Below are 60,948 nucleotides of genomic sequence, written 5' to 3'. Positions count from 1 at the left end.
ATAGGCTGTGTTTACACAGGCAGCCCAATTCTGATATTTTTCACTAATTGGTATTTTTGACCAATCAGATCAGCTCTGAAAAAGAAACAATCTGATGTGATTTGTCAAAATACCAATTAGAGGAAAAAAAATATCAGAATTGGGCTGCCTGTGTAAACGCAGCCTTAGATTGTTAAATTACACTGCAGGTCAAAGTGCATAAAACATTACGCAATACAGAATCTGGAAAGAAGCCAATTTGACAACTGGCCTCTTATTCATATTCAAATGCTGTCGATGGGGACAGGGTCTGGAACAGTGACAGGGACGTGGATAGTGCTGAAGATCATTTTTGTTGATTTAAAAAAAAAATAATATATATATATATATACACATTTTTATTACTATTTATCAGGGGTAGCAGCAGCACCCTCAGCACCTCTACTTCCTGCAGCTATTCCACACCTTTACTTAGATTTGTGTGTATTAGGTTGTTGTTAGATATTACTGCACTGTTGGAACTAGAAGTACAAGCATTTCGCCACACTCGCAATAACATCTGCAAACCATGTTTATGTGACCAATAAAATGTTGTTTGATTTATGGGTGAACCTGCAATAAAGCATTTCATTGCACCTTGTACTCCATGTACAGTATATTATATACTGTCTACAGTATGTATATACAGTGTATATGACAAATAAACAAACTTGTCTGGACATACACACACACAAATACACACTGGTAGTCTATTGGAAGAGGGGTGAGACAGGCCACAGCACAGCCTACTAAACTAATAAAGTTGTCCCTCTAATGCATTGCTCTCATGTCTGTCTGTCTCTTTGGTAAGAGTTAACTCACAGTCAACAGTCAAACCCCCCAATGTCACTTTCAGCAATAGGATGTAATCTTAGGAAACGGTGTGGTTTCACTACACCCTTGGCTTTCTCACTGATCGTATGTTACCTTCGTGAACAATGACTACAGACAAAGAGGTGCTATATACTAGCTCTCTACGCCCACGTGTCTGTTTCACCTAGGAGCAGAGAAGAGGGGAACAGACTGACGTAACATAGTCCCGGCATCCTCCGCCGCCACATCATCCTCTTCTCAGCAGCAGAACGACCCTTCTCGGTGAAAGTGAACAGAATATACAGAGGACAGGCAGAGAGGAGACGGAAAAGAAACCAAAACGTATAGAGTAACGATTCTCACATGCTTGCTTTTGGTCGTAGTTGATAAGGACCGAAATAAGCTACATTATATTTTAGCCGACGTTGTTACTATTTTAGCGTCTATAAAATATTCATTGTTTATGTCAAGAGTATAAACTGACACACATTGAGGTTTCAACAACTCTTGGAAAATGCTACAATCTCTAACTAGCAATTCGTGTGTGCGGTTGATACAAAGTCACAAATCGACATGGTATTTTTTGCTTCTAGTCTTGGGATATATTCTTTATCTTATATTCGGAGCTGTTGTCTTTTCATCGGTGGAACTGCCTTATGAAGACCGGCTAAGACAGGAGTTACGAACCATCAAAAAACTGTTCCTCCAGGACCACGAATGTCTGTCGGAAGAACGCCTTGAGGAGTTTTTGGAGAAAGCGCTCGAGGCCAGTAACTATGGAGTGTCCATTCTCAATAACTCATCGGCAAATTGGAACTGGGACTTCACCTCCTCGCTCTTTTTCGCCAGTACTGTATTGTCTACCACAGGTGAGTCCGTCATTGGCCTGTTAAAGTGTACTGCATTTCAGCCATCTAGGGGTGGGCTGGCTGGAGGTGATGCAGTCTGCGCGTCATAGCTCGTTCTACGTTGGCGCAATGACATCGCTCCCAGAAATGAATAGGTGACATTCAGAAATGTGTTGCTCTTAATATATCTATTTTCGGAAAAATAAGGGAGTTGCTTGCTTATGTAGTTACGGATGATGGTTATACAGTTCATTATTGTCATAACCTTCTTGTAACTAGGCACACGACCTGAAAGCAGTTTGCGTTTTGTTGCCTGTGACACTGAAATGTACACTTTCGAGACACTGTACACCCAAGTAACACCTGGCTATGTTATCTGAACTCAGCTCAGTGATGACAATACATATATGCCCCCAATGCAGCCATTGCACACAACAAAGGCCTACTATATAGGCCTACCCCCCAAAATAGATGTCTGCATAGCTGTGCTTCAGCAACCCCTGACACATCAGAATAATAAAGAAAAAATCAATTTTAAAAAGTACGATATTTTTTTTCATCAAAAGTAGCGCACGGTGCCTTTACTAGTCCTATATTAGCGGACCAATATAGGCGCTTGTAGCGCAGGCCAAAAACAATTCTGCTCCGCCACACCCTCCCCCCTGATCTCATGACCTGGTCAGGTAAAACTCTGGGTCCTATTTGTAGGCCATGACAGAACATGATTATGATTTCCTTTTCATCTGTGCTATAGGGCTGGGGGTTTCTTGCCGGGTCATGTGAATTGGAAACCCTTTCAAACGACCACAAACCTTGTTATTATTCATTCTGAATCTGATATCATAAGAGCCAGAGACAACAACTTAAATGGACAACATACTCTGTAGTATAGTTAAGCTGCAGCTGGCCTAGAACAGAGCAGCTCGTCTTGCTGTTCATTGTAATCAGATGGCTAATATTAATCAAATGCATGCCAGTCTTAAATAGACCACAGAACTGATCATCTTTAAATAGACCACATAACTGGTGATCTTAAATAGACCACAGAACTGATCATCTTTAAATAGACCACATAACTGGTGATCTTAAACAGACCACATAACTGGTGATCTTAAACAGACCACATAACTGGTCATCTTAAACGGACCACAGAACTGGTCATCTTAAACAGACCACATAACTGGTGATCTTAAACAGACCACATAACTGGTCATCTTAAACGGACCACAGAACTGGTCATCACTGGTCATCTTAAACGGACCACAGAACTGGTCATCTTAAACGGACCACACGTAAGTAGACTGTGAATACAATTGGTGTAATATCTGCTGATGTCACCACACTGGGGCTCCCCTTCTAAACAGGCATTGCTTCATTTTACTGCAGGGTTTGATTCCTAACATAACTCTCTATCCATTTTGACTTAATGAAGATATTGAAAATCATGGTAGCCCTACTCTGACATGAACTAGCCTAGTTTTCCATGATTGTATTGGAGGGCCATGGCATTTTGAATACTCATGATAGGAACACTTCAACCAAAACATGCTACATGCTCTTTTCTTTAAAGGGGCAATCTAGAGGTAGAACAATACCAAAACGGGCACCACACTACTGTTTTGGTAAAAAGCTAAGAGATGTGGCTGGAGAAATGTAACCACTCTCAACTTCATAGACAGAGGTATGGATAGAAGGACTGGTCATCCATCAAATCAAATGTAAAGTTTTAACCATGTTTTGAGGCTATATAGTGTTTGTTTACATTTACATTGTTACAAGTAATTGGATTAAAACACGTTTTTATTTGGGGTTCTGAAGAATCAATGGGTAACACTTGAGTAAATGAGGGATACTAATTATAGTGAAAGCAGGTGCTTCCACGCAGGTGTGATTCTTGAGTTAATTAAGCAATTAATATTCCATCATGCTTAGGGTCATGTATAAAAATTCCCAGTTGCCCATTATTTAGACTACAATGGCTAGAAGAAGAGATTCAGTGACTTTGAAAAAGGGGTCTCAAAGGAGCATAGAGGGTTTAAAGGGTGTGTGTATGTCTCAGCCGCCAGATTGAACACAAACTGAACACAAGTGATGGAATTTATTGTGGACAATGGTGTCACATCCCTCCCATTGAGTTCCAGACACTTGTAGAATCTATGCCAAGGCACATTGAAGCTGTTCTGGCTCATTTTGACCCAACACCCTATTAAGACTCTTTATGTTGGTGTTTCCTTTATTTTGGCAGTTACCTGTATCATTCATTTAGGTCCAAAAATGGATGTAGCAACTACAGATTTCCCCTTTAATGTCACCTTCTGGTGTGAGTGCCATGAGCTACAGAACAGAGTTCCCAACCCTCTAGATCGTGTTGTTTTGTCTAAATCACATATGATGGTTTGCTGTTGCTACCTGCTATTAATGTGTTCAGCTGTGCAATAGACTACTGTCATCACTACTACTGCCTTGTAATGTGGTTCAGCTGGGCAGTAGACTACTGTCATCACTACTACTGCCTTGTAATGTGGTTCAGCTGGGCAGTAGACTACTGTCATCACTACTACTGCCTTGTAATGTGGTTCAGCTGGGCAGTAGATTACTGTCATCACTACTACTGCCTTGTAATGTGGTTCAGCTGGGCAGTAGACTACTGTCATCACTACTACTGCCTTGTAAATGTGGTTCAGCTGGGCAGTAGACTACTGTCATCACTACTACTGCCTTGTAATGTGGTTCAGCTGGGCAGTAGACTACTGTCATCACTACTACTGCCTAACTGCCAGCTGGGCAGTAGACTACTGTCATCACTACTACTGCCTTGTAATGTGGTTCAGCTGGGCAGTAGATTACTGTCATCACTACTACTGCCTTGTAATGTGGTTCAGCTGGGCAATAGACTACTGTCATCACTACTACTGCCATGTAATGTGGTTCAGCTGGGCAGTAGATTACTGTCATCACTACTACTGCCTTGTAATGTGGTTCAGCTGGACAGTAGACTACTGTCATTACTACTACTGCCTTGTAGCTTCGCTCCACAGGTAGTATCACATTTTCATTTCATTTCATTACAGTACAACGGCTTGATTTGTTTGATCGTAGCTAGCTACATAGCCGTCTTTGTATCAAAGATAATTGTGTAGTCTAGAGCGATTTCCTAGGTTAGCTAGCCAGCTATTGTCGTTCTTTTAACGCAACGTAACGTAATCAACACTGCTAGCTAGCCCCGAATAGCAGCACAGTAGAAACTATTACACTCAACGGAACGACTTGATTAGTGTAGTGTCAACAACGCAGCCACTGCCAGCTAGCCTACATAGTCAACAACGCAGCCTCTGCCAGCTAGCCTACTTCAGCAGTACTGTATCATTTTAATCATTTTAGTCAATAAGATTCTTGCTACGTAAGCTTAACTTTCTGAACACTCGAGACGTGTAGTCCACTTGTCATTCCAATCTCCTTTGCATTAGCGTAGCCTCTTGTGTAGCCTGTCAACTATGTGTCTGTCTATCCCTGTTCTCTCCTCTCTGCACAGACCATACAAACGCTCCACACCGCGTGGCCGCGGCCACCCTAATCTGGTGGTCCCAGCGCACACGACCCACGTGGAGTTCCAGGTCTCCGGTAGCCTCTGGAACTGCCGATCTGCGGCCAACAAGGCAGAGTTCATCTCAGCCTATGCCTCCCTCCAGTCCCTCGACTTCTTGGCACTGACGGAAACATGGATGACCACAGACAACACTGCTACTCCTACTGCTCTCTCTTCGTCTGCCCACGTGTTCTCGCACACCCCGAGAGCTTCTGGTCAGCGGGGTGGTGGCACCGGGATCCTCATCTCTCCCAAGTGGTCATTCTCTCTTTCTCCCCTTACCCATCTGTCTATCGCCTCCTTTGAATTCCATGCTGTCACAGTTACCAGCCCTTTCAAGCTTAACATCCTTATCATTTATCGCCCTCCAGGTTCCCTCGGAGAGTTCATCAATGAGCTTGATGCCTTGATAAGCTCCTTTCCTGAGGACGGCTCACCTCTCACAGTTCTGGGCGACTTTAACCTCCCACGTCTACCTTTGACTCATTCCTCTCTGCCTCCTTCTTTCCACTCCTCTCCTCTTTTGACCTCACCCTCTCACCTTCCCCCTACTCACAAGGCAGGAAATACGCTCGACCTCATCTTTACTAGATGCTGTTCTTCCACTAACCTCATTGCAACTCCCCTCCAAGTCTCCGACCACTACCTTGTATCCTTTTCCCTCTCGCTCTCATCCAACACTTCCCACACTGCCCTACTCGGATGGTATCGCGCCGTCCCAACCTTCGCTCTCTCTCCCCCGCTACTCTCTCCTCTTCCATCCTATCATCTCTTCCCTCTGCTCAAACCTTCTCCAACCTATCTCCTGATTCTGCCTCCTCAACCCTCCTCTCCTCCCTTTCTGCATCCTTTGACTCTCTATGTCCCCTATCCTCCAGGCCGGCTCGGTCCTCCCCTCCCGCTCCGTGGCTCAACGACTCATTGCGAGCTCACAGAACAGGGCTCCGGGCAGCCGAGCGGAAATGGAGGAAAACTCGCCTCCCTGCGGACCTGGCATCCTTTCACTCCCTCCTCTCTACCTTTTCCTCTTCTCTCTCTGCTGCTAAAGCCACTTTCTACCACTCTAAATTCCAAGCATCTGCCTCTAACCCTAGGAAGCTCTTTGCCACCTTCTCCTCCCTCCTGAATCCTCCTCCCCCTCCCCCTCCTCCCTCTCTGCAGATGACTTCGTCAACCATTTTGAAAAGAAGGTCGACGACATCCGATCCTCGTTTGCTAAGTCAAACGACACCGCTGGTTCTGCTCACACTGCCCTACCCTGTGCTCTGACCTCTTTCTCCCCTCTCTCTCCAGATGAAATCTCGCGTCTTGTGACGGCCGGCCGCCCAACAACCTGCCCGCTTGACCCTATCCCCTCCTCTCTTCTCCAGACCATTTCCGGAGACCTTCTCCCTTACCTCACCTTGCTCATCAACTCATCCCTGACCGCTGGCTACGTCCCTTCCGTCTTCAAGAGAGCGAGAGTTGCACCCCTTCTGAAAAAACCTACACTCGATCCCTCCGATGTCAACAACTACAGACCAGTATCCCTTCTTTCTTTTCTCTCCAAAACTCTTGAACGTGCCGTCCTTGGCCAGCTCTCCCGCTATCTCTTTCAGAATGACCTTCTTGATCCAAATCAGTCAGGTTTCAAGACTAGTCATTCAACTGAGACTGCTCTTCTCTGTATCACGGAGGCGCTCCGCACTGCTAAAGCTAACTCTCTCTCCTCTGCTCTCATCCTTCTAGACCTATCGGCTGCCTTCGATACTGTGAACCATCAGATCCTCCTCTCCACCCTCTCCGAGTTGGGCATCTCCGGCGCGGCCCACGCTTGGATTGCGTCCTACCTGACAGGTCGCTCCTACCACGTGGCGTGGCGAGAATCCGTCTCCACACCACGTGCTCTCACCACTGGTGTCCCCCATGGCTCTGTTCTAGGCCCTCTCCTATTCTCGCTATACACCAAGTCACTTGGCTCTGTCATAACCTCACATGGTCTCTCCTATCATTGCTATGCAGACGACACACAATTAATCTTCTCCTTTCCCCCTTCTGATGACCAGGTGGCGAATCGCATCTCTGCATGTCTGGCAGACATATCAGTGTGGATGACGGATCACCACCTCAAGCTGAACCTCGGCAAGACGGAGCTGCTCTTCCTCCCGGGGAAGGACTGCCCGTTCCATGATCTCGCCATCACGGTTGACAACTCCATTGTGTCCTCCTCCCAGAGCGCTAAGAACCTTGGCGTGATCCTGGACAACACCCTGTCGTTCTCAACTAACATCAAGGCGGTGGCCCGTTCCTGTAGGTTCATGCTCTACAACATCCGCAGAGTACGACCCTGCCTCACACAGGAAGCGGCGCAGGTCCTAATACAGGCACTTGTCATCTCCTGTCTGGATTACTGCAACTCGCTGTTGGCTGGGCCCTGCCTGTGCCATTAAACCCCTACAACTCATCCAGAACGCCGCAGCCCGTCTGGTGTTCAACCTTCCCAAGTTCTCTCACGTCACCCCGCTCCTCCGCTCCCTCCACTGGCTTCCAGTTGAAGCTCGCATCCGCTACAAGACCATGGTGCTTGCCTACGGAGCTGTGAGGGGAACGGCACCTCAGTACCTCCAGGCTCTGATCAGGCCCTACACCCAAACAAGGGCACTGCGTTCATCCACCTCTGGCCTGCTCGCCTCCCTACCACTGAGGAAGTACAGTTCCCGCTCAGCCCAGTCAAAACTGTTCGCTGCTCTGGCCCCCCAATGGTGGAACAAACTCCCTCACGACGCCAGGACAGCGGAGTCAATCACCACCTTCCGGAGACACCTGAAACCCCACCTCTTTAAGGAATACCTAGGATAGGATAAAGTAATCCCCCCTTAAAAGATTTAGATGCACTACTGTTCCACTGGATGTCATAAGGTGAATGCACCAATTTGTATGTCGCTCTGGATAAGAGCGTCTGCTAAATGACTTAAATGTATGTAATGTAAATGTAATGTGGTTCAGCTGGGCAGTAGACTACTGTCATCACTACTACTGCCTTGTAATGTGGTTCAGCTGGGCAATAGACTACTGTCATCACTACTACTACCTAGTAATGTGGTTCAGTTGGACAGTAGACTACTGTCATCACTACTACTACCTAGTAATGTGGTTCAGCTGGACAGTAGACTACTGTCATCACTACTACTGCCTAGTAATGTGGTTCAGCTGGACAGTAGATTACTGTCATCACTACTACTGCCTTGTAATGTGGTTCAGCTGGACAGTAGACTACTGTCATCACTACTACTGCCTAGTAATGTGGTTCAGCTGGACAGTAGACTACTGTCATCACTACTACTACCTTGAACGTGTAGATGAAAAAAGTGATGCAAATATTTGGGAAGTAGGTAACACTTTGTATTAAGGTTGGTCTTAACTAATATCAATATTGTATTAACATGTTGTTAGATAATGCTGTACTTTAACATGGATCATAATGAATTAAACACTGCTTTGTGTTTCCTCCAGGATACGGTCACACCGCTCCGCTCTCCGACGGGGGAAAAGCTTTTTGTATCGTCTACTCTGTGCTCGGCATCCCCTTCACCCTCCTCTTCCTCACCGCCGTGGTCCAACGCATCATGATCTTCAGCACACGCCGGCCCGTCATGTATGTGTCCACCCGCTGGGGCCTGTCCAAACCTTTGGTAGCCATGGTCCACGCCACGCTCCTCGCCATCCTGGCTGCTTCCTGTTTCTTCCTCATCCCGGCGGCCATCTTCTCCTCCCTAGAGGAGAACTGGAACTTCCTGGAGAGTTTCTACTTCTGTTTTATATCTCTCAGTACCATCGGACTGGGAGATTACGTACCAGGAGAGTCCTTCAACCAGAGGTTCAGACAGATCTATAAAGTGGGCATCACTGGTAAGTGTTCACATTCGTTTGCTTGAATGTCTTTCAGCCCACAATAGGTGCTGGTCTTCCAAGAGTCCATGAGAGATTGATAAATGATCCAGAACTGGGGTGATGAATGATCTAGAACTGGGGTGGTGAATGATCCAGAACTGGGGTGGTGAATGATCCAGAACTGGGGTGATGAATGATCCAGAACTGGGGTGATGAATGATCCAGAACTGGGGTGATGAATGATCCAGAACTGGGGTGATGAATGATCCAGAACTGGGGTGATGCATGATCCAGAACTGGGGTGATGCATGATCTAGAACTGGGGTGATGAATGATCCAGAACTGGGGTGATGAATGATCCAGAACTGGGGTGATGAATGATCTAGAACTGGGGTGATGAATGATCTAGAACTGGGGTGATGAATGATCTAGAACTGGGGTGATGAATGATCTAGAACTGGGGTGATGAATGATCCAGAACTGGGTTGATGAATGATCCAGAACTGGGTTGTCCAAATTAAAGTGAACTTAAATAACCATATAAATAGAGATATAGCATCATCCAACAGCTTGAGGCTCAGCATTGGACAGGTTTGTCTTGAGGATCTGGATGCTATTGGACAGGTTTGTCTTGAGGCTCTGGATGCTATTGGACAGGTTTGTCTTGAGGCTCTGGATGCTATTGGACAGGTTTGTCTTGAGGCTCTGGATGCTATTGGACAGGTATCAAATCAAATGTATTTATATAGCCCTTCTTACATCAGATGATATCTCAAAGTGCTGTACAGAAACCCAGCCTAAAACCCCAAACAGCAAGCAATGCAGGTGTAGAAGCACAGTGGCTAGGAAAAACTCCCTAGAAACCTAGGAAGAAACGTAGAGAGGAACCAGTCTATGAGGGGTGGCCAGTCCTCTTCTGGCTGTGCCGGGTGGAGATTATAACAGAACATGGCCAAGATGTTCAAATGTTCATAAATGACCAGCATGGTCAAATAATAATAATCACAGTGGTTGTCAAGGGTACAACAGGTCAGCACCTCAGGAGTAAATGTCAGTTGGCTTTTCATAGCCGATCATTGAGAGTATCTCTACCGCTCCTGCTGTCTCTAGAGAGTTGAAAACAGCAGGTCTGGGACAGGTAGCACGTCTGGTGAACAGGTCAGGGTTCCATAGCCGCAGGCAGAACAGTTGAACCTGGAGCAGCCGCATGGCCAGGTGGACTGGAGACAGCAAGGAGTCATCATGCCAGGTGGTCCTGAGGCATGGTCCTAGGTCTCAGGTCCTCAGAGAAAGAGAGAATTAGAGAGAGCATACTTAAATTCACACAGGACACCGGATAAGACGAGAAATACTCCAGATATAACAGACTGACCCTAGCCCCCCGACACATAAACTACTGCAGCATAAATACTGGAGGCTGAGACAGGACGGGTCAGGAGACACTGTGGCCCCATCCGATGATACCCCCGGACAGGGCGAAACAGGCAGGATGTAACCCCACCCACTTTGCCAAAGCACAGCCCCCACACCACTAGGGATATCTTCAACCACCAATTTACCATCCTTAGACAAGGCCGAGTATAGCCCACAAAGATCTCCGCCACAGCACAACCCAAGGGGGGACGCCAACCCAGACAGGACGACCACGTCAGTGACTCAACCCACTCAAGTGACGCACCCCTGCTAGGGACGGCATGGAAGCGCACCAGTAAGCCAGTGATTAGGCCCCTGTAATAGGGTAAGAGACAGATAATCCCAATGGAGAGGTTTGTCTTGAGACTCTAGATGCTATTGGACAGGTTTGTCTTGAGGCTCAAGATGCTTTTGGACAAGTTTGTCTTGAGGCTCTAGATGCTATTGGACAGACTCATCTGGCTCTTTAGAAGCCAAAAACCAGAAGCCTTTTGCTGTGAAAGAGAAGACAGCTACTGGCTAAGAAGAGAGAAAAAGGCTGATTTTGAACTTAGTAGGGGGTCCTGTATATTTGATTTGGATTGCCCTCAGCACTTCTGGCATGTTTGTGAAGTTTGGCTGACTCTGAGACAAGAGAATCTTCCCATATCTTTCTTGAACATCCCCTCTTCCTTCATCAATACACAGAAAGGCTTGGCATCATTGTAGACATCTAAATTAATGTAGACTGCTACTGCTATTCAGAGACTTTAGTTGATCTAAATTCTAGTTCAAAAATGATTGACCATAGTAATGATCATGATAATAATGAGCTCATCTATTATTGGGAAAACCAACACCAAAACCTTTTACTGATTACACACTGCTTGCTGGGCTCATCAGTGCCCTTTCCCTCCCCCTAGTGGTTAGATAGAAAACAAACAATGTTGTGAGGTTGTGATTGCCATGCTATGAACTGAGTCAGCTGAGGGTTTCAATGAGCCAGTGATGAGTTGGAAAAGAGGAGCGCTGCAGATAGCCTATTCACTATTTATATCATACTATGCATGTGAGGATATGAACCATGGAGGGAGAGTGATCAAATGACAATATTAATGGATTCTTCTCTCTCTCTCTCTCCAGTCTACCTCCTCCTGGGCTTGGTCATGATGCTGGTGGTCCTGGAGACGTTCTGTGAGCTGCAGCAGCTGAAGACCCTGAGGAAGATGTTCTATCTGAAGAAGGAGAAACCACAGGACCGTCTGGCTATACTGGAGCACGACCATCTGGCCTTCACCGCCGTGTCCCACCGGAACAACTCCACCTCGCTCAGGGAGGACAACACCAAGAACCTGCCCTTCGTTAGTGTCCCCGAGCTGGCCTCGCCCGGTGGGGACGACCCCATGATCGGCTAGAAAGGGGGTGGGGATAGTTAAAATGTTGGGGTGAAACTAGGGAAGGCCAAGGAGAGTAGAAGTGTAGTGAGGGGGGAGGGATGGTGAAACTAAGGTTGCAATCCAATTCTCTATCCTTCTTCTGAAGTGTGCACTTGACCACTGCATTTGTCACTATACCCTGATGAAGACAGCTAGTCTGTCGAAGCGTTGGTTATTAGGATATTAAATGATTGCATCTGAGCCCCTGGGTGTGCAGCTCTCCTTTTCTTTTTCAAGTGTTCTACTCTGCTAGCTAGCACCTCGCCTAAACAGATGTTCTACTCCGCTAGCCAGCACCTCGCCTAAACACGTGTTCTACTCCGCTAGCCAGCACCTCCCCTAAACACGTGTTCTACTCTGCTAGCTAGCATCTCGCCTAAAAAGGTGTTCTACTCCGCTAGCCAGCACCTCGCCTAAACACGTGTTCTACTCCGCTAGCCAGCACCTCCCCTAAACAGGTGTTCTACTCCGCTAGCCAGCACCTCGCCTAAACAGGTGTTCTACTCCGCTAGCCAGCACCTCGCCTAAACACGTGTTCTACTCCGCTAGCCAGCACCTCCCCTAAACACGTGTTCTACTCCGCTAGCTAGCACCAAGCCTAAACAGGTGTTCTACTCCGCTAGCCAGCACCTCGCCTAAACACGTGTTCTACTCCGCTAGCTAGCACCTCCCCTAAACAGGTGTTCTACTCCGCTAGCCAGCACCTCGCCTAAACACGTGTTCTACTCCGCTAGCCAGCACCTCGCCTAAACACGTGTTCTACTCCGCTAGCCAGCACCTCGTCTAAACACGTGTTCTACTCCGCTAGCCAGCACCTCGCCTAAACACGTGTTCTACTCCGCTAGCCAGCACCTCGCCTAAACACGTGTTCTACTCCGCTAGCCAGCACCTCGCCTAAACACGTGTTCTACTCCGCTAGCCAGCACCTCGCCTAAACACGTGTTCTACTCCGCTAGCCAGCACCTCGCCTAAACACGTGTTCTACTCCGCTAGCCAGCACCTCGCCTAAACACGTGTTCTACTCCGCTAGCCAGCACCTCGCCTAAACACGTGTTCTACTCCGCTAGCCAGCACCTCGCCTAAACACGTGTGCGTTTCTTTCGCCTCTTGATCACTGCCTACCATCAATTCTCTCCAGGTGAAACTCTCTGTAACATTAGCTGAAAATCTCTCGGCGAAACTCTCCCCAATCGATGCTTACACCAATTCAATGCTTTTCGATAAGAAGGGTAGAGAATCGGGATGCAGCCTATGAAGGAAGGGAACGGTGATACCGGGGTCTCATAGGAGAGTAGAAGCGTATTTCAGAGAACTTCAGAACTTAAGCTTCAGCAAAAGGATACATTTTAAAAACAAAAGCTTGACTTCAAACAACTGTTAGTAATATTGAATACGATAGTATTTTAGCCCTTTATCGTCCACGGGAACTTAACTATCCCTCTTAATGACACACAACATGTAGCCTTCATATGTCTAGTTGATGTGTACGCTGATAAGGGAAATGTCTGCCTTACTATTGGAGCTTCGTTCATTGTCAGGATCCTTGTTCAGAACAGCCTTGCTATCTATCTACTGTTCTTATATAGACTATATCCATATCTATCATGTGTTTATGAACACGCTTATAGTGAGTTATGATGCAGTTATAAACACATAGATAGGGGCTTCGTAGAAAGTTGATAGAAAGTCCTAACTTGACAATGGCACAGTTGGGAACATTTAATTGGACATCCACCTGGGAAAATGGAAGCTAATATCACGTTATACTGTTAGTCTGTACACATAGTACTGGATGTAGTTCTAAGGTATATTTTACAGGAGTGAACTGAAACGCATGTATTCAGGTTAACTGGATCAGGTATACAACAGTAGCACATTTCATCATAGTGAAATGCCCTGAATATGAATTACAGTAAGATGTTTATTTGATGCTAGTTTAAAGTACCAGTTGTGATGTTATGTTGAGGTAGTTAAATGTCTCTTGACTAGTGCTGTACTGTCTGTATTTCTCATGTTATTTAGTCTGAAAGAAATGGACTTACTGTGTCTAATGTGTGGCATATTGTATGTTAAAGGGACAGTTAAAAAAGGAACATGAACAAAGCAGGTCTGAATCATGGTTCACTGCCAGAAGAAATGATGCTGTATAGAACCATGAAAGGTTCAGTGACTCGTCTCATAAAGCACCTTATTTTTAGCAGTGTATTATCATCAATCATATGACCACAGCAGGTTTCTGAACACCTTATGTGAACCACTCAGAAATGGGAAATGACCGGGTTGAACATTTTGGACCAAAAATGATTGGTTCTGGAAAGTACAAAAGTTATGTCCTGAACTTCAGATTTAAGTGAGAGGACAAAGAAGAACTGAATTTAGAAGAAGCGATGTTGTTGTTAGAAGACTTGCAGTGTGTGTACAGATATAGGATCTTAATTTGACCAGTAATTGTCACAGCAAAATAATCCTGCAGGAACAGGATTTGAACATGTAGTCCATAATGTTGCTTGATTAGTGGTTAGGCTGGCCAAAAGTAGGCTACATGAAAAGTGCAATACTGTTAATATAACTGTGTTAGTGCAGGCTTTTAGTGAATGTATGTAAATCACAAAGCTCATCTGCAACAAAGAGTGATCAAATTAAGAGCCTACAAGAAAAGTCAGATTATTTGATACTGCAAATCACTATTTAAAACCATGATTATAAACTAGCTTTGAACTATTTTAGAAAGAGCTTAGTATTTCTGGGGGATGTTAAAAGGAGTGTTTACAAATGTGTGTTTGTAATTTATGCAGATGATGATTCTAATAAAGGTACTCCGTGAGAGACTCAGAGGAACTTGACTATAGAAAACACTGATTGACAGCAGGCAGACAGGACTGCTTTACAGTACAATGCAGTAGAAACATTTCCCTGGACAACTCTTTAACTGATTTGTAATAGCTACATTATAATGAATTAACTGACATATATTGCCCAAATTAAGATCTACAAAAATGAACTAAATTAAGATTTAAGTTAAGATGTACAGAAGGGAATATTCATTTATTTGCTTGTACGTATTTGTCATGATGTCATCCTGTATTTGAAACATATTTGTTTGAAGCATACATGTGAGTACAAGCTGACTTGTGGACATCCTGGTATTATTATTGTGGACATACTGGTATTATTATTGTGGACATCCTGGTATTATTATTGTGGACATCCTGGTATTATTATTGTGGACATCCTGGTATTATTATTGTGGACATCCCGGTATTATTATTGTGGACATACTGCTATTATCATTGTTGACATCCTGGTATTATTATTGTGGACATTGTCACGCCCTGACCTTAGTATTCTTTGTTTTCTTTATTATTTTGGTTCAGGGTGTGACAAGGGTGATGTATGTGTTTTTGTACTGTCTAGGGGTTTTGTATGTTTATGGGGTTGTGTACTATCTAGGTGTTATATATGTCTATGGTTGCCTAGATTGGTTCTCAATCAAAGGCAGCTGTTTATCGTTGTCTCTGATTGGGAACCATATTTAGGCAGCCATATTCTTTGGGTAATTCGTGGGTTATTGTCTATGTGTTAGTTGCCTGTGTCTGCACTTATCATATATAGCTTCACAGTCGTCTTGTTGTTTTGTAAGTTTGTTTAAGTGTTCTTCGTCTTATTAAAGAAGATGTGTTCATCTCACGCTGCGCCTTGGTCTCCTCCATGCAACGACCGTGACAGAAGAACCCACCAAACAAGGACCAAGCAGCGTGTTGAGGAACAGCGCTTTGTGGAAGAATGGACCCGGGAGAAGGATGAGTGGGTAACAACCTGGGAGGAGATGGAGAGGTGGTCGATCGATCCAGGGAGAGTGCCAGAGCCCGCTTGGGATTATATGGAACAGTGCGAGGAGGGATACAGGAGAATGGAGGAATGGCGATGATATTTGAACATTTTACCTTTATTTAACAAGGCAAGTCAGTTAAGAACAAATTCTTATTTTCAATGACCGCTTAGGAACAATGGGTTAACTGCCTGTTCAGGGGCAGAACGACAGATTTGTACCTTGTCAGCTCAGGGATTTGAACTTGCAACCTTCCGGTTACTAGTCCAACGCTCTTAACAACTAGGCTACCCTGCCTAGTAAGGGTATACGGCTAGCACGGAGGCAGCCCCAATAAAAAAAAAATTGGGGGCACACGAGGAGATTGGCTAAGTCAGGTAGGAGACCTGAGCCAACTCCTCGTGCTTCCCGCCGGGAGCGTGTTACTCGTCAGGCACCGTGTTATGCAGTGAAATGCACAGTGTCTCCAGTGCGCATTTCTGAATGGGCATCCAGCCAGGAAGGAGAGTGCCGGCTCAGCGCTCCTGCCTATAGTGCGCCTCGGCAGTCCAGTACGCCCTGTTCCTCCTCCCCGCACTCGCCCTGAGGTGCGTGTACCCAGCCCGGCACCACCATTGCCGGCACCACGCACCAGGCCTACAGTGCGCCTTGCCAGTCCAGAGCGTCCGGCGACAGTACCCAGTCCAGAGCGTCCGGCTACAGAACCCATCCAGAGCGTCCGGCTACAGAACCCAGTCCAGAGCGTCCGGCTACAGAACCCAGCCCAGAGCGTCCGGCGACAGTACCCAGTCCAGAGCGTCCGGCGACAGTACCCAGTCCAGAGCGTCCGGCGACAGTACCCAGTCCAGAGCGTCCGGCGACAGAACCCAGTCCAGAGCGTCCGGCGACAGAACCCAGTCCAGAGCGTCCGGCGACAGTACCCAGTCCAGAGCGTCCGGCGACAGTACCCAGTCCAGAGCGTCCGGCGACAGTACCCAGTCCAGAGCGTCCGGCGACAGAACCCAGTCCAGAGCATCCGGCGACAGAACCCAGTCCAGAGCGTCCGGCGACAGTACCCAGTCCAGAGCGTCCGGCTATAGAACCCAGTCCAGAGCGTCCGGCTATAGAACCCAGTCCAGAGCGTCCGGCGACAGTACCCAGTCCAGAGCGTCCGGCGATAGTCTACAGACCGGAACCTCCTACGACGGGTCGCAGAACGGATCCGCCAGGGTCTCCCTCCAGTCCGGGTCCGCCAGAGTCTCCCTCCAGTCCGGGTCCGCCAGAGTCTCCCTCCAGTCCGGGTCCGCCAGAGTCTCCGTCCAGTCCGGGTCCGCCAGAGTCTCCGTCCAGTCCGGGTCCGCCAGAGTCTCCGTCCAGTCCGGGTCCGCCAGAGTCTCCGTCCAGTCCGGGTCCGCCAGAGTCTCCGTCCAGTCCGGGTCCGCCAGAGTCTCCGTCCAGTCCGGGTCCGCCAGAGTCTCCGTCCAGTCCGGGTACGCCAGAGTCTCCCTCCAGACTCACGCTGCGCCTTGGTCTCCTCCATACAACGAACGTGACAGACATACTGGTATTATTATTGTGGACATACTGGTATTATTATAACTAACACAGACTATACATGTATCAACACAACTCAATCATACTATACATTTTTCATTTGGGACTGACTTCTTAGACCACAAGAACCCATCTAATTGTATTGGAGATGGTAGGGTGATGGTCTTATAGTAACTGTAACAGTCCTGGTGTTACTGTAGGGTGATGGTCTTATAGTAACTGTAACAGTCCTGGTCAGTGTTACTGTAGGGTGATGGTCTTATAGTAACTGTAACAGTCCTGGTCAGTGTTACTGTAGGGTGATGGTCTTATAGTAACTAACAGTCCTGGTCAGTGTTACTGCAGGGTGTTGGTCTTATAGTAACTGTAACAGTCCTGGTGTTACTGTAGGGTGATGGTCTTATAGTAACTGTAACAGTCCTGGTCAGTGTTACTGTAGGGTGTTGGTCTTATAGTAACTGTAACAGTCCTGGTCAGTGTTACTGTAGGGTGATGGTCTTATAGTAACTGTAACAGTCCTGGTCAGTGTTACTGTAGGGTGATGGTCTTATAGTAACTGTAACAGTCCTGGTCAGTGTTACTGTATGGTGATGGTCTTATAGTAACTGTAACAGTCCTGGTCAGTGTTACTGTAGGGTGTTGGTCTTATAGTAACTGTAACAGTCCTGGTGTTACTGTAGGGTGATGGTCTTATAGTAACTGTAACAGTCCTGGTGTTACTGTAGGGTGATGGTCTTATAGTAACTGTAACAGTCCTGGTCAGTGTTACTGTAGGGTGTTGGTCTTATAGTAACTGTAACAGTCCTGGTGTTACTGTAGGGTGATGGTCTTATAGTAACTGTAACAGTCCTGGTGTTACTGTAGGGTGATGGTCTCATAGTAACTGTAACAGTCCTGGTCAGTGTTACTGTATGGTGATGGTCGTATAGTAACTGTAACAGTCCTGGTGTTACTGTAGGGTGATGGTCTTATAGTAACTGTAACAGTCCTGGTGTTACTGTAGGGTGATGGTCTTATAGTAACTGGAACAGTCCTGGTCAGTGTTACTGTAGGGTGATGGTCTTATAGTAACTGTAACAGTCCTGGTCAGTGTTACTGTAGGGTGATGGTCTTATAGTAACTGTAACAGTCCTGGTCAGTGTTACTGTAGGGTGATGGTCTTATAGTAACTGTAACAGTCCTGGTCAGTGTTACTGTAGGGTGTTGGTCTTATAGTAACTGTAACAGTCCTGGTGTTACTGTAGGGTGTTGGTATTATAGTAACTGTAACAGTCCAGGTCAGTGTTACTGTTGGGTGTATGTTCTATTTCAGTGGCCTGTGTATCTGTGCAACAACACAATACCTAGTTATTAGTGTGCTCTGTTTGGTTTGTCATATAACTAAATACACATTTAGACTCTTTTAATGCAGGATGGGGAAAATAATGTTGTGGAACTGTTTGTACGGCTGTGTTTTCCAAACCATTACGTATGCCGCACTGGTCTTATTGCACACAAAAACTGTAAATGTGGGAATATAATGTAGAGGATAACCAGCATGCTCTCATCCTGACTTCTTTATCACCAGGCTACGATGATTCATGTGGCATAAGAACTACATAATTGAAGAAAACCGTTACGCCACTGTTGCTGATGATCTGGTGCTTCTGTCCCCAACCAAGAAGGACCTCCAGCAGTACCTAGAGCTTCTGAACAGATTCTGTCAGACCTGGGCCCTGACAGTGAATCTCAGTAAAAAATAATAGAAATTCCATCTAGACAATGTTGCCCTAGAGCACACAAAAAAGATTCATACCTCTGCCTAAACATCAGCGCCACAGGTAACTTTCACATAGCTCTGAACAAACTGAGTGACAAGGCAAGATGGGCATTCTATGCCATCAAATGGAACATACAATTCAACATACCAATTAGGATCTGGATAAAAATACTTGAATCAGTTATAGAGCCCATTGTCCTTTATACCTACCAATAATTCACAAAATGGGACAAACACCCAATTGAGACTCTGCATGCAGAATTCTGTCAAAATATAATCGGTGTACACCGTAAAACACCAAATAGTGCATGCAGAGCAGAATTAGGCTGATACCCGCTAACTTTCTAAATCCAGAAATTAGACGTTAAATTCTACAACCACCTAAAAGTAAGCTATTCCCAAACCTTTCATAACAAAGCCATCACCTACAGAGAAATTAACCTGGAGAAGAGTCCCTCAAGCAAGCTGGTCCTGGAGCTCGGTTCACGAACACAAACAGACCCAACAGACCCCCAGGACAGCAACACAATTAGACCCAATCAAATCAAGAGAAAACAATAAGATAATTACTTAACACATTGGAAAGAATTTACCAAATAACGGATCGAACTAGAATGCTATTTGGCCCTAAACAGAGAGTACACAGTGGCAGAATACCTGACCACTGTGACTGACCCAAAAATATGGAAATCTTTGACTATGTACAGACTCAGTGAGCATAGCCTTACTAATGAGAAATGCCGTCGAATTCAGACCTGTCTCTCAAGAGAAGACAGGCTATGTGCACACTGCCCACAAAATGAGGTGGAAACTGAGCTGCACTTCCTAACCTCCTGCCAAATGTATGACCATATTAGAGAGGGAGAGAGAGAGAGAGACAGGGGAGAGAGAGCGAGTGAGAGAGAGAGGGGGGGGGGGGGTAAGAACCGCAGGGGGAGGGTAGATTAGAGGAGGGAAAGGACCATTACAATTGTTGAGTTGAGGCATGCAATGCAGTTATGAGAAGTTCAAACCTGGTCAAGAACAGAAATACCTAGAGCCAGTAAAGCTATAGAAATGGGTATGTTCCTACATGAATCAGAGAGACTAACATTGAGAGAGACATGCAGAAAGAGGGGAGAAGAAAAATCAGATGGGCAGATGGTAACGAAGGTGCTTTGATCTTCCAGAGCCTTGAAGTAATGGTGATGGGTCTCTTTTAACAAGGAAGAAATCAAATGGCTAGGACACTTTGAATGGTCTCTATTTGATGTCATTCTTCTCATGCTTCTCATCAGGGTGGGAGACATGAAGATGGGCTGCTACAGATATCTTAGACAGCCTTTGTCTCAGTCTGTGTGAAGCACTAATCAAAGACTTGGGATGAATGGGAGGGAATGAAAGAGTCTTTGATTAAGACAATCCTGACCCCTGAATCATGATGAAGAGACATACTGACGAAAACATGAGAGGTGGTGATTTACACATCAGACTGAAGGGTAGACTGTCTGTGTGTGTGTGTCTGTCTGTGTGTGTGTGTGTTTCTGTGTGTGTGTATGTTTGTCATAGCCGTGAGTGAGGCCATTGAACGAGATGTTGTCCACAGTTTAAGAGAAACTGGAAGAAGGGAGTTTTAACACCTGTTTATATTACTGTTCTTCTCTCACTGTCACTCCCTTTATCCTCACCGTATCTCTCCAGTTCATCCTTCCTTCAATCGCTTTATCAGGTTACTTTTCATTTGTAAGCCTATAACAGCAACAAGCACAACACTGTGATTGGTCTGTCAGAACGCTAGGCTACAGGATATACAGTGACTCATTGGTCTGTCACAATGCTAAGCTACAGGATATACAGTGACTCATTGGTCTGTCAGAACGCTAGGCTAAAGGATATACAGTGACTCATTGGTCTGTCAGAACGCTAGGCTAAAGGATATACAGTGACTCATTGGTCTGTCACAACGCTAAGCTACAGGATATACAGTGACTGATTGGTCTGTCACAACGCTAAGCTACAGGATATACAGTGACTCATTGGTCTGTCATAACGCTAAGCTACAGGATATACAGTGACTGATTGGTCTGTCACAGCACTGGGCTACAGGATATACAGTGACTGATTGGTCTGTCACAGCACTGGGCTACAGGATATACAGTGACTGATTGGTCTGTCACAGCGCTGGGCTTCAGGATATACAGTGACTGATTGGTCTGTCACAGTGCTGGGCTACAGGATATACAGTGACAGTCGACAGTCTAGGGGATGGTAATGAGACCCGTAACATAACTCATGCAAATTATAATTGGTCTGAAATCTCACAAACTCAGGGTTTATTAGTAAACACACGCCCTAATGGGGGAGCAGGAATGGCAAGGAAAGAAAGCAATAAGTATTCAAATACTACAGCCTACTTTAACAACAGCTAACTAACTAACCAACTGTGTGGGTCAGGAGGATGTGTCTTCTGAGTTTACCTACGGGATTGGATGCCCATGGTGATTGATTGGTTCCCCTTTTCTGATTTTGACCAAAAACACTCCTGTGAGGGGAAATGGAAATACTCAAACAAAGGAGGAAAAAAACCCCTACAGACATGGCATTTTTACTACTAGGGTAGCAAAGGATACTTGTGATTTTCTGAGGGGAGAAGGAGAGAAAAAACACACACAGGATAATTGACTGATTGGTCTGAACTACAGGGAGTGACTGATTGGTCAGTGACTACAGGATATACAGTGACTGATTGGTCTGTCAAACACCAACCTAAGCTACAGGATATACGTAAGCTTACAGGATTGACTGAAGCTCTACAGGTGCATTGGCTACAGGATATACAGTGACTGATTTTTCACCACTGGGCTACAGGGAGACAGTGACTGATTGGTCTGAAAAGGCTAACACACAGGATATACAGTGCTAAGCTACAGGATATACAGTGACTGATTGGTCTGTCACAGTGCTAAGCTACAGGATATACAGTGACTGATTGGTCTGTCACCGTGCTAGACTACAGGATATACAGTGACTGATTGGTCTGTCAATCCTTTGGCTAAGCTACAGGATATACAGTGACTGATTGGTCTGTCAGTGAAAGTGAGCGCTAAGCTACAGGATATACAGTGACTGATTGGTCTGTCACAGTAAGCTACAGGATATACAGTGACTAAGTATTCAAAACATTGGTCTGTCAACGCTAACCTACAGGATATACAGTGACTGATTGGTCTGTCACAGCAAACAGACACAAACACCATGACCAAAAGGATATCACAGTGACTGATTGGTCTCAAACACAGTGAAACACAGAGCCCTACAGGATGGCATTACAGTGACTGATTGGTCTGTGATAGGGTAGGCAGGAGGAGGTGTGTCTACAGGATATACAGTGATTGATTGGTCTGTCACAGCAGGATACTTGGGCTTCAGGATATACAGGATATACAGTGACTGATTGGTCTGTCACAGCAGCTAAGCTACAGGATATACAGTGACTGATTGGTCTGTCAAGCTACAGGATATACAGTGAGATACAGGATATACAGTGACTGATTGGTCTGTCACAGGATTACAGTGATTGATTGGTCTGTAAGCTACAGGATATACAGTGAATTGATTGGTGATTGGTCTGTCAAACTCACAGGATATACAGTGACTGATTGGGTTCTGCAACTACAGGATATACAGTGACTGATTGGTCTGTCACAGCGCTAAGCTGACAGGATATACAGTGACTGATTGGTCTGTCACAATGCTAAGCTACAGGATATACAGTGACTGATTGGTCTGTCAAAGGGTTTTTAAACCAACTGGATATACAGTGAGGATAGCTTACAGTGACTGATTGGTCTGTCAACGCTAAGATACAGGATATACAGTGACTGATTGGTCTGTCCGCTACAGGATATACAGTGACTGATTGGTCTGGCTGGGCTACAGGATATACAGTGACTGATTGGTCTGCTGGTCACGCTAAGCTACAGGATATACAGTGACTGATTGGTCTGTCACAATGCTAAGCTACAGGATATACAGTGACTGATTGGTCTGTCAGCGCTAAGCTACAGGATATACAGTGACTGATTGGTCTGTCAACGCTAAGCTACAGGATATACAGTGACTGATTGGTCTGTCACAGCGCTGGGCTACAGGATATACAGTGACTGATTGGTCCCGCTGGGCTACAGGATATACAGTGACTGATTGGTCAACGCTAAGCTACAGGATATACAGTGACTGATTGGTCTGTCACGCAATGCAGTAATTGGTCTCACACAGGATATACAGTGACTGATTGGTCTGTCAACGCTAAGCTACAGGATATACAGTGACTGATTGGTCTGTCACGCTCTACAGGATATACAGTGACTGATTGGTCTCAGCTAAGCAGGATATACAGTGACTGATTGGTCTGTCACAGCGCTGGGCAGTGACATTGGATATACAGTGACTGATTGGTCTGTCTGTGGGCTACAGGATATACAGTGACTACAGTGACTGATTGGCTACCAGCAAACTACAGGATATACAGTGACTGATTGGTCTGTCACAACGCTAAGCTACAGGATATACAGTGACTGATTGGTCTGTCACAGCGCTGGGCTACAGGATATACAGTGACTGATTGGTCTGTCACAACGCTAAGCTACAGGATATACAGTGACTGATTGGTCTGTCACAGCGCTAAGCTACAGGATATACAGTGACTGATTGGTCTGTCACAATGCTAAGCTACAGGATATACAGTGACTGATTGGTCTGTCTACGCTAAGCTACAGGATATACAGTGACTGATTGGTCTGTCACAGGGCGCTGGGCTACAGGATATACAGTGACTGATTGGTCTGTCTGATTGCTAAGCTACAGGATATACAGTGACTGATTGGTCTGTCACAGCGCTAAGCTACAGGATATACAGTGACTGATTGGTCTGTCACAGCGCTAAGCTACAGGATATACAGTGACTGATTGTTCTGTCACAGCGCTGGGCTACAGGATATACAGTGACTGATTGGTCTGTCACAACACTGGGCTACAGGATATACAGTGACTGATTGGTCTGTCACAATGCTAAGCTACAGGATATACAGCGACTAATTGGTCTGTCACAATGCTAAGCTACAGGATATACAGTGACTGATTCGTCTGTCAACGCTAAGCTACAGGATATACAGTGACTGATTGGTCTGTCACATTGGCGCTGGGCTGGGCTACAGGATATACAGTGACTGATTGGTCTGTCACAATGCTAAGCTACAGGATATACAGTGACTGATTGGTCTGTCACAACGCTGGGCTACAGGATATACAGTGACTGATTGGTCTGTCACAATGCTAAGCTACAGGATATACAGTGACTAATTGGTCTGTCACAATGCTAAGCTACAGGATATACAGTGACTGATTGGTCTGTCAACGCTAAACTACAGGATATACAGTGACTGATTGGTCTGTCAACGCTAAGCTACAGGATATACAGTGACTGATTGGTCTGTCACAATGCTAAGCTACAGGATATACAGTGACTGATTGGTCTGTCACAGCGCTAAGCTACAGGATATACAGTGACTGATTGGTCTGTCAACGCTAAGCTACAGGATATACAGTGACTGATTGGTCTGTCACAGCGCTAAGCTACAGGATATACAGTGACTGATTGGTCTGTCACAGCGCTGGGCTACAGGATATACAGTGACTGATTGGTCTGTCACAGCGCTAAGCTACAGGATATACAGTGACTGATTGGTCTGTCACAATGCTAAGCTACAGGATATACAGTGACTGATTGGTCTGTCACAGCGCTGGGCTACAGGATATACAGTGACTGATTGGTCTGTCACAGCGCTAAGCTACAGGATATACAGTGACTGATTGGTCTGTCACAGCGCTAAGCTACAGGATATACAGTGACTGATTGGTCTGTCACAATGCTAAGCTACAGGATATACAGTGACTGATTGTTCTGTCACAGCGCTGGGCTACAGGATATACAGTGACTGATTGGTCTGTCAACGCTAAGCTACAGGATATACAGTGACTGATTGGTCTGTCACAGCGCTAAGCTACAGGATATACAGTGACTGATTGGTCTGTCACAGCGCTAAGCTACAGGATATACAGTGACTGATTGGTCTGTCACAACGCTAAACTACAGGATATACAGTGACTGATTGGTCTGTCACAGCGCTGGGCTACAGGATATACAGTGACTGATTGGTCTGTCAAGCTAAGCTACAGGATATACAGTGACTGATTGGTCTGTCACAACGCTAAGCTACAGGATATACAGTGACTGATTGGTCTGTCACAGCGCTGGGCTACAGGATATACAGTGACTGATTGGTCTGTCACAACGCTAAGCTACAGGATATACAGTGACTGATTGGTCTGTCACAGCGCTAAGCTACAGGATATACAGTGACTGATTGGTCTGTCACAATGCTAAGCTACAGGATATACAGTGACTGATTGGTCTGTCACAACGCTAAGCTACAGGATATACAGTGACTGATTGGTCTGTCACAGCGCTGGGCTACAGGATATACAGTGACTGATTGGTCTGTCACAGCGCTAAGCTACAGGATATACAGTGACTGATTGGTCTGTCACAATGCTAAGCTACAGGATATACAGTGACTGATTGGTCTGTCACAGCGCTGGGCTACAGGATATACAGTGACTGATTGGTCTGTCAACGCTAAGCTACAGGATATACAGTGACTGATTGGTCTGTCACAATGCTAAGCTACAGGATATACAGTGACTGATTGTTCTGTCACAGCGCTGGGCTACAGGATATACAGTGACTGATTGGTCTGTCAACGCTAAGCTACAGGATATACAGTGACTGATTGGTCTGTCACAGCGCTAAGCTACAGGATATACAGTGACTGATTGGTCTGTCACAGCGCTAAGCTACAGTATATACAGTGACTGATTGGTCTGTCACAACGCTAAACTACAGGATATACAGTGACTGATTGGTCTGTCACAGCGCTGGGCTACAGGATATACAGTGACTGATTGGTCTGTCAACGCTAAGCTACAGGATATACAGTGACTGATTGGTCTGTCTGGCAACGCTAAGCTACAGGATATACAGTGACTGATTGGTCTGTCACAGCGCTGGGCTACAGGATATACAGTGACTGATTGGTCTGTCAACGCTAAGCTACAGGATATACAGTGACTGATTGGTCTGTCACAGCGCTAAGCTACAGGATATACAGTGACTGATTGGTCTGTCACAATGCTAAGCTACAGGATATACAGTGACTGATTGGTCTGTCACAACGCTGGGCTACAGGATATACAGTGACTGATTGGTCTGTCACAGCGCTGGGCTACAGGATATACAGTGACTGATTGGTCTGTCACAGCGCTAAGCTACAGGATATACAGTGACTGATTGGTCTGTCACAATGCTAAGCTACAGGATATACAGTGACTGATTGGTCTGTCACAGCGCTGGGCTACAGGATATACAGTGACTGATTGGTCTGTCAACGCTAAGCTACAGGATATACAGTGACTGATTGGTCTGTCAACGCTAAGCTACAGGATATACAGTGACTGATTGGTCTGTCACAGCTGGGCTACAGGATATACAGTGACTGATTGGTCTGTCACAGCGCTGGGCTACAGGATATACAGTGACTGATTGGTCTGTATGCTAAGCTACAGGATATACAGTGACTGATTGGTCTGTCACAGCGCTGGGCTACAGGATATACAGTGACTGATTGGTCTGTCACAGCGCTAAGCTACAGGATATACAGTGACTGATTGGTCTGTCACAATGCTAAGCTACAGGATATACAGTGACTGATTGGTCTGTCACAGCGCTGGGCTACAGGATATACAGTGACTGATAGCGCTAAGCTACAGGATATACAGTGACTGATTGGTCTGTCACAGCGCTAAGCTACAGGATATACAGTGACTGATTGGTCTGTCACAGCGCTAAGCTACAGGATATACAGTGACTGATTGGTCTGTCACAATGCTAAGCTACAGGATATACAGTGACTGATTGGTCTGTCACAGCGCTGGGCTACAGGATATACAGTGACTGATTGGTCTGTCAACGCTAAGCTACAGGATATACAGTGACTGATTGGTCTGTCACAGCGCTAAGCTACAGGATATACAGTGACTGATTGGTCTGTCACAGCGCTAAGCTACAGTATATACAGTGACTGATTGGTCTGTCACAACGCTAAACTACAGGATATACAGTGACTGATTGGTCTGTCACAGCGCTGGGCTACAGGATATACAGTGACTGATTGGTCTGTCAACGCTAAGCTACAGGATATACAGTGACTGATTGGTCTGTCACAACGCTAAGCTACAGGATATACAGTGACTGATTGGTCTGTCACAGCGCTGGGCTACAGGATATACAGTGACTGATTGGTCTGTCACAACGCTAAGCTACAGGATATACAGTGACTGATTGGTCTGTCACAGCGCTAAGCTACAGGATATACAGTGACTGATTGGTCTGTCACAATGCTAAGCTACAGGATATACAGTGACTGATTGGTCTGTCACAACGCTGGGCTACAGGATATACAGTGACTGATTGGTCTGTCACAGCGCTGGGCTACAGGATATACAGTGACTGATTGGTCTGTCACAGCGCTAAGCTACAGGATATACAGTGACTGATTGGTCTGTCACAATGCTAAGCTACAGGATATACAGTGACTGATTGGTCTGTCACAGCGCTGGGCTACAGGATATACAGTGACTGATTGGTCTGTCACAGCGCTGGGCTACAGGATATACAGTGACTGATTGGTCTGTCACAGCGCTAAGCTACAGGATATACAGTGACTGATTGGTCTGTCACAATGCTAAGCTACAGGATATACAGTGACTGATTGGTCTGTCACAGCGCTGGGCTACAGGATATACAGTGACTGATTGGTCTGTCACAGCGCTGGGCTACAGGATATACAGTGACTGATTGGTCTGTCACAGCGCTGGGCTACAGGATATACAGTGACTGATTGGTCTGTCAACGCTAAGCTACAGGATATACAGTGACTGATTGGTCTGTCACAGCGCTGGGCTACAGGATATACAGTGACTGATTGGTCTGTCACACGCTAAGCTACAGGATATACAGTGACTGATTGGTCTGTCAACGCTAAGCTACAGGATATACAGTGACTGATTGGTCTGTCAACGCTAAGCTACAGGATATACAGTGACTGATTGGTCTGTCACAACGCTAAGCTACAGGATATACAGTGACTGATTGGTCTGTCACAACGCTAAGCTACAGGATATACAGTGACTGATTGGTCTGTCACAACGCTAAGCTACAGGATATACAGTGACTGACTGATTACAGGATATCAGTGACTGATTGGTCTGTCACAGCGCTGGGCTACAAGATATACAGTGACTGATTGGTCTGTCAGCGCTGGGCTACAGGATATACAGTGACTGATTGGTCTGTCACAGCGCTGGGCTACAGGATATACAGTGACTGATTGGTCTGTCAACGCTAAGCTACAGGATATACAGTGACTGATTGGTCTTTCACAGCGCTAGGCTACAGGATATACAGTGACTGATTGGTCTGTCAACGCTAAGCTACAGGATATACAGTGACTGATTGGTCTGTCAACGCTAAGCTACAGGATATACAGTGACTGATTGGTCTGTCACAGCGCTGGGCTACAAGATATACAGTGACTGATTGGTCTGTCACAGCGCTGGGCTACAGGATATACAGTGACTGATTGGTCTGGCTCTACAGGATATACAGTGACTGATTGGTCTGTCACAGCGCTAAGCTACAGGATATACAGTGACTGATTGGTCTGTCACAATGCTAAGCTACAGGATATACAGTGACTGATTGGTCTGTCACAGCGCTGGGCTACAGGATATACAGTGACTGATTGGTCTGTCACAGCGCTGGGCTACAGGATATACAGTGACTGATTGGTCTGTCACAGCGCTAAGCTACAGGATATACAGTGACTGATTGGTCTGTCACAATGCTAAGCTACAGGATATACAGTGACTGATTGGTCTGTCACAGCGCTGGGCTACAGGATATACAGTGACTGATTGGTCTGTCACAGCGCTGGGCTACAGGATATACAGTGACTGATTGGTCTGTCACAGCGCTAAGCTACAGGATATACAGTGACTGATTGGTCTGTCACAATGCTAAGCTACAGGATATACAGTGACTGATTGGTCTGTCACAGCGCTGGGCTACAGGATATACAGTGACTGATTGGTCTGTCAACGCTAAGCTACAGGATATACAGTGACTGATTGGTCTGTCAACGCTAAGCTACAGGATATACAGTGACTGATTGGTCTGTCACAGCGCTGGGCTACAGGATATACAGTGACTGATTGGTCTGTCACAGCGCTGGGCTACAGGATATACAGTGACTGATTGGTCTGTCAACGCTAAGCTACAGGATATACAGTGACTGATTGGTCTGTCACAGCGCTGGGCTACAGGATATACAGTGACTGATTGGTCTGTCAACGCTAAGCTACAGGATATACAGTGACTGATTGGTCTGTCAACGCTAAGCTACAGGATATACAGTGACTGATTGGTCTGTCACAACGCTAAGCTACAGGATATACAGTGACTGATTGGTCTGTCACAACGCTAAGCTACAGGATATACAGTGACTGATTGGTCTGTCACAACGCTAAGCTACAGGATATACAGTGACTGATTGGTCTGTCACAACGCTAAGCTACAGGATATACAGTGACTGATTGGTCTGTCACAACGCTAAGCTACAGGATATACAGTGACTGATTGGTCTGTCAACGCTAAGCTACAGGATATACAGTGACTGATTGGTCTGTCACAGCGCTGGGCTACAAGATATACAGTGACTGATTGGTCTGTCACAGCGCTGGGCTACAGGATATACAGTGACTGATTGGTCTGTCACAGCGCTGGGCTACAGGATATACAGTGACTGATTGGTCTGTCAACGCTAAGCTACAGGATATAAAGTGACTGATTGGTCTGTCACAGCGCTAGGCTACAGGATATACAGTGACTGATTGGTCTGTCAACGCTAAGCTACAGGATATACAGTGACTGATTGGTCTGTCAACGCTAAGCTACAGGATATACAGTGACTGATTGGTCTGTCACAGCGCTGGGCTACAAGATATACAGTGACTGATTGGTCTGTCACAGCGCTGGGCTACAGGATATACAGTGACTGATTGGTCTGTCACAATGCTAAGCTACAGGATATACAGTGACTGATTGGTCTGTCACAGCGCTGGGCTACAGGATATACAGTGACTGATTGGTCTGTCACAGAGCTAAGCTACAGGATATACAGTGACTGATTGGTCTGTCAACGCTAAGCTACAGGATATACAGTGACTGATTGGTCTGTCACAGCGCTAAGCTACAGGATATACAGTGACTGATTGGTCTGTGCTCACAGGATATACAGTGACTGATTGGTCTGTCACAGCGCTAAGCTACAGGATATACAGTGACTGATTGGTCTGTCACAATGCTAAGCTACAGGATATACAGTGACTGATTGGTCTGTCACAACGCTGGGCTACAGGATATACAGTGACTGATTGGTCTGTCACAGCGCTGGGCTACAGGATATACAGTGACTGATTGGTCTGTCACAGCGCTAAGCTACAGGATATACAGTGACTGATTGGTCTGTCACAATGCTAAGCTACAGGATATACAGTGACTGATTGGTCTGTCACAGCGCTGGGCTACAGGATATACAGTGACTGATTGGTCTGTCAACGCTAAGCTACAGGATATACAGTGACTGATTGGTCTGTCACAGCGCTGGGCTACAGGATATACAGTGACTGATTGGTCTGTCACAGCGCTGGGCTACAGGATATACAGTGACTGATTGGTCTACAGGATATACAGTGACTGATTGGTCTGTCAACGCTAAGCTACAGGATATACAGTGACTGATTGGTCTGTCACAGCGTTGGGCTACAGGATATACAGTGACTGATTGGTCTGTCACAGCGCTGGGCTACAGGATATACAGTGACTGATTGGTCTGTCACAGCGCTAAGCTACAGGATATACAGTGACTGATTGGTCTGTCACAATGCTAAGCTACAGGATATACAGTGACTGATTGGTCTGTCACAACGCTGGGCTACAGGATATACAGTGACTGATTGGTCTGTCACAGCGCTGGGCTACAGGATATACAGTGACTGATTGGTCTGTCACAGCGCTAAGCTACAGGATATACAGTGACTGATTGGTCTGTCACAATGCTAAGCTACAGGATATACAGTGACTGATTGGTCTGTCACAGCGCTGGGCTACAGGATATACAGTGACTGATTGGTCTGTCAACGCTAAGCTACAGGATACAGTGACTGATTGGTCTGATTGGCTCTACAGGATATCAGTGACTGATTGGTCTACAGCGCTGGGCTACAGGATATACAGTGACTGATTGGTCTGTCACAGCGCTGGGCTACAGGATATACAGTGACTGATTGGTCTGTCACAGCGCTAAGCTACAGGATATACAGTGACTGATTGGTCTGTCACAGGATATACAGTGACTGATTGGTCTGTCAACGCTAAGCTACAGGATATACAGTGACTGATTGGTCTGTCAACGCTAAGCTACAGGATATACAGTGACTGATTGGTCTGTCACAACGCTAAGCTACAGGATATACAGTGACTGATTGGTCTGTCACAACGCTAAGCTACAGGATATACAGTGACTGATTGGTCTGTCACACGCTAAGCTACAGGATATACAGTGACTGATTGGTCTGTCACAACGCTAAGCTACAGGATATACAGTGACTGATTGGTCTGTCACAACGCTAAGCTACAGGATATACAGTGACTGATTGGTCTGTGACTACAGGATTGTGACTGATTGGTCTGTCAACGCTGGGCTACAGGATATACAGTGACTGATTGGTCTGTCACAGCGCTAAGCTACAGGATATACAGTGACTGATTGGTCTGTCACAGCGCTGGGCTACAGGATATACAGTGACTGATTGGTCTGTCACAGCGCTGGGCTACAGGATATACAGTGACTGATTGGTCTGTCAACGCTAAGCTACAGGATATACAGTGACTGATTGGTCTGTCACAGCGCTGGGCTACAGGATATACAGTGACTGATTGGTCTGTCAACGCTAAGCTACAGGATATACAGTGACTGATTGGTCTGTCAACGCTAAGCTACAGGATATACAGTGACTGATTGGTCTGTCACAGCGCTAAGCTACAGGATATACAGTGACTGATTGGTCTGTCAACGCTAAGCTACAGGATATACAGTGACTGATTGGTCTGTCACAACGCTAAGCTACAGGATATACAGTGACTGATTGGTCTGTCACAGCGCTAAGCTACAGGATATACAGTGACTGATTGGTCTGTCACAGCGCTAAGCTACAGGATATACAGTGACTGATTGGTCTGTCAACGCTAAGCTACAGGATATACAGTGACTGATTGGTCTGTCACAGCGCTGGGCTACAAGATATACAGTGACTGATTGGTCTGTCACAGCGCTGGGCTACAGGATATACAGTGACTGATTGGTCTGTCACAGCGCTGGGCTACAGGATATACAGTGACTGATTGGTCTGTCAACGCTAAGCTACAGGATATAAAGTGACTGATTGGTCTGTCACAGCGCTAAGCTACAGGATATACAGTGACTGATTGGTCTGGTAAGCTACAGGATATACAGTGACTGATTGGTCTGTCAACGCTAAGCTACAGGATATACAGTGACTGATTGGTCTGTCACAGCGCTGGGCTACAGGATATACAGTGACTGATTGGTCTGTCACAGCGCTGGGCTACAGGATATACAGTGACTGATTGGTCTGTCACAATGCTAAGCTACAGGATATACAGTGACTGATTGGTCTGTCACAGCGCTGGGCTACAGGATATACAGTGACTGATTGGTCTGTCACAGAGCTAAGCTACAGGATATACAGTGACTGATTGGTCTGTCAACGCTAAGCTACAGGATATACAGTGACTGATTGGTCTGTCACAGCGCTAAGCTACAGGATATACAGTGACTGATTGGTCTGTCACAGCGCTGGGCTACAGGATATACAGTGACTGATTGGTCTGTCACAGCGCTAAGCTACAGGATATACAGTGACTGATTGGTCTGTCACAATGCTAAGCTACAGGATATACAGTGACTGATTGGTCTGTCACAGCGCTGGGCTACAGGATATACAGTGACTGATTGGTCTGTCACAGCGCTGGGCTACAGGATATACAGTGACTGATTGGTCTGTCACAGCGCTAAGCTACAGGATATACAGTGACTGATTGGTCTGTCACAATGCTAAGCTACAGGATATACAGTGACTGATTGGTCTGTCACAGCGCTGGGCTACAGGATATACAGTGACTGATTGGTCTGTCAACGCTAAGCTACAGGATATACAGTGACTGATTGGTCTGTCACAGCGCTGGGCTACAGGATATACAGTGACTGATTGGTCTGTCACAGCGCTAAGCTACAGGATATACAGTGACTGATTGGTCTGTCACAGCGCTGGGCTACAGGATATACAGTGACTGATTGGTCTGTCAACGCTAAGCTACAGGATATACAGTGACTGATTGGTCTGTCACAGCGCTGGGCTACAGGATATACAGTGACTGATTGGTCTGTCACAGCGCTGGGCTACAGGATATACAGTGACTGATTGGTCTGTCACAGCGCTAAGCTACAGGATATACAGTGACTGATTGGTCTGTCACAATGCTAAGCTACAGGATATACAGTGACTGATTGGTCTGTCACAACGCTGGGCTACAGGATATACAGTGACTGATTGGTCTGTCACAGCGCTAAGCTACAGGATATACAGTGACTGATTGGTCTGTCACAGCGCTAAGCTACAGGATATACAGTGACTGATTGGTCTGTCACAATGCTAAGCTACAGGATATACAGTGACTGATTGGTCTGTCACAGCGCTGGGCTACAGGATATACAGTGACTGATTGGTCTGTCAACGCTAAGCTACAGGATATACAGTGACTGAAGCTACAGGATATACAGTGACTGATTGGTCTGTCACAGCGCTGGGCTACAGGATATACAGTGACTGATTGGTCTGTCACAGCGCTGGGCTACAGGATATACAGTGACTGATTGGTCTGTCAACGCTAAGCTACAGGATATACAGTGACTGATTGGTCTGTCACAGCGCTCACAGGATATACAGTGACTGATTGGTCTGTCAACGCTAAGCTACAGGATATACAGTGACTGATTGGTCTGTCAACGCTAAGCTACAGGATATACAGTGACTGATTGGTCTGTCACAACGCTAAGCTACAGGATATACAGTGACTGATTGGTCTGTCACAACGCTAAGCTACAGGATATACAGTGACTGATTGGTCTGTCACAACGCTAAGCTACAGGATATACAGTGACTGATTGGTCTGTCACAACGCTAAGCTACAGGATATACAGTGACTGATTGGTCTGTCACAACGATAAGCTACAGGATATACAGTGACTGATTGGTCTGTCAACGCTAAGCTACAGGATATACAGTGACTGATTGGTCTGTCACAGCGCTGGGCTACAAGATATACAGTGACTGATTGGTCTGTCAACGCTAAGCTACAGGATATACAGTGACTGATTGGTCTGTCACAACGCTGGGCTACAGGATATACAGTGACTGATTGGTCTGTCACAGCGCTGGGCTACAGGATATACAGTGACTGATTGGTCTGTCACAGCGCTAAGCTACAGGATATACAGTGACTGATTGGTCTGTCACAATGCTAAGCTACAGGATATACAGTGACTGATTGGTCTGTCACAGCTGGGCTACAGGATATACAGTGACTGATTGGTCTGTCAACGCTAAGCTACAGGATATACAGTGACTGATTGGTCTGTCACAGCGCTGGGCTACAGGATATACAGTGACTGATTGGTCTGTCACAGCGCTGGGCTACAGGATATACAGTGACTGATTGGTCTGTCACAGCGCTGGGCTACAGGATATACAGTGACTGATTGGTCTGTCAACGCTAAGCTACAGGATATACAGTGACTGATTGGTCTGTCACAGCGCTGGGCTACAGGATATACAGTGACTGATTGGTCTGTCAACGCTAAGCTACAGGATATACAGTGACTGATTGGTCTGTCAACGCTAAGCTACAGGATATACAGTGACTGATTGGTCTGTCACAACGCTAAGCTACAGGATATACAGTGACTGATTGGTCTGTCACAACGCTAAGCTACAGGATATACAGTGACTGATTGGTCTGTCACAACGCTAAGCTACAGGATATACAGTGACTGATTGGTCTGTCACAACGCTAAGCTACAGGATATACAGTGACTGATTGGTCTGTCACAACGCTAAGCTACAGGATATACAGTGACTGATTGGTCTGTCAACGCTAAGCTACAGGATATACAGTGACTGATTGGTCTGTCACAGCGCTGGGCTACAGGATATACAGTGACTGATTGGTCTGTCAACGCTAAGCTACAGGATATACAGTGACTGATTGGTCTGTCAACGCTAAGCTACAGGATATACAGTGACTGATTGGTCTGTCACAGCGCTGGGCTACAGGATATACAGTGACTGATTGGTCTTGGTCTACAGGTACAGTGACTGATTGGTCTGTCACAATGCTAAGCTACAGGATATACAGTGACTGATTGGTCTGTCACAGCGCTGGGCTACAGGATATACAGTGACTGATTGGTCTGTCACAGAGCTAAGCTACAGGATATACAGTGACTGATTGGTCTGTCAACGCTAAGCTACAGGATATACAGTGACTGATTGGTCTGTCACACGCTAAGCTACAGGATATACAGTGACTGATTGGTCTGTGCTAAGCTACAGGATATACAGTGACTGATTGGTCTGTCACAGCGGCTACAGGATATACAGTGACTGATTGGTCTGTCAACGCTAAGCTACAGGATATACAGTGACTGATTGGTCTGTCAACGCTAAGCTACAGGATATACAGTGACTGATTGGTCTGTCACAACGCTAAGCTACAGATATACAGTGACTGATTGGTCTGTCACAACGCTAAGCTACAGGATATACAGTGACTGATTGGTCTGTCACAACGCTAAGCTACAGGATATACAGTGACTGATTGGTCTGTCACAACGCTAAGCTACAGGATATACAGTGACTGATTGGTCTGTCACAACGATAAGCTACAGGATATACAGTGACTGATTGGTCTGTCAACGCTAAGCTACAGGATATACAGTGACTGATTGGTCTGTCACAGCGCTGGGCTACAAGATATACAGTGACTGATTGGTCTGTCACACGCTAAGCTACAGGATATACAGTGACTGATTGGTCTGTCACAACGCTGGGCTACAGGATATACAGTGACTGATTGGTCTGTCACAGCGCTGGGCTACAGGATATACAGTGACTGATTGGTCTGTCACAGCGCTAAGCTACAGGATATACAGTGACTGATTGGTCTGTCACAATGCTAAGCTACAGGATATACAGTGACTGATTGGTCTGTCACAGCGCTGGGCTACAGGATATACAGTGACTGATTGGTCTGTCAACGCTAAGCTACAGGATATACAGTGACTGATTGGTCTGTCAGCGCTGGGCTACAGGATATACAGTGACTGATTGGTCTGTCACAGCGCTGGGCTACAGGATATACAGTGACTGATTGGTCTGTCACAGCGCTGGGCTACAGGATATACAGTGACTGATTGGTCTGTCAACGCTAAGCTACAGGATATACAGTGACTGATTGGTCTGTCACAGCGCTGGGCTACAGGATATACAGTGACTGATTGGTCTGTAAGCACAGGATATACAGTGACTGATTGGTCTGTCTACAGGATATACAGTGACTGATTGGTCTGTCACAGCGCTAAGCTACAGGATATACAGTGACTGATTGGTCTGTCACAACGCTAAGCTACAGGATATACAGTGACTGATTGGTCTGTCAACGCTAAGCTACAGGATATACAGTGACTGATTGGTCGTCACAACGCTAAGCTACAGGATATACAGTGACTGATTGGTCTGTCACAGCGCTAAGCTACAGGATATACAGTGACTGATTGGTCTGTCAACGCTAAGCTACAGGATATACAGTGACTGATTGGTCTGTCACAGCGCTGGGCTACAGGATATACAGTGACTGATTGGTCTGTCAACGCTAAGCTACAGGATATACAGTGACTGATTGGTCTGTCAACGCTAAGCTACAGGATATACAGTGACTGATTGGTCTGTCACAGCGCTGGGCTACAAGATATACAGTGACTGATTGGTCTGTCACAGCGCTGGGCTACAGGATATACAGTGACTGATTGGTCTGTCACAATGCTAAGCTACAGGATATACAGTGACTGATTGGTCTGTCACAGCGCTGGGCTACAGGATATACAGTGACTGATTGGTCTGTCACAGAGCTAAGCTACAGGATATACAGTGACTGATTGGTCTGTCAACGCTAAGCTACAGGATATACAGTGACTGATTGGTCTGTCACAGCGCTAAGCTACAGGATATACAGTGACTGATTGGTCTGTCACAGCGCTGGGCTACAGGATATACAGTGACTGATTGGTCTGTCACAGCGCTAAGCTACAGGATGTACAGTGACTGATTGGTCTGTCACAATGCTAAGCTACAGGATATACAGTGACTGATTGGTCTGTCACAACGCTAAGCTACAGGATATACAGTGACTGATTGGTCTGTCACAGCGCTGGGCTACAGGATATACAGTGACTGATTGGTCTGTCACAGCGCTGGGCTACAGGATATACAGTGACTGATTGGTCTGTCAACGCTAAGCTACAGGATATACAGTGACTGATTGGTCTGTCACAGCGCTGGGCTACAGGATATACAGTGACTGATTGGTCTGTCAACGCTAAGCTACAGGATATACAGTGACTGATTGGTCTGTCAACGCTAAGCTACAGGATATACAGTGACTGATTGGTCTGTCAAAGCTAAGCTACAGGATATACAGTGACTGATTGGTCTGTCACAGCGCTGGGCTACAAGATATACAGTGACTGATTGGTCTGTCAACGCTAAGCTACAGGATATACAGTGACTGATTGGTCTGTCACAACGCTGGGCTACAGGATATACAGTGACTGATTGGTCTGTCACAGCGCTGGGCTACAGGATATACAGTGACTGATTGGTCTGTCACAGCGCTAAGCTACAGGATATACAGTGACTGATTGGTCTGTCACAATGCTAAGCTACAGGATATACAGTGACTGATTGGTCTGTCACAGCGCTGGGCTACAGGATATACAGTGACTGATTGGTCTGTCAACGCTAAGCTACAGGATATACAGTGACTGATTGGTCTGTCTGTACAGGATATACAGTGACTGATTGGTCTGTCACAGCGCTGGGCTACAGGATATACAGTGACTGATTGGTCTGTCACAGCGCTGGGCTACAGGATATACAGTGACTGATTGGTCTGTCAACGCTAAGCTACAGGATATATAGTGACTGATTGGTCTGTCACAGCGCTGGGCTACAGGATATACAGTGACTGATTGGTCTGTCAGCGCTGGGCTACAGGATATACAGTGACTGATTGGTCTGTCAACGCTAAGCTACAGGATATACAGTGACTGATTGGTCTGTCTAAGCTACAGGATATACAGTGACTGATTGGTCTGTCACAGCGCTAAGCTACAGGATATACAGTGACTGATTGGTCTGTCACAACGCTAAGCTACAGGATATACAGTGACTGATTGGTCTGTCACAACGCTAAGCTACAGGATATACAGTGACTGATTGGTCTGTCACAACGCTAAGCTACAGGATATACAGTGACTGATTGGTCTGTCAACGCTAAGCTACAGGATATACAGTGACTGATTGGTCTGTCACAGCGCTGGGCTACAGGATATACAGTGACTGATTGGTCTGTCAACGCTAAGCTACAGGATATACAGTGACTGATTGGTCTGTCAACGCTAAGCTACAGGATATACAGTGACTGATTGGTCTGTCACAGCGCTGGGCTACAAGATATACAGTGACTGATTGGTCTGTCACAGCGCTGGGCTACAGGATATACAGTGACTGATTGGTCTGTCACAATGCTAAGCTACAGGATATACAGTGACTGATTGGTCTGTCACAGCGCTGGGCTACAGGATATACAGTGACTGATTGGTCTGTCACAGCGCTAAGCTACAGGATATACAGTGACTGATTGGTCTGTCAACGCTAAGCTACAGGATATACAGTGACTGATTGGTCTGTCACAGCGCTAAGCTACAGGATATACAGTGACTGATTGGTCTGTCACAGCTAAGACAGGATATACAGTGACTGATTGGTCTGTCACAGCGCTGGGCTACAGGATATACAGTGACTGATTGGTCTGTCACGCTAAGCTACAGGATATACAGTGACTGATTACGCTAAGCTACAGGATATACAGTGACTGATTGGTCTGTCACAACGCTAAGCTACAGGATATACAGTGACTGATTGGTCTGTCACAACGCTAAGCTACAGGATATACAGTGACTGATTGGTCTGTCACAACGCTAAGCTACAGGATATACAGTGACTGATTGGTCTGTCACAGCGCTAAGCTACAGGATATACAGTGACTGATTGGTCTGTCACAACGATAAGCTACAGGATATACAGTGACTGATTGGTCTGTCAACGCTAAGCTACAGGATATACAGTGACTGATTGGTCTGTCACAGCGCTGGGCTACAAGATATACAGTGACTGATTGGTCTGTCAACGCTAAGCTACAGGATATACAGTGACTGATTGGTCTGTCACAGCGCTGGGCTACAGGATATACAGTGACTGATTGGTCTGTCACAGCGCTGGGCTACAGGATATACAGTGACTGATTGGTCTGTCACAGCGCTAAGCTACAGGATATACAGTGACTGATTGGTCTGTCACAATGCTAAGCTACAGGATATACAGTGACTGATTGGTCTGTCACAGCGCTGGGCTACAGGATATACAGTGACTGATTGGTCTGTCAACGCTAAGCTACAGGATATACAGTGACTGATTGGTCTGTCACAGCGCTGGGCTACAGGATATACAGTGACTGATTGGTCTGTCACAGCGCTGGGCTACAGGATATACAGTGACTGATTGGTCTGTCACAGCGCTGGGCTACAGGATATACAGTGACTGATTGGTCTGTCACACGCTAAGCTACAGGATATACAGTGACTGATTGGTCTGTCACAGCGCTGGGCTACAGGATATACAGTGACTGATTGGTCTGTCACGCTAAGCTACAGGCAGTGACTGATTGGTCTGTCAACGCTAAGCTACAGGATATACAGTGACTGATTGGTCTGTCAACGCTAAGCTACAGGATATACAGTGACTGATTGGTCTGTCAACGCTAAGCTACAGGATATACAGTGACTGATTGGTCTGTCAACGCTAAGCTACAGGATATACAGTGACTGATTGGTCTGTCACAACGCTAAGCTACAGGATATACAGTGACTGATTGGTCTGTCACAACGCTAAGCTACAGGATATACAGTGACTGATTGGTCTGTCAACGCTAAGCTACAGGATATACAGTGACTGATTGGTCTGTCACAGCGCTGGGCTACAGGATATACAGTGACTGATTGGTCTGTCAACGCTAAGCTACAGGATATACAGTGACTGATTGGTCTGTCAACGCTAAGCTACAGGATATACAGTGACTGATTGGTCTGTCAGCGCTGGGCTACAAGATATACAGTGACTGATTGGTCTGTCACAGCGCTGGGCTACAGGATATACAGTGACTGATTGGTCTGTCACAATGCTAAGCTACAGGATATACAGTGACTGATTGGTCTGTCACAGCGCTGGGCTACAGGATATACAGTGACTGATTGGTCTGTCACAGAGCTAAGCTACAGGATATACAGTGACTGATTGGTCTGTCAACGCTAACTACAGGATATACAGTGACTGATTGGTCTGTCACAGCGCTAAGCTACAGGATATACAGTGACTGATTGGTCTGTCACAGCGCTGGGCTACAGGATATACAGTGACTGATTGGTCTGTCACAGCGCTAAGCTACAGGATGTACAGTGACTGATTGGTCTGTCACAATGCTAAGCTACAGGATATACAGTGACTGATTGGTCTGTGACTACAGGATATACAGTGACTGATTGGTCTGTCACAGCGCTGGGCTACAGGATATACAGTGACTGATTGGTCTGTCACAGCGCTGGGCTACAGGATATACAGTGACTGATTGGTCTGTCAACGCTAAGCTACAGGATATACAGTGACTGATTGGTCTGTCACAGCGCTGGGCTACAGGATATACAGTGACTGATTGGTCTGTCAACGCTAAGCTACAGGATATACAGTGACTGATTGGTCTGTCACAACGCTAAGCTACAGGATATACAGTGACTGATTGGTCTGTCAACGCTAAGCTACACGATATACAGTGACTGATTGGTCTGTCACAGCGCTGGGCTACAAGATATACAGTGACTGATTGGTCTGTCACAGCGCTGGGCTACAGGATATACAGTGACTGATTGGTCTGTCACAACGCTAAGCTACAGGATATACAGTGACTGATTGGTCTGTCACAGCGCTAAGCTACAGGATATACAGTGACTGATTGGTCTGTCACAATGCTAAGCTACAGGATATACAGTGACTGATTGGTCTGTCACAACGCTGGGCTACAGGATATACAGTGACTGATTGGTCTGTCACAGCGCTGGGCTACAGGATATACAGTGACTGATTGGTCTGTCACAGCGCTAAGCTACAGGATATACAGTGACTGATTGGTCTGTCACAATGCTAAGCTACAGGATATACAGTGACTGATTGGTCTGTCACAGCGCTGGGCTACAGGATATACAGTGACTGATTGGTCTGTCAACGCTAAGCTACAGGATATACAGTGACTGATACAGGATATACAGTGACTGATTGGTCTGTCACAGCGCTGGGCTACAGGATATACAGTGACTGATTGGTCTGTCAACGCTAAGCTACAGGATATACAGTGACTGATTGGTCTGTCACAACGCTAAGCTACAGGATATACAGTGACTGATTGGTCTGTCACAGCTAAGCTACAGGATATACAGTGACTGATTGGTCTGTCACAACGCTAAGCTACAGGATATACAGTGACTGATTGGTCTGTCACAACGCTAAGCTACAGGATATACAGTGACTGATTGGTCTGTCACAACGCTAAGCTACAGGATATACAGTGACTGATTGGTCTGTCAACGCTAAGCTACAGGATATACAGTGACTGATTGGTCTGTCACAGCGCTGGGCTACAAGATATACAGTGACTGATTGGTCTGTCACAGCGCTGGGCTACAGGATATACAGTGACTGATTGGTCTGTCACAGCGCTGGGCTACAGGATATACAGTGACTGATTGGTCTGTCAACGCTAAGCTACAGGATATACAGTGACTGATTGGTCTGTCACAGCGCTGGGCTACAGGATATACAGTGACTGATTGGTCTGTCAACGCTAAGCTACAGGATATACAGTGACTGATTGGTCTGTCACAGCGCTGGGCTACAAGATATACAGTGACTGATTGGTCTGTCACAGCGCTGGGCTACAAGATATACAGTGACTGATTGGTCTGTCAACGCTAAGCTACAGGATATACAGTGACTGATTGGTCTGTCACAATGCTAAGCTACAGGATATACAGTGACTGATTGGTCTGTCACAGCGCTGGGCTACAGGATATACAGTGACTGATTGGTCTGTCAACGCTAAGCTACAGGATATACAGTGACTGATTGGTCTGTCACAATGCTAAGCTACAGGATATACAGTGACTGATTGGTCTGTCACAGCGCTGGGCTACAGGATATACAGTGACTGATTGGTCTGTCAACGCTAAGCTACAGGATATACAGTGACTGATTGGTCTGTCACAGCGCTAAGCTACAGGATATACAGTGACTGATTGGTCTGTCAACGCTAAGATACAGGATATACAGTGACTGATTGGTCTGTCACAGCGCTAAGCTACAGGATATACAGTGACTGATTGGTCTGTCACAGCGCTGGGCTACAGGATATACAGTGACTGATTGGTCTGTCACACGCTAAGCTACAGGATATACAGTGACTGATTGGTCTGTCACAATGCTAAGCTACAGGATATACAGTGACTGATTGGTCTGTCACAACGCTAAGCTACAGGATTACAGTGACTGATTGGTCTGTCACAGCGCTGGGCTACAGGATATACAGTGACTGATTGGTCTGTCACAGCGCTGGGCTACAGGATATACAGTGACTGATTGGTCTGTCAACGCTAAGCTACAGGATATACAGTGACTGATTGGTCTGTCACAGCGCTGGGCTACAGGATATACAGTGACTGATTGGTCTGTCAACGCTAAGCTACAGGATATACAGTGACTGATTGGTCTGTCACAACGCTAAGCTACAGGATATACAGTGACTGATTGGTCTGTCAACGCAGCTACAGGATATACAGTGACTGATTGGTCTGTCACAGCGCTGGGCTACAGGATATACAGTGACTGATTGGTCTGTCACAGGATATACAGTGACTGATTGGTCTGTCACGCTAAGCTACAGGATATACAGTGACTGATTGGTCTGTCAACGCTAAGCTACAGGATATACAGTGACTGATTGGTCTGTCACAGCGCTAAGCTACAGGATATACAGTGACTGATTGGTCTGTCACAGCGCTAAGCTACAGGATATACAGTGACTGATTGGTCTGTCACAGCGCTAAGCTACAGGATATACAGTGACTGATTGGTCTGTCACAGCGCTGGGCTACAGGATATACAGTGACTGATTGGTCTGTCACAACGCTAAGCTACAGGATATACAGTGACTGATTGGTCTGTCACAGCGCTAAGCTACAGGATATACAGTGACTGATTGGTCTGTCACAATGCTAAGCTACAGGATATACAGTGACTGATTGGTCTGTCACAACGCTAAGCTACAGGATATACAGTGACTGATTGGTCTGTCACAGCGCTGGGCTACAGGATATACAGTGACTGATTGGTCTGTCACAGCGCTAAGCTACAGGATATACAGTGACTGATTGGTCTGTCACAGCGCTAAGCTACAGGATATACAGTGACTGATTGGTCTGGAGCTACAGGATATACAGTGACTGATTGGTCTGTCACAAGCTAAGCTACAGGATATACAGTGACTGATTGGTCTGTCACAGCGCTGGGCTACAGGATATACAGTGACTGATTGGTCTGTCAACGCTAAGCTACAGGATATACAGTGACTGATTGGTCTGTCAACGCTAAGCTACAGGATATACAGTGACTGATTGGTCTGTCACAGCGCTGGGCTACAGGATTACAGTGACTGATTGGTCTGTCAACGCTAAGCTACAGGATATACAGTGACTGATTGGTCTGTCACACGCTAAGCTACAGGATATACAGTGACTGATTGGTCTGTCAACGCTAAGCTACAGGATATACAGTGACTGATTGGTCTGTCACAGCGCTGGGCTACAGGATATACAGTGACTGATTGGTCTGTCAACGCTAAGCTACAGGATATACAGTGACTGATTGGTCTGTCACAGGATATACAGTGACTGATTGGTCTGTCAACGCTACAGGATATACAGTGACTGATTGGTCTGTCACAACGCTGGGCTACAGGATATACAGTGACTGATTGGTCTGTCACAGCGCTAAGCTACAGGATATACAGTGACTGATTGGTCTGTCACAACGCTAAGCTACAGGATATACAGTGACTGATTGGTCTGTCACAGCGCTAAGCTACAGGATATACAGTGACTGATTGGTCTGTCACAACGCTAAGCTACAGGATATACAGTGACTGATTGGTCTGTCACAGCGCTAAGCTACAGGATATACAGTGACTGATTGGTCTGTCACAATGCTAAGCTACAGGATATACAGTGACTGATTGGTCTGGCTGGGCTACAGGATATACAGTGACTGATTGGTCTGTCACAGCGCTGGGCTACAGGATATACAGTGACTGATTGGTCTGTCACAGCGCTAAGCTACAGGATATACAGTGACTGATTGGTCTGTCACAGCGCTAAGCTACAGGATATACAGTGACTGATTGGTCTGTCACAGCGCTAAGCTACAGGATATACAGTGACTGATTGTTCTGTCACAGCGCTGGGCTACAGGATATACAGTGACTGATTGGTCTGTCACAACACTGGGCTACAGGATATACAGTGACTGATTGGTCTGTCACAATGCTAAGCTACAGGATATACAGCGACTAATTGGTCTGTCACAATGCTAAGCTACAGGATATACAGTGACTGATTCGTCTGTCAACGCTAAGCTACAGGATATACAGTGACTGATTGGTCTGTCACAGCGCTGGGCTACAGGATATACAGTGACTGATTGGTCTGTCACAATGCTAAGCTACAGGATATACAGTGACTGATTGGTCTGTCACAACACTGGGCTACAGGATATACAGTGACTGATTGGTCTGTCACAATGCTAAGCTACAGGATATACAGTGACTAATTGGTCTGTCACAATGCTAAGCTACAGGATATACAGTGACTGATTGGTCTGTCAACGCTAAACTACAGGATATACAGTGACTGATTGGTCTGTCAACGCTAAGCTACAGGATATACAGTGACTGATTGGTCTGTCACAATGCTAAGCTACAGGATATACAGTGACTGATTGGTCTGTCACAGCGCTAAGCTACAGGATATACAGTGACTGATTGGTCTGTCAACGCTAAGCTACAGGATATACAGTGACTGATTGGTCTGTCACAGCGCTAAGCTACAGGATATACAGTGACTGATTGGTCTGTCACAGCGCTGGGCTACAGGATATACAGTGACTGATTGGTCTGTCAACGCTAAGCTACAGGATATACAGTGACTGATTGGTCTGTCACAATGCTAAGCTACAGGATATACAGTGACTGATTGGTCTGTCACAGCGCTGGGCTACAGGATATACAGTGACTGATTGGTCTGTCACAGCGCTAAGCTACAGGATATACAGTGACTGATTGGTCTGTCACAGCGCTAAGCTACAGGATATACAGTGACTGATTGGTCTGTCACAATGCTAAGCTACAGGATATACAGTGACTGATTGTTCTGTCACAGCGCTGGGCTACAGGATATACAGTGACTGATTGGTCTGTCACAGCGCTGGGCTACAAGATATACAGTGACTGATTGGTCTGTCACAGCGCTGGGCTACAGGATATACAGTGACTGATTGGTCTGTCACAACGCTAAGCTACAGGATATACAGTGACTGATTGGTCTGTCACAGCGCTAAGCTACAGGATATACAGTGACTGATTGGTCTGTCACAATGCTAAGCTACAGGATATACAGTGACTGATTGGTCTGTCACAACGCTGGGCTACAGGATATACAGTGACTGATTGGTCTGTCACAGCGCTGGGCTACAGGATATACAGTGACTGATTGGTCTGTCACAGCGCTAAGCTACAGGATATACAGTGACTGATTGGTCTGTCACAATGCTAAGCTACAGGATATACAGTGACTGATTGGTCTGTCACAGCGCTGGGCTACAGGATATACAGTGACTGATTGGTCTGTCAACGCTAAGCTACAGGATATACAGTGACTGATTGGTCTGTCAACGCTAAGCTACAGGATATACAGTGACTGATTGGTCTGTCACAGCGCTGGGCTACAGGATATACAGTGACTGATTGGTCTGTCAACGCTAAGCTACAGGATATACAGTGACTGATTGGTCTGTCACAACGCTAAGCTACAGGATATACAGTGACTGATTGGTCTGTCACAACGCTAAGCTACAGGATATACAGTGACTGATTGGTCTGTCACAACGCTAAGCTACAGGATATACAGTGACTGATTGGTCTGTCACAACGCTAAGCTACAGGATATACAGTGACTGATTGGTCTGTAACAACGCTAAGCTACAGGATATACAGTGACTGATTGGTCTGTCAACGCTAAGCTACAGGATATACAGTGACTGATTGGTCTGTGCTACAAGATATACAGTGACTGATTGGTCTGTCACAGCGCTGGGCTACAGGATATACAGTGACTGATTGGTCTGTCACAGCGCTGGGCTACAGGATATACAGTGACTGATTGGTCTGTCAACGCTAAGCTACAGGATATACAGTGACTGATTGGTCTGTCACAGCGCTGGGCTACAGGATATACAGTGACTGATTGGTCTGTCAACGCTAAGCTACAGGATATACAGTGACTGATTGGTCTGTCACAGCGCTAAGCTACAGGATATACAGTGACTGATTGGTCTGTCACAGCGCTGGGCTACAAGATATACAGTGACTGATTGGTCTGTCAACGCTAAGCTACAGGATATACAGTGACTGATTGGTCTGTCACAAGCGCTAAGCTACAGGATATACAGTGACTGATTGGTCTGTCACAGCGCTGGGCTACAGGATATACAGTGACTGATTGGTCTGTCACAGCGCTAAGCTACAGGATATACAGTGACTGATTGGTCTGTCACAGCGCTGGCTACAGGATATACAGTGACTGATTGGTCTGTCACAACGCTAAGCTACAGGATATACAGTGACTGATTGGTCTGTCACAGCGCTAAGCTACAGGATATACAGTGACTGATTGGTCTGTCACAACGCTAAGCTACAGGATATACAGTGACTGATTGGTCTGTCACAGCGCTGGGCTACAGGATATACAGTGACTGATTGGTCTGTCACAGCGCTGGGCTACAGGATATACAGTGACTGATTGGTCTGTCACAGCGCTAAGCTACAGGATATACAGTGACTGATTGGTCTGTCACAATGCTAAGCTACAGGATATACAGTGACTGATTGGTCTGTCACAGCGCTGGGCTACAGGATATACAGTGACTGATTGGTCTGTCAACGCTAAGCTACAGGATATACAGTGACTGATTGGTCTGTCAACGCTAAGCTACAGGATATACAGTGACTGATTGGTCTGTCACAGCGCTGGGCTACAGGATATACAGTGACTGATTGGTCTGTCAACGCTAAGCTACAGGATATACAGTGACTGATTGGTCTGTCACAACGCTAAGCTACAGGATATACAGTGACTGATTGGTCTGTCACAACGCTAAGCTACAGGATATACAGTGACTGATTGGTCTGTCACAACGCTAAGCTACAGGATATACAGTGACTGATTGGTCTGTCACAACGCTAAGCTACAGGATATACAGTGACTGATTGGTCTGTCAACGCTGCTACAGGATATACAGTGACTGATTGGTCTGTCAACGCTAAGCTACAGGATATACAGTGACTGATTGGTCTGTCACAGCGCTGGGCTACAAGATATACAGTGACTGATTGGTCTGTCACAGCGCTGGGCTACAGGATATACAGTGACTGATTGGTCTGTCACAGCGCTGGGCTACAGGATATACAGTGACTGATTGGTCTGTGCTAAGCTACAGGATATACAGTGACTGATTGGTCTTCACAGCGCTGGGCTACAGGATATACAGTGACTGATTGGTCTGTCAACGCTAAGCTACAGGATATACAGTGACTGATTGGTCTGTCACAGCGCTGGGCTACAAGATATACAGTGACTGATTGGTCTGTCACAGCGCTGGGCTACAAGATATACAGTGACTGATTGGTCTGTCAACGCTAAGCTACAGGATATACAGTGACTGATTGGTCTGTCACAATGCTAAGCTACAGGATATACAGTGACTGATTGGTCTGTCACAGCGCTGGGCTACAGGATATACAGTGACTGATTGGTCTGTCAACGCTAAGCTACAGGATATACAGTGACTGATTGGTCTGTCACAATGCTAAGCTACAGGATATACAGTGACTGATTGTTCTGTCACAGCGCTGGGCTACAGGATATACAGTGACTGATTGGTCTGTCAACGCTAAGCTACAGGATATACAGTGACTGATTGGTCTGTCACAGAGCTAAGCTACAGGATATACAGTGACTGATTGGTCTGTCAACGCTAAGATACAGGATATACAGTGACTGATTGGTCTGTCACAGCGCTAAGCTACAGGATATACAGTGACTGATTGGTCTGTCACAGCGCTGGGCTACAGGATATACAGTGACTGATTGGTCTGTCACAGCGCTAAGCTACAGGATATACAGTGACTGATTGGTCTGTCACAATGCTAAGCTACAGGATATACAGTGACTGATTGGTCTGTCACAACGCTAAGCTACAGGATATACAGTGACTGATTGGTCTGTCACAGCGCTGGGCTACAGGATATACAGTGACTGATTGGTCTGTCACAGCGCTGGGCTACAGGATATACAGTGACTGATTGGTCTGTCAACGCTAAGCTACAGGATATACAGTGACTGATTGGTCTGTCACAACGCTAAGCTACAGGATATACAGTGACTGATTGGTCTGTCAACGCTAAGCTACACGATATACAGTGACTGATTGGTCTGTCACAGCGCTGGGCTACAGGATATACAGTGACTGATTGGTCTGTCTGTCAGGATATACAGTGACTGATTGGTCTGTCACAACGCTAAGCTACAGGATATACAGTGACTGATTGGTCTGTCAACGCTAAGCTACACGATATACAGTGACTGATTGGTCTGTCACAGCGCTGGGCTACAAGATTTACAGTGACTGATTGGTCTGTCACAGCGCTGGGCTACAGGATATACAGTGACTGATTGGTCTGTCAACGCTAAGCTACAGGATATACAGTGACTGATTGGTCTGTCACAACGCTAAGCTACAGGATATACAGTGACTGATTGGTCTGTCACAGCGCTGGGCTACAGGATATACAGTGACTGATTGGTCTGTCACAACGCTAAGCTACAGGATATACAGTGACTGATTGGTCTGTCACAGCGCTAAGCTACAGGATATACAGTGACTGATTGGTCTGTCACAATGCTAAGCTACAGGATATACAGTGACTGATTGGTCTGTCACAACGCTGGGCTACAGGATATACAGTGACTGATTGGTCTGTCACAGCGCTGGGCTACAGGATATACAGTGACTGATTGGTCTGTCACAGCGCTAAGCTACAGGATATACAGTGACTGATTGGTCTGTGTCACAGGATATACAGTGACTGATTGGTCTGTCACAGCGCTAAGCTACAGGATATACAGTGACTGATTGTTCTGTCACAGCGCTGGGCTACAGGATATACAGTGACTGATTGGTCTGTCACAACACTGGGCTACAGGATATACAGTGACTGATTGGTCTGTCACAATGCTAAGCTACAGGATATACAGCGACTAATTGGTCTGTCACAATGCTAAGCTACAGGATATACAGTGACTGATTCGTCTGTCAACGCTAAGCTACAGGATATACAGTGACTGATTGGTCTGTCACAGCGCTGGGCTACAGGATATACAGTGACTGATTGGTCTGTCACAATGCTAAGCTACAGGATATACAGTGACTGATTGGTCTGTCACAACACTGGGCTACAGGATATACAGTGACTGATTGGTCTGTCACAATGCTAAGCTACAGGATATACAGTGACTAATTGGTCTGTCACAATGCTAAGCTACAGGATATACAGTGACTGATTGGTCTGTCAACGCTAAACTACAGGATATACAGTGACTGATTGGTCTGTCAACGCTAAGCTACAGGATATACAGTGACTGATTGGTCTGTCACAATGCTAAGCTACAGGATATACAGTGACTGATTGGTCTGTCACAGCGCTAAGCTACAGGATATACAGTGACTGATTGGTCTGTCAACGCTAAGCTACAGGATATACAGTGACTGATTGGTCTGTCACAGCGCTAAGCTACAGGATATACAGTGACTGATTGGTCTGTCACAGCGCTGGGCTACAGGATATACAGTGACTGATTGGTCTGTCACAGCGCTAAGCTACAGGATATACAGTGACTGATTGGTCTGTCACAATGCTAAGCTACAGGATATACAGTGACTGATTGGTCTGTCACAGCGCTGGGCTACAGGATATACAGTGACTGATTGGTCTGTCACAGCGCTAAGCTACAGGATATACAGTGACTGATTGGTCTGTCAACGCTAAGCTACAGGATATACAGTGACTGATTGGTCTGTCACAATGCTAAGCTACAGGATATACAGTGACTGATTGGTCTGTCACAGCGCTGGGCTACAGGATATACAGTGACTGATTGGTCTGTCAACGCTAAGCTACAGGATATACAGTGACTGATTGGTCTGTCACAGCGCTAAGCTACAGGATATACAGTGACTGATTGGTCTGTCACAGCGCTAAGCTACAGGATATACAGTGACTGATTGGTCTGTCACAACGCTAAACTACAGGATATACAGTGACTGATTGGTCTGTCACAGCGCTGGGCTACAGGATATACAGTGACTGATTGGTCTGTCAACGCTAAGCTACAGGATATACAGTGACTGATTGGTCTGTCACAACGCTAAGCTACAGGATATACAGTGACTGATTGGTCTGTCACAGCGCTGGGCTACAGGATATACAGTGACTGATTGGTCTGTCACAACGCTAAGCTACAGGATATACAGTGACTGATTGGTCTGTCACAGCGCTAAGCTACAGGATATACAGTGACTGATTGGTCTGTCACAATGCTAAGCTACAGGATATACAGTGACTGATTGGTCTGTCACAACGCTGGGCTACAGGATATACAGTGACTGATTGGTCTGTCACAGCGCTGGGCTACAGGATATACAGTGACTGATTGGTCTGTCACAGCGCTAAGCTACAGGATATACAGTGACTGATTGGTCTGTCACAATGCTAAGCTACAGGATATACAGTGACTGATTGGTCTGTCACAGCGCTGGGCTACAGGATATACAGTGACTGATTGGTCTGTCACGCTAAGCTACAGGATATACAGTGACTGATTGGTCTGTCACAACGCTAAGCTACAGGATATACAGTGACTGATTGGTCTGTCACAGCGCTGGGCTACAGGATATACAGTGACTGATTGGTCTGTCAACGCTAAGCTACAGGATATACAGTGACTGATTGGTCTGTCACAACGCTAAGCTACAGGATATACAGTGACTGATTGGTCTGTCACAGCGCTGGGCTACAGGATATACAGTGACTGATTGGTCTGTCACAACGCTAAGCTACAGGATATACAGTGACTGATTGGTCTGTCACAACGCTAAGCTACAGGATATACAGTGACTGATTGGTCTGTCACAATGCTAAGCTACAGGATATACAGTGACTGATTGGTCTGTCACAGCGCTGGGCTACAGGATATACAGTGACTGATTGGTCTGTCACAGCGCTAAGCTACAGGATATACAGTGACTGATTGGTCTGTCACAGCGCTAAGCTACAGGATATACAGTGACTGATTGGTCTGTCACAATGCTAAGCTACAGGATATACAGTGACTGATTGTTCTGTCACAGCGCTGGGCTACAGGATATACAGTGACTGATTGGTCTGTCAACGCTAAGCTACAGGATATACAGTGACTGATTGGTCTGTCACAGCGCTAAGCTACAGGATATACAGTGACTGATTGGTCTGTCACAGCGCTAAGCTACAGGATATACAGTGACTGATTGGTCTGTCACAACGCTAAACTACAGGATATACAGTGACTGATTGGTCTGTCACAGCGCTGGGCTACAGGATATACAGTGACTGATTGGTCTGTCAACGCTAAGCTACAGGATATACAGTGACTGATTGGTCTGTCACAACGCTAAGCTACAGGATATACAGTGACTGATTGGTCTGTCACAGCGCTGGGCTACAGGATATACAGTGACTGATTGGTCTGTCACAACGCTAAGCTACAGGATATACAGTGACTGATTGGTCTGTCACAGCGCTAAGCTACAGGATATACAGTGACTGATTGGTCTGTCACAATGCTAAGCTACAGGATATACAGTGACTGATTGGTCTGTCACAACGCTGGGCTACAGGATATACAGTGACTGATTGGTCTGTCACAGCGCTGGGCTACAGGATATACAGTGACTGATTGGTCTGTCACAGCGCTAAGCTACAGGATATACAGTGACTGATTGGTCTGTCACAATGCTAAGCTACAGGATATACAGTGACTGATTGGTCTGTCACAGCGCTGGGCTACAGGATATACAGTGACTGATTGGTCTGTCAACGCTAAGCTACAGGATATACAGTGACTGATTGGTCTGTCACAACGCTAAGCTACAGGATATACAGTGACTGATTGGTCTGTCACAGCGCTGGGCTACAGGATATACAGTGACTGATTGGTCTGTCAACGCTAAGCTACAGGATATACAGTGACTGATTGGTCTGTCACAACGCTAAGCTACAGGATATACAGTGACTGATTGGTCTGTCACAGCGCTGGGCTACAGGATATACAGTGACTGATTGGTCTGTCACAACGCTAAGCTACAGGATATACAGTGACTGATTGGTCTGTGCTCAGGATATACAGTGACTGATTGGTCTGTCACAATGCTAAGCTACAGGATATACAGTGACTGATTGGTCTGTCACAACGCTGGGCTACAGGATATACAGTGACTGATTGGTCTGTCACAGCGCTGGGCTACAGGATATACAGTGACTGATTGGTCTGTCACAGCGCTAAGCTACAGGATATACAGTGACTGATTGGTCTGTCACAATGCTAAGCTACAGGATATACAGTGACTGATTGGTCTGTCACAGCGCTGGGCTACAGGATATACAGTGACTGATTGGTCTGTCAACGCTAAGCTACAGGATATACAGTGACTGATTGGTCTGTCAACGCTAAGCTACAGGATATACAGTGACTGATTGGTCTGTCACAGCGCTGGGCTACAGGATATACAGTGACTGATTGGTCTGTCACAATGCTAAGCTACAGGATATACAGTGACTGATTGGTCTGTCACAGCGCTGGGCTACAGGATATACAGTGACTGATTGGTCTGTCACAGCGCTAAGCTACAGGATATACAGTGACTGATTGGTCTGTCACAATGCTAAGCTACAGGATATACAGTGACTGATTGGTCTGTCACAGCGCTGGGCTACAGGATATACAGTGACTGATTGGTCTGTCACAGCGCTAAGCTACAGGATATACAGTGACTGATTGGTCTGTCACAGCGCTAAGCTACAGGATATACAGTGACTGATTGGTCTGTCACAGCGCTAAGCTACAGGATATACAGTGACTGATTGGTCTGTCACAATGCTAAGCTACAGGATATACAGTGACTGATTGGTCTGTCACAGCGCTGGGCTACAGGATATACAGTGACTGATTGGTCTGTCAACGCTAAGCTACAGGATATACAGTGACTGATTGGTCTGTCACAGCGCTAAGCTACAGGATATACAGTGACTGATTGGTCTGTCACAACGCTAAACTACAGGATATACAGTGACTGATTGGTCTGTCAGCGCTGGGCACACGCTAAGCTACAGGATATACAGTGACTGATTGGTCTGTCACAACGCTAAGCTACAGGATATACAGTGACTGATTGGTCTGTCAGTGACTGATTGGTCTGTCACAACGCTAAGCTACAGGATATACAGTGACTGATTGGTCTGTCACAGCGCTAAGCTACAGGATATACAGTGACTGATTGGTCTGTCACAATGCTAAGCTACAGGATATACAGTGACTGATTGGTCTGTCACAACGCTGGGCTACAGGATATACAGTGACTGATTGGTCTGCTGGGCTACAGGATATACAGTGACTGATTGGTCTGTCACAGGAGCTACAGGATATACAGTGACTGATTGGTCTGTCACAATGCTAAGCTACAGGATATACAGTGACTGATTGGTCTGTCACAGCGCTGGGCTACAGGATATACAGTGACTGATTGGTCTGTCACAGCGCTGGGCTACAGGATATACAGTGACTGATTGGTCTGTCACAGCGCTAAGCTACAGGATATACAGTGACTGATTGGTCTGTCACAATGCTAAGCTACAGGATATACAGTGACTGATTGGTCTGTCACAGCGCTGGGCTACAGGATATACAGTGACTGATTGGTCTGTCAACGCTAAGCTACAGGATATACAGTGACTGATTGGTCTGTCAACGCTAAGCTACAGGATATACAGTGACTGATTGGTCTGTCACAGCGCTGGGCTACAGGATATACAGTGACTGATTGGTCTGTCACAGCGCTGGGCTACAGGATATACAGTGACTGATTGGTCTGTCAACGCTAAGCTACAGGATATACAGTGACTGATTGGTCTGTCACACGCTGGGCTACAGGATATACAGTGACTGATTGGTCTGTCAACGCTAAGCTACAGGATATACAGTGACTGATTGGTCTGACGCTAGCTACAGGATATACAGTGACTGATTGGTCTGTCACAACGCTAAGCTACAGGATATACAGTGACTGATTGGTCTGTCACAACGCTAAGCTACAGGATATACAGTGACTGATTGGTCTGTCACAACGCTAAGCTACAGGATATACAGTGACTGATTGGTCTGTCACAACGCTAAGCTACAGGATATACAGTGACTGATTGGTCTGTCAACGCTAAGCTACAGGATATACAGTGACTGATTGGTCTGTGTCTACAAGATATACAGTGACTGATTGGTCTGTCACAGCGCTGGGCTACAGGATATACAGTGACTGATTGGTCTGTCACAGCGCTGGGCTACAGGATATACAGTGACTGATTGGTCTGTCAACGCTAAGCTACAGGATATACAGTGACTGATTGGTCTGTCACAGCGCTAGGCTACAGGCTGACAGGATATACAGTGACTGATTGGTCTGTCAACGCTAAGCTACAGGATATACAGTGACTGATTGGTCTGTCACAGCGCTGGGCTACAGGATATACAGTGACTGATTGGTCTGTCACAGCGCTGGGCTACAGGATATACAGTGACTGATTGGTCTGTCACAACGCTAAGCTACAGGATATACAGTGACTGATTGGTCTGTCAGTGACATTGGTCTGTCACAATGCTAAGCTACAGGATATACAGTGACTGATTGGTCTGTCACAACGCTGGGCTACAGGATATACAGTGACTGATTGGTCTGTCACAGGCTGGGCTACAGGATATACAGTGACTGATTGGTCTGTCACAGCGCTAAGCTACAGGATATACAGTGACTGATTGGTCTGTCACAATGCTAAGCTACAGGATATACAGTGACTGATTGGTCTGTCACAGCGCTGGGCTACAGGATATACAGTGACTGATTGGTCTGTCAACGCTGGGCTACAGGATATACAGTGACTGATTGGTCTGTCACAGCGCTGGGCTACAGGATATACAGTGACTGATTGGTCTGTCACATGCTAAGCTACAGGATATACAGTGACTGATTGGTCTGTCACAGCGCTGGGCTACAGGATATACAGTGACTGATTGGTCTGTCACAGCGCTAAGCTACAGGATATACAGTGACTGATTGGTCTGTCAGGATATACAGTGACTGATTGGTCTGTCACAGCGCTGGGCTACAGGATATACAGTGACTGATTGGTCTGTCACAGCGCTGGGCTACAGGATATACAGTGACTGATTGGTCTGTCAACGCTAAGCTACAGGATATACAGTGACTGATTGGTCTGTCACAGCGCTGGGCTACAGGATATACAGTGACTGATTGGTCTGTCACAGGATATACAGTGACTGATTGGTCTGTCAAAGCTACAGGATATACAGTGACTGATTGGTCTGTCACAACGCTAAGCTACAGGATATACAGTGACTGATTGGTCTGTCACAACGCTAAGCTACAGGATATACAGTGACTGATTGGTCTGTCAACGCTAAGCTACAGGATATACAGTGACTGATTGGTCTGTCTACAGGATATACAGTGACTGATTGGTCTGTAACGCTAAGCTACAGGATATACAGTGACTGATTGGTCTGTCACAACGCTAAGCTACAGGATATACAGTGACTGATTGATATCTGTGATTGGTCTGTCACAGCGCTGGGCTACAGGATATACAGTGACTGATTGGTCTGTCACAGCGCTGGGCTACAGGATATACAGTGACTGATTGGTCTGTCAACGCTAAGCTACAGGATATACAGTGACTGATTGGTCTGTCACAGCGCTGGGCTACAGGATATACAGTGACTGATTGGTCTGTCAACGCTAAGCTACAGGATATACAGTGACTGATTGGTCTGTCAACGCTAAGCTACAGGATATACAGTGACTGATTGGTCTGTCACAGCGCTGGGCTACAAGGATATACAGTGACTGATTGGTCTGTCACAGCGCTGGGCTACAGGATATACAGTGACTGATTGGTCTGTCACAATGCTAAGCTACAGGATATACAGTGACTGATTGGTCTGTCACAGCGCTGGGCTACAGGATATACAGTGACTGATTGGTCTGTCACAGAGCTAAGCTACAGGATATACAGTGACTGATTGGTCTGTCAACGCTAAGCTACAGGATATACAGTGACTGATTGGTCTGTCACAGCGCTAAGCTACAGGATATACAGTGACTGATTGGTCTGTCACAGCGCTGGGCTACAGGATATACAGTGACTGATTGGTGACTACAGGATATACAGTGACTGATTGGTCTGTCACAATGCTAAGCTACAGGATATACAGTGACTGATTGGTCTGTCACAACGCTAAGCTACAGGATATACAGTGACTGATTGGTCTGTCACAGCGCTGGGCTACAGGATATACAGTGACTGATTGGTCTGTCACAGCGCTAAGCTACAGGATATACAGTGACTGATTGGTCTGTCACAATGCTAAGCTACAGGATATACAGTGACTGATTGGTCTGTCTGTCAGGATAACAGTGACTGATTGGTCTGTCAACGCTAAGCTACAGGATATACAGTGACTGATTGGTCTGTCACAGCGCTGGGCTACAGGATATACAGTGACTGATTGGTCTGTCACAGCGCTGGGCTACAGGATATACAGTGACTGATTGGTCTGTCACAGCGCTGGGCTACAGGATATACAGTGACTGATTGGTCTGTCAACGCTAAGCTACAGGATATACAGTGACTGATTGGTCTGTCACAGCGCTGGGCTACAGGATATACAGTGACTGATACAGGATATACAGTGACTGATTGGTCTGTCACAGCGCTAAGCTACAGGATATACAGTGACTGATTGGTCTGTCACAATGCTAAGCTACAGGATATACAGTGACTGATTGGTCTGTCACAACGCTGGGCTACAGGATATACAGTGACTGATTGGTCTGTCACAGCGCTAAGCTACAGGATATACAGTGACTGATTGGTCTGTCACAGCGCTAAGCTACAGGATATACAGTGACTGATTGGTCTGTCACAATGCTAAGCTACAGGATATACAGTGACTGATTGGTCTGTCACAGCGCTGGGCTACAGGATATACAGTGACTGATTGGTCTGTCACAGCGCTGGGCTACAGGATATACAGTGACTGATTGGTCTGTCACAGCGCTAAGCTACAGGATATACAGTGACTGATTGGTCTGTCACAATGCTAAGCTACAGGATATACAGTGACTGATTGGTCTGTCACAGCGCTGGGCTACAGGATATACAGTGACTGATTGGTCTGTCAACGCTAAGCTACAGGATATACAGTGACTGATTGGTCTGTCAACGCTAAGCTACAGGATATACAGTGACTGATTGGTCTGTCACACGCTGGGCTACAGGATATACAGTGACTGATTGGTCTGTCACAGCGCTGGGCTACAGGATATACAGTGACTGATTGGTCTACAGGATATACAGTGACTGATTGGTCTGTCACAGCGCTGGGCTACAGGATATACAGTGACTGATTGGTCTGTCAACGCTAAGCTACAGGATATACAGTGACTGATTGGTCTGTCAACGCTAAGCTACAGGATATACAGTGACTGATTGGTCTGTCACAACGCTAAGCTACAGGATATACAGTGACTGATTGGTCTGTCACAACGCTAAGCTACAGGATATACAGTGACTGATTGGTCTGTCACAACGCTAAGCTACAGGATATACAGTGACTGATTGGTCTGTCACAACGCTAAGCTACAGGATATACAGTGACTGATTGGTCTGTCTGCTCACAGGATATACAGTGACTGATTGGTCTGTCAACGCTAAGCTACAGGATATACAGTGACTGATTGGTCTGTCACAGCGCTGGGCTACAGGATATACAGTGACTGATTGGTCTGTCACAAGCGCTGGGCTACAGGATATACAGTGACTGATTGGTCTGTCACAGCGCTGGGCTACAGGATATACAGTGACTGATTGGTCTGTCAACGCTTACAGGATATAAAGTGACTGATTGGTCTGTCACAGCGCTAGGCTACAGGATATACAGTGACTGATTGGTCTGTCAACGCTAAGCTACAGGATATACAGTGACTGATTGGTCTGTCAACGCTAAGCTACAGGATATACAGTGACTGATTGGTCTGTCACAGCGCTGGGCTACAGGATATACAGTGACTGATTGGTCTGTCACAGCGCTGGGCTACAGGATATACAGTGACTGATTGGTCTGTCACAATGCTAAGCTACAGGATATACAGTGACTGATTGGTCTGTCACAGCGCTGGGCTACAGGATATACAGTGACTGATTGGTCTGTCACACGCTAAGCTACAGGATATACAGTGACTGATTGGTCTGTCAACGCTAACCTACAGGATATACAGTGACTGATTGGTCTGTCACAGCGCTAAGCTACAGGATATACAGTGACTGATTGGTCTGTCTGTCTACAGGATATACAGTGACTGATTGGTCTGTCACAGCGCTAAGCTACAGGATATACAGTGACTGATTGGTCTGTCACAATGCTAAGCTACAGGATATACAGTGACTGATTGGTCTGTCACAACGCTGGGCTACAGGATATACAGTGACTGATTGGTCTGTCACAGCGCTGGGCTACAGGATATACAGTGACTGATTGGTCTGTCACAGCGCTAAGCTACAGGATATACAGTGACTGATTGGTCTGTCACAATGCTAAGCTACAGGATATACAGTGACTGATTGGTCTGTCACAGCGCTGGGCTACAGGATATACAGTGACTGATTGGTCTGTCAACGCTAAGCTACAGGATATACAGTGACTGATTGGTCTGTCACAGCGCTGGGCTACAGGATATACAGTGACTGATTGGTCTGTCACAGCGCTGGGCTACAGGATATACAGTGACTGATTGGTCTGTCACAGCGCTGGGCTACAGGATATACAGTGACTGATTGGTCTGTCAACGCTAAGCTACAGGATATACAGTGACTGATTGGTCTGTCAGGATATACAGTGACTGATTGGTCTGTCAACGCTAAGCTACAGGATATACAGTGACTGATTGGGATATACAGGATATACAGTGACTGATTGGTCTGTCACAACGCTAAGCTACAGGATATACAGTGACTGATTGGTCTGTCACAACGCTAAGCTACAGGATATACAGTGACTGATTGGTCTGTCACAACGCTAAGCTACAGGATATACAGTGACTGATTGGTCTGTCACAACGCTAAGCTACAGGATATACAGTGACTGATTGGTCTGTCAACGCTAAGCTACAGGATATACAGTGACTGATTGGTCTGTCTGTCAAGATATACAGTGACTGATTGGTCTGTCAACGCTAAGCTACAGGATATACAGTGACTGATTGGTCTGTCACAACGCTGGGCTACAGGATATACAGTGACTGATTGGTCTGTCACAGCGCTGGGCTACAGGATATACAGTGACTGATTGGTCTGTCACAGCGCT

The 60,948-nt window shown here is 46.1% G+C and overlaps 1 protein-coding gene across 2 annotated transcripts; it reads left to right on the top strand.

The window, feature by feature from the left end:
- Nucleotides 1-918: 918 nt before the first annotated feature.
- Nucleotides 919-14,801, top strand: LOC115118839 (potassium channel subfamily K member 1-like). 2 transcript variants are annotated; one of them, XR_010461647.1, is made up of 4 exons: nucleotides 919-1,700; nucleotides 8,758-9,153; nucleotides 11,671-12,606; nucleotides 12,644-14,801. XR_010461647.1 is itself a non-coding variant. In XM_029647573.2 (3 exons), exons 1-3 carry the CDS (start codon nucleotides 1,346-1,348, stop codon nucleotides 11,940-11,942), a joined length of 1,023 nt encoding a protein of 340 aa, XP_029503433.1. In that variant the 5' UTR covers nucleotides 919-1,345; the 3' UTR covers nucleotides 11,943-14,801. The 2 variants fall into 2 exon arrangements, 1 of the variants encoding a protein (XP_029503433.1); XM_029647573.2 differs by having other exon boundaries at nucleotides 11,671-14,801.
- The last annotated feature ends 46,147 nt before the right edge of the window (nucleotides 14,802-60,948 follow it).

The sequence above is a fragment of the Oncorhynchus nerka genome, linkage group LG28 (assembly GCF_034236695.1).
Source record: "Oncorhynchus nerka isolate Pitt River linkage group LG28, Oner_Uvic_2.0, whole genome shotgun sequence".
Classification (NCBI taxonomy): domain Eukaryota; kingdom Metazoa; phylum Chordata; class Actinopteri; order Salmoniformes; family Salmonidae; genus Oncorhynchus; species Oncorhynchus nerka.
Note: the sequence above shows the minus strand (reverse complement) of the source record. Positions and strands in the feature narration are given on the sequence as shown.

Bases quoted from the DNA above. Each gene is read 5' to 3' on its own strand.
- LOC115118839 (XM_029647573.2), top strand. From the start codon at position 1,346: ATGCTACAATCTCTAACTAGCAATTCGTGTGTGCGGTTGATACAAAGT. The intron at 1,701-8,757 runs GTGAGTCCGTCA...TGTTTCCTCCAG, and splicing joins TACTGTATTGTCTACCACAG to GATACGGTCACACCGCTCCG. The intron at 9,154-11,670 runs GTAAGTGTTCAC...CTCTCTCTCCAG, and splicing joins CTATAAAGTGGGCATCACTG to TCTACCTCCTCCTGGGCTTG.